A 70,257-nucleotide genomic window follows, 5' to 3' on the forward strand; every position below is an offset into this window, starting at 1 on the left:
TTAATTATGATGTGTCTTGGTGTGGTCCTCTTTGGATTCCTTTTGTTTGGGGTTCTCTTCACTTCCTGGACTTGTAAGTCTATTTCTTTCACCAGGTAGGGGAAGTTTTCTGTCATTATTTCTTCAAATAGGTTTTCAATATCTTGCTCTCTCTCATCTTCTGGCACCCCTATAATTCGGATGTTGGTGTGCTTGAAGCTGTCCCAGAGGCTCCTTACACTATCTTTGTATTTTTGGATTCTTTTTTCATTTTGCTTTTCCAGTTGGGTGTTTTTTGCTTCTTCATATTTCAAATCGTTGACTTGATTCTTGCCATCCTCTAGTCTGCTGTTGGGAGTCTGTATAATATTCTTTATTTCAGTGAGTGTATGTTTAATTTCTAGTTGGTCCTTTATCACAACCTCTAGGGTCTCATTAGATTTCTTGTAGGTCTCATTAAGTTTATTGGCAGTTTCTAGAAAATTCTTGAAAAACCTTAAAAGTGTGGTTTTGAACTCTATATCCAGTAGTTTACTTTCCTCCATTTCTGTCACTTGTGTCCTTTTTCTTTGTCTCCACATTTTTTATGCTTCCCTGTGTTGATAAAGTGGTTTTCTGTGCTAAGTGTCCTATAGGGCCCAGTGGTTCAGCCTCCCCAATTACCTGAGGAGGACACTTTTGGTGCACCCCCTTGTGGTCTTTGTGCACAGTCTTGTTGTAGTTAAGCCTTGATTGTTGTAGTTATCACTGGGAGGAATTGACCTCCGGGCCAATTGGCAGTGAGAATCAGCTGTGTGTGCATTGGGAGAACTTCTGTGCTGGAGACACCCTTATGGGGCAAGACTTGCTTCAATGGGGCTTTGGTGCTCACTGAGTCTGCCCCCTGAGTGTGTCCTTTATGTTTCCACGGAGCTGCAAACTGGATGGTCCCACTCTCACCTCTGGGTACACTGGCTCCTGGATCTCTAGGGAGGTGCTAATCTAGCCTCTGCCTTAGGTTATCCAGCAAAAGCCTCCCTGCAGGGCTTTGGTGGGGTGGGTCCCATGGGATCAATAGGGCAGGGCTAGCAGTTATGGCTGCCCTCAGAGGCTTCACTTCTCAATGTCCCAGTAATCGCTGCAAGCCCCTCCGAGAGAAAGCTGCCCTTGAGTTCTGACCGATGCCAGACAGTCCCGCTTCTCCCATTTGAGTCTGGGTCCCCAGAGACTTGCCCGGAACTGGAGCTCAGAGCCTGAGACTCCCTCCCGATTGAAAACGACAACCGCGCCCTCAGCCGCCAGCCCGCTCCATGTGCGCCTCTGTACCTTCGTATTTTACTTCCGCACTGCACCTCCTCTGAGTCTCGGTATGCTTTTCTCTTTCCTTCTAGTTGTAGAATTTCCACTCAGCCAGCCTTCCTGTGGTTCTGGATGATGTCCGTTCAGTCCTTTAGTTGTATTTTTGAAGTGGTTGTGCGAGGCAGCAAACTCCGGTGTTAACCTATGCTGCCATCTTGGTTTCTCTCTTTGTAATTATCTTCTTAATTTCCTGTTCAGATATTTAATTGTTGGTGTATAACAATGCAGCTGATTTTTGTGTTGACTTTTTATCCTGTTACTTTGCTGAATTCAATTTTTTAGTGCTAACAGTCTTCTGTCGAATCTTTAGGGTTTTCTATTTACAAATCATCTGTGAACAGAGATAATTTTACTTCTTTTCCAATTTGAATAACTTTTATTTTATTTTCTTGCTTAATTGGATAGAAATTCCAGTACTATCTTAAGTGGCAAAGGCCGTCATCCTTGCCTTATTCCTGATCTATTGTGAGGCTTGTTGTTGGTTTTTCACATATACTTTCATTATGTTGAAGTACTTTTCTTTTATTGCTAATTTGCTAAGTGTTTTTGTCATAAAAGGGTATTGAATTTTATCAAACGCTTTTTTCTGTATCAATTGAGATGACCATGTGGGTTTTCTCCTTCCATTCTGAACGTCCTTGCATTCTAGGAAAAGTCCACTTGGTCATGGTATATAATTCCTGCTTTTTCTCCAATGTCTTTTTGTTGATTTTTAGAGAGGAAGGGAGAGGGAGAGAGAGATAGAAACATCAATGATGGGAGAGAACCATCGATTGGCTGCTTCCTACATGCCCCCTACTGGGGATCCAGCCTGAAACCTGGCCTTGTGCCCTGATTGGGAATCAAACTCGTGACCTCCTGTTTCATGGGTTGATGCTCAACCTGAGCCACATAGGCAGGGCATAATCGTTTAACTATGTGGTGAATTTGGTTTGCTAGTATTTTGTTGAGGATTTTTGCGTTGATATGCATAAGAGATACAGGTTATCTCTTATGCATATCAATGTCATTTTTTTTTTAATGTTAGGAAATGTTATCTTCGATATTTTGGAAAAGTTTGAGAATGATTGATGTTCTCCTTTAAATGTTTGGTAGAATTCACTAGTGAAGCCATAAGGTCCAGGGCTTTTCTTTGTTGGGAGATTTTTTTTTATTACTAATTCAGTTCCTCTACCAATTACATCTCTTCAGGACTTCTATTTCTTCATGATTTAGTCTTGGTAGGTTTTGTTTTCCTAAGACTGTGTGTGTGTTTTTTTAATCTAGGTTATCCATTTTGTTGGTGAACAATTGTTCACAGTACTCTTATCATCCGTTTTATTTTTGTAGCATCAGTAGTAATTCCACTTCCATTCCTGACTTTAGCAATTGGAGTCTTTACTCTCTTTCTTAGTCAGTCTAGCTAAAGATTTGTCAATTTTGTTGGTCTTTTTGAAAAGTCATCTTTTGGTTTCATTGTCTCTATTTTTTTCTCTATTTTGTTTATCTCTGTTCTAATCTTTACTATTTCCTCCCTCTGCTAGCTTTGGGTTTCTTTTCTAGTTTTTTAAATTGAAAGTTGTTGATTTAAGATCTTCCTTCTTTTTTAATGTGTTTATAGCTATAAATTCCCCCCTAAATACTGCTTTCACTGTGTCCCATAGGTTTTGGTATGTTATATATTTCGTTTCATTTGTCTCAAGATATTTTCTAATTTGCCTTTTTATTTCTTCAAGTTTATTGTTTAACTTCTACAAGTTTGTAAATTTTCTAGTTTTACTTTTGTTATTTTTAATACTTTTGTTATTGATTTCCAACTTCCTCCTATTGTGGTCAAGGATACTTTATATGATATCGATCTTTCAAATCTATTGAGACTTGATTTGTGGCTTAACATATGATCTATCCTAGAGAATATCCCACATGCGCTTGAGAATATGTATTCTGTTGTTGGGTATTGTCCTGTATGTCTGTCAGATTTAATTGGTTTATTGTGTTATTCAAGCTATTTCCTTATTTTTCTTCTGTCTGGTTCTATTCATAATTGAAAGTGAGGTAGTAAAGTCTCTGACTATTGTAGAACTATCTATTTCTCCCTTCAATTCTGGCAATTTTTGCCTCATATTTTAAGGGTGTGTTCTTAGGAGTAAATATAGTGTTTTTGAAACATAAAGACAGTGAACAACCTAGTACAGGGATCCTCAAACTACGGGCCACGGGCCACATGCAAATACAAATATTGTATTTGTTCCTGTTTTTTTTACTTCAAAATAAGATATATGCAGTGTGCATAGGAATTTGTTCATAAGTTTTTAAACTATAGTCCGGCCCTCCAACGGTCTGAGGGACAGTGAACTGGCCCCCCCGTTTAAAAAGTTTGAGGACCCCTGTCCTAGTATCTACTGATCTTCAAGATATACTTTTAATTGGAAAAAAAGACCAAACAGTGCATATGGTATGTTACTTTTGTCTTAATAAAATACATAACACCTGTATGTATTTGCTTGTGCATGCAGAGACTATCTCTGGAAATATAAAGAACCTGGGAGGGCCTTAGTTCTGTGGCTGTGTGGGGGAGTTGGGTACCGGTGCACCGGTGATAGCCCTCAAAATCCCCATGTGGTCGCAGTCACGTTCTCCTACCCTCGCCATGTTCCTCACTGGGTCTGAGTACCACAGCGGTGGGAATATTTCTTCTCCTGAAGGAAGATTCTTTCAAGTGGAATATGCCACTGAGGCCATCCAGCTTGCTCGGCAGCCATGGGGATCCGGACACCCCAGGAGGTGTGCCCAGCTGCGGAGAAGAGGACTGCCTCCCCGCTCACGGAGCCAAGCAACACTGAGGAGGTGGAGAGAGTGATGCTCACATAGGTTGTGCCATGAACGGGCTAATGGCTGCTGCGAAGGCTTTACGACAGTGATGGCGAACCTTTTGAGCTCGGCGTGTCAGCATTTTGAAAAACACTAACTTAACTCTGGTGCCGTGTCACATATAGAAATTTTTTGATCTTTGCAACCCATAGTAAAACAAAGACTTATATTTTTGATATTTATTTTATATATTTAAATGCCGTTTAACAAAGAAAAATCAACCAAAAAAATGAGTCCGGGTGTCACCTCTGACATGCGTGTCATAGGTTCGCCATCACTGCTTTACGGTAACTGAGAAAGCCAGAGTGGAGACACGGAACCATTGACTCACCTACAATTAGACAGTGACGGTGAGTGTGACCCCGGCCGTGTCCAATCCGGCTCTGCCGTTTGGAGAAGGTGCAGAGCTGGGTGCCATGTCTCGTCCCTGCGGAGTGGCACTGTTATTGGAGGAGTTGATGAGAAAGGACCGCCACTGTTTCGTAGGGCCCGTCAGGGACCTTTATCCAGTGAGATGCTTGAGCAGTTGGCTCTGTTTCAAAGGGTGCCCAGAGCTCCTTGCAAGTTCACCACAAGCCTATGACTCTGAAAGAAGCCATCACGTCTTCACTCATCATCCTCAAACAAGCAATGGAGGAGAAGCTGAATGCAATTAACACAGAGCTAGCCGCTGTGCAGCCTGGTCAGACTTTCCCCAGGTGCACAGGAAAAACTTGGAGAGGCCATGAAGGGCATTTAAGGAAGTGTGCTCCTCAGAACTTCTCTGGGGCAATTTCAGTTCTCCTGATTGCCCTGAGCTTTTATTTCCAGCTCCTATTCCTTGGAAAATATCAGGTGTATGTGCATTTTTAAAATGACGTCTGTACATAAAGGCAATTAAAGAAAGCAATAAAGAGAAACTTAAAATAAAAAATGAGAAAAAAGAGGAAACCGGTAACCTTGATTGCCTCCTAGGAGGGGAACCAGGTGCCTGGGCACCAGGGTGGGAGGAAGGAATCTTTATCTGTGTACGCTCTTATACCTTATGAATTTTGTATAAAAAAATACATTAAAAAATAAGTACACTTAATTTGAAATGCTGTAGACTGGAAACTAAAAAACAAACAAACAAACAAAAGTAGTATACAGTTCGTATGAAAAGGATCCTAGAAGATATTTGATGACTGTAAACTCAGTATGCAGGACAAGCCACCAAGAGCTTGCTTGTATTCCAGAAGTTCCGTTCAGAGATGATGCAGTAAAGGGGAAAGAGCGGGGGCTAAGGATTCATGATGGTTTGTTGAGACCCTTCTTTCTAAAAGTATTGAAGGTGACTTGCAAACACATGTAACACGTAAAACTGCAACATTAATCACAGGAAAGAAGGGTGAGGGCATGAAGCAAAGCAGTGACTCGGAGCCAGTCGTGAGTTCTAGGCCCAAAAGGACGAGGAGGGGAAGAGGTTAGTGGAAACTGAAGGGAGTCATGTGGAGTGGGCCCCCTGGGAGTGCATTTTGGCTGAGGAACACACCTGGTCTAAGAGACCCAGAAGGGTTGAACCAAGGGAATAAATACCCTAACCCCACTCCTCCCTTCCCTCCTCCCTCCCATCCCTGCTGCAGATCCCCACTGGCCAGACCCAACAGAACGCAGAGGCCATGGAAAGTCTGTCGATAGAGTCCATGCAGCTTTCTTGGGCAGCAAAGTAGGTGAAAGGAGCAGAGGTTTGGAGAGGCAAGTGGAAGACGTGCGGCACACTCATCATGATATAAGTACCGATTAATGACTTAACCAATATTTACACAAACCTGTATGGAGGATGTGTGGGAGAAGTAGAGGAAACACAGTGTAAGATAGCTATATCTCAGCCATGGAAGGAAGTCAGTAATGTGGAAAGTTGACAGTTCCAAAAATGGCAATATATATAAAACTTAGAAATATATAGATAAAACATGAGACAAAAGCAACAGCTAAATGAGTAAAGCCTTTGGGGACTAAGGGAGTAGAGACATTATACATCTTGCAATATTTTTTGCCCTGACCGGTTTGGTTCAGTGGATAGAGCATCAGCCTGCGGAATGAAAGGTCCCAGGTTCTATTCTGGTCAAGGGCATGTACCTTGGTTGTAGGCACATCCTCAGTTGGGGGCGTGCAGGAGGCAGCTGATCAATGTCTCTCTCTCATCAATGTTTCTAACTCTCTATCCCTCTCCCTTCCTCTCTGTAAAAAATCAATAAAAAAATAAAAAGATATATTTAATAAAAACAAATGTTAAGAAAATTGCTAGAAGGCTACACAAAAGAACAGTGGTTACATCTGTGGAGAGGGAATGATAGTGAAAGAACATGAACTTTTCATTTAAATTTGCATTGCACTGTTTTACTATGAACATCTGCTATTTTTGTAATATAGTTTTTATACAACAAACTAATCAACTGAATTTAGTTGCTAAAGGGAATTTATCTTATCCCTCAGGTGGGTTGGGGCAGAATACCTGAAACCTACTGATTTCTATGAAATGAAGACCAGGTGAGTCACTGACTTGCTCACACGTAGAGTGTAACAGAGCCTCGGTTAGGACCCAGGACTTCAATGGGGACCCAAAGGCAGAAGACTCTTCCAACCACTCCCTGCCTCAGAGGGAATAAGTAAATATGATATAAAGATATGGTTCATCACCCCTGAACACTGTAAGTCCCTAAAGTGAAGCAGCCCAGGAGTGAAAGGCCATATAGAGGCCCAGACCAGCAAAGAACTGTGCAGTCATGTCACTGTTGTTGAAAACCACTAAGTTTTGGAGTGTCGTCTTATGCAACAATAAATAACTGATACAATCTGCCGGGAGCCGGTCCATCCTTGCTGTTTCAAGGGACCTGGCATATATGGCATACTGTTCTTAATATGTTTGCTCACCTTCTTGGCACTATGTGTTTTAACCAAGGTCTCTGAGAAAGGTTGTTTCCCCAGGTAGGGATTTTCCCCTGAAGTTAGGAGGGAATAAAACCTCTTAACTAAGTGCCAGGCGGGTAATTAATCACTTTAACTACGAACAATCATGCTTAAGCTACATAATCTTTACTCCCTGGAATGGAGATAAGAAACGCCCTAACCTTTGTAATAGAGATTGATAGGATTGAATCAACTGGTATAAATACAGATGTAACAAGACAGCAGAACACAGAACTTAGAAGACAGAACTAAGAAGACAGAACCAAGAAGACAGAACCTACACAGAATCTAGAGACAGAAGAACTTCGCTGGAGAGAACATGGCAAAAGATCCTGGACTGAACCTGACTACAGAAATTGGCAAGAGAACCTGACTAGAACCTGGTGACTGAGCCTGTCTGGAGAACCTGGACAGAACCTGGCTGGAGATCCTAAGCAGAACTTCGAGAGATCCTGGCTGGAGAACCTAGAGAACCTGGCTGGAGAACCTAGCAAGACAACATGGACACAGAACCTGGCTGGAGATCCTAAGCAGAACTTGGCTGGAGATCCAGACCAGAACTTGGCTAGAGATCCTGGCTAGGCTGCTGATCAACTGAACGCTGTCTCCGTGTCATTCCTTCTTCGCCGACTCCGTCTACACCTTTGGGGACCCCTGGACCCGCTGGGGTTGGACCCTGGCAACAATCTACTTTAAAAAATATATTATTGTCTCAGAACTGTCCAGATGCCAGCACGCTATTATAATTCTGCTTTCTGGTATGGTGAAAAATGTCCCTTTTAAGAAATATTTAAACTTAAAAAAAAAGAAAAAGAAAAAAGCCAAACCCCAACCACAAGCTAAACTGAATATTTAATACATTCTGTAGGAATAGAAGGAATGCAACAAAGATTAGAATTTTATAATATACATTAGACATTTATGTAAAAACTGTACCATTTTTCCCAAAGAAATTTCCTCAATTTCTTGTCGTTGCTATTTTCTTCAGAGCAAAACCTGTAATTTCTACTCTTGCAGATAAGGGGCTCCATTGTGTTGGGCAGTAATTATAACTTTATGTTTCAAGTCATTATCACCTCCAAACACTCCCTTTCATTTATTTCACTGCCCAGTCTCACTGTACTGTTTCATATTGAAAACACACTCCACTCAAATTCAAAGAGCCTGAACAGAAGCTAGAAGCCCAAGGATGCTTAGGGACTGATGTAGTAACAATGTTTACTGGCACAAACCTATTCATTCATACTATTACTGCTACGTTAATGAAAAAGGAACTCGGGAATGAGATCATTAACTATAACCAAATACATTCTAAATATAAATACCATGTGTTTCCTGATCAGCATCAGACAAACATCTAAACCATCCACCCCGAGTTCTAAGAGAAAAAGTCAGAGACAATTACAAAGAAGGTGCTTCACATTATTAGGTCCGTTTTGAAAACAAGGAGGTCCCTGGGTCAATGCCTTCAGTCTTTCTTTTTATCAGAGATTTCTGTCGATCCTGATGTTGGTAATCCATTTATGTCTGCACCCTAAAATGAAAAAACATTTTAGAGATTATTACGAGACACTCATCATAAGAGATACTCTCTTTGAAAACAGTCGACAAACTTCAGAATGAAAAAACTCTGCTTCTAGAATTATGCAGGATGGCTTAGTGCAGCTGAACACAATCGAAGTTGAACGTAACAAGCATATTGCTAAAAACAACAGGTTGTCTCTAAATAGTCATTTAAAAATAATAACTTCATTGTGTAAATAAATAAAATAAAATAAACTCTACGATCCTCCTAAATTAAGTCTCCCACCAAAATTATCAACCAGGGAAACTGGCTTTTTTTCATGTCATCTCTTCACACCCATGAGCTAGTCACCATGACTCTCAGCAGCCACGAAATACTGGCTATTATCTTGGCCACTGGCAAGGAGCAACTGCGTTAATCAGAGGCCTAGTTTAAAACTTTAGTTTAAACCAACTGTTAATTACTTTAAAAAACAATACCCAAATTCCTTATTTTATTTTCAAATTATAAGAGAAAGTTTATTTAGAAAGTTATAAAGGTAGAAGTGAGCCAGCTGGGCTGCACAGGCTCAGGAAACAAGCCCTTGGAGCTTCAAAGAGGGAAAGACAAAGGTAACTCGCCCAGGAGGAAAAAGAGGGGCCGGGAAAGGCTGGGAGGAAAAGCCAAACCCCCGCCCCCCCCAACACACACACACACCTCCGGTTAAAAAAGAAGGAAATTAAGACACATTGATGAAGCTTCTGGTTCCAAGAACTTGCCTTTCCAAAAGCCGAATAGTGTACCCTGACTGTACCACCCCCTCCCACCCAGCCGTCCTAGTCGAGGTATTTTAATGTCCTTACCTTACAGCCTATTTTGCCTTTGCTTGTATCACTGGATTCTTGCACAGCTTTTCTAGGCCATATGCGACTAACGAAGGGGGAAATCAGAGGGTATATGTATGGCTCCAGGAACTTTTTGTAGACCCAGAGCAGAACTGGAATGACGATACAAGGAATGCACACCATTGTCCCAGGTGGGAGCTCCTGAGCTGAGAGACGCAAAGAAAAACCAAATAAGCTCCTCACAGATTGATGACTAGAGGAATTCAGCTACATTAGGGTGTTCGAAAGGATTATTTCTGCTTTGAACGAAAAACTTAGATCATACTATTAGCTAAATGCAAGAAACTATTGAAGATACTGCTATCTGCAAGGTAAAGGAATAATAGGTGGTAGGCATGAAAATAACAGCAACGTTCCCGCTTCCAAATCTCTCGAATCACTGCTCCCCAACCATACATTTAATGATAAAGACACCAACATCTGCTAGGTGCTGGGCAGTTTAATGCTTTGCATATACAGTTGGCCCTTTGTATCCCCAGGTTTTGCATCATGGAGTCAACCAACCCCAAATCGAAAACATTTGAAAAGAAAATCCCAGAAAATTCCAAAAAGCAAAACCTGAATTTGCTATGCACAGAGCACCTCGCTAAATCCACGCAATTAAGTGATGTGTAGGCATACTGGAGCCTATTTACAAACACTACACCTTTTATATGGGGGACTTGCGCACCCAGGAATTTTGGTATGGGGGGGCGGGTGGTGGTGGTGGTGGGTTTCCTGGAACCAATTCCTTGAGGGTACTGAAGGACAACTGTATAATTCATTTATTCAAAACCCAGTGAGGTCGGGTACCTCTGCATCTTATTTTACACATACAGCAAAGGAAGGCGCAAAACTTTAAGGAACTTGGTAATTATGACTTAATTAGCCAAACCTACAATGCTAAGGGCAAACATTAGAATATGAAACTCTCTCAGATATCACTTTGCAAGACCTCTAAGCTGCAAACTGGTTGGCCTTTTCCAGGCAAGAATTCTCCCTTGATATAACTGCTTTTTCTTTTTAGTGGCAATTAAGGTGTACCGTATAATAAAACTATTTGTTTATTTATTATTTTTATATAAGTAAATTGTTTATTATTAGTATAAGGAAATTGTTCATTGGCAAAAATTAACATCTGATTTCCTTGATAATTAGAAATCATCTTAGAATTTCTCAAAATCAGCAATTTATTGAAAAAGAACAAATACTGCTTCCACAAAATACTATTAAACCAAAGACTTCTTAAATTTACAAGAATTTTCAGTCCCTTAGCGTAGGCCTTAAAAACGAAGACGCTTTGCCCTGGCTGGTGTTGCTCAGTTGGTTGAACAGCGCTAAGAAGTTGCCGGTTTGATTCCCACTCAGGGCACATGCCCGGGCTGTGGGCTCCATCCCCAGTAGGGTTGTTGTGCAGGAGGCAGTTGATGGATGGTTCTCTCATTGCTGTCTCTGTCTCTCTCTCTCTCTCTCTCTCTCTCTCTCTCTCTCCCCCCCCCCCCAAAAAAAAATCAATAAAAACATTTTTTTTTTAAAAGCCCAACAACTGAGAAGCTTCAGAACACTGAATAAGGCTAGTAATTCAGGATGTTAAAATTTCATCATGACTACACTAAGGCAACTTAAAATTATTCACAATACAAGCGAACAATGGCACAGACAATTCAATCTTAATGACTTTGAAATGAATTACAAGAGCTACTAACAAAAATCCAGATGTACATCAATGAATGAAGAGCTATTTTACAAAGGATTTATAACCATTTTTTAAAAAGGTCCCCTAGTCAAATTAAAGTAACCACTTAAGAATTTACCAAAATATTTAAAAGCCAAATGAATGGTGAGTCTTTTTCACTGTTTTTCAAGGAATCATTATTTTTGTCCATACACATTTAGAATGTGATCTGGGATACTGAAAAGGTGATGTGGTTTAGGTGTTCCACACTCTCACGGGTACCACAGCCTCATCAGGCTGACAAGCTGGCAGCTGCCTGCATGTGAGATGTTTCCCCCACTTTCTATACGGTCTTGGTCAAATTATTTAACTGTCTGTGCCTGAATCCCCTGTTGTGTAAAATGTAGACAATAAGGATACCTACCTCACAGGGATGGGGATTAGATAAATTAATATGCATACAAAGCTCAGTAGAGTGTCTGCGTATAGTAAGTGCCATAAAATCGTTACAAAAAAACCCCAAAAAAACCCAAAACCCCAAAATGGTGACCTGCCCAAAGTTCACACAAAGGTAACAAGTAACTAGAGCTGGCTAAGACCAGAACGTGAGGTCCGGTTTCCTAGCTCTTGTCTCTACCCCTTCCCCAAACACACTGATTATGCTAATTATCCCCCTACCAAACCTCCAAACCAACTAAATCCTTCCCAACAACTGGCAAGCTGATGACTGGCAGTCCCTCCATCATAAAGGTTCATTTTTACCTACTTGTAGTTGTGTTTTAATTACTTGCGCGTTGTGTTTTAAATAAACTCTCGAGAACAACTACTACTCATCAGCTTTGTCATACTAATGGCTTTTATCAAACTTTTTAGCTCTCTTCAGAATGAAGCTACTGTATTTCATCTCTAAATCGTCCTGATTCTTCGATGAGTTGTTATACTTCATACATGTGGAAACGGTGGCTTGGAAAGGTCGCGAAGGTGGCTACGATAAAGTGATAAAATTATAATTTTACTCAACCTCCACAAACCAGTTCTCGGATACTACAACGAAGTGAGCAAAACGGATTAAACTGTTGTAGGAGAGAAATGTTTTTATTCGACTTGGTCCAGTGCAATAGAGAGAAAAGGCGGAGGCCGTCGGAAAGGGGCGGGTGGAGGGGAGCGCCGCCCGGTAACCCAGCTCCGCACTGAACAGCATCGTACTGGCGACCAGAGCGGGACCGGGAGGGGCAGGGAGTGAAGACAGGAGCGAAGACGGGGGACTGGGGCGAATGGCGGCGAAGATAACAGACCGGCCAGGAAACCGACAACTCGGGCCAAGGGAGGGAATAAACGGACAGGAAGAGAAAGGCAGGCGGGAGCCAGGCGGGAGGGGCCACCGGAGGGAGAGATGGGGGCAGCCGGCGACAGGGGCGCGCTGGAGGGCGAAGGGGGCCCATCGGACAGCGCAGCGGTCCGCGGGGCCCAGGGCAGGAGCCGCGACCCGGCTGGGCTCGGTGCGCGCCGCCGGCCCAAGCCCGGAGCTGCCCGCCGGCGCCGGGCCCCAGCCCATCCCGCCCCCTTGGCCCGGCCCAGAGCCCCAGCCCCCTCAACCCCACTCACCCGCGACCACCAAGCCCAAGTGGAAATGTCCGCACTTCCGGAGGGAGGGAGCTGCCGCCGCCGAGCCAATGGACACCGCAAAAGGGGCCGACACACACGTGCCTGCGTCAGCCTGACGTCAGCCTGACGACACAAGGCGTACGTACCGGGGCGCCGGGCGGGGCCGGGCGGGGCTCCGGGGCCGCGGGCGGAGCCGGGCTTCCCAGGCCCGCGCGGGCACAGGCGCTGCAGTCCCGGAAGACTAAATTCAACTCGTTGATCCAAGAAATGACGCCCGTACCAATGGTTCCCCACCGCAGGGGCGGTTACTTCGCTGGTTTTCAAATGCAGCTGTGCCTACAACCCCCCTCTCCCCTAGTTGCAAGGGTCTTACGTTCAAGGGCAGGGTGGATTGTCAACCTTAATTGGCTGTTTAAGAGAAATGGCTCTACCACTTCACTTCCACCCAAGTAAGGTCAGTGTTTAAGATTGGAGAAAACCGGGACCCTCCGCAAGGGATATCGTAAATGGCACAATTGTAAAGTCTGGCTGTTCCAATGACTGGGCAATTACACTCTTGGCACATACCCAAGAGAAATGAGAGCATGCCCATTCAAAAACCTACAAAGGTGCACAGCAGCACTACTTGGAATAGCTTAAGACCCAAATGTCCAATAAATATATTGATACAAATTATACATCAAGTACAATACATGGATGAACCCTGAAAGTACTGTCATAAACCAAAGCCAGTGGGCCACATCCTGTGATGTTTCTTGAGATGTCAACAGGCCTATCTATAGCTAAGTAGTTCCCTAGGGCTGAGTAACAGCTAAACCACTGCCAAGGTTCCTCTCTGTGGTGATTACAATGTTCTAAAATTGATTTTAGTGATCGATTCATAGCAGTATACTAAGATCCACTGCACTGTGGTGAACTGGTGTTAAATCCTCAATGAAGTGGCTGGAAAAACATTTCAGAACTCCATGTTTTAATCCCATTTTATGCAAAAAAGCAGCAAGACTTTCAAAACAGCATGTTTATGACCCAAATTAATGACAGAACAGAATAATCTATTTTTAATTCTCATCAGAAAACTTGTTTTATCACTTGAAATGTATTTAGTAATAAAGACAACCAACATTCTGCTTTTACTTTTACTTAGATTTATTTGATGCTCAATTTACTCCCGGGCCATAAGTTTTTGTTTCTTCAGTTTCTTCTGAGATATCTGGGGAAAGAAAATAAAAATGACTTAAAATTTCCCAGAAAACATCCACACTACATCTTATTAAAAAGAGGTCTTAGCTTCAGTGAAAGAACTGGAAACATCAACATAAAAGGGCTCTAGCTGGTTTGGCTCAGTGGATAGAACGTTGGTCTGTAGACTGAAGGGTCCCAGGTTTGATTCCGGTCAAGGACACATGCGCGGCTTGTGAGCTCAATCCCCAGTAGGGGGTTGTGCAGGAGGCAACGGATCAATGATTGTCTCTCACTGCTGTTTCTATCTTTCTTTCTCTCTCCCTTCCTCTCTGCAATCAATAAAAATATATTTAAAAAAACATGAAAGAGTCCTTTGGCATAGAGATGTGGTATGACTAATCAGGGAAGGAGTTTAAATTGATTTTCGCTGAAGACAGTGACACCAACTAAGGATTCCAATGACAGGATATTTAAGTGACAATATCAATACAAAAAATCTACTGGGTGTGAAGGGAAGATTTCAGGATTACTCCCAGTTTCCTGGCCTACCCAACGGAACGACTAGCTAACAGTGCTGTATAACACATAGCGAAGTTGACAGGAAGAGAAATCATAAGCGTTCTCACCACAGCGCCTCCTTTTCTTACTTCTACTGTTATCTAGGAGAGCCCACTGCAGTGATCATTTCACAGTACACTAAACTCAAGCCATCATGTGGCACACCTTCAACTTTACAATGGTATGAGGCAATTCTCAAAAACACTGACTTGTCATCATTTACTGAATGTAGGCTTATTAGATCTGAGGGGCATTTTTGGAAGTGGCAATGGACATGTAGGTGGGACTATCAGCAGACAATCACAGTTCTGATGTACCGAATGGCACAAAGTTACTATTCAGTATCAATCAAGAAACATATGAGATCCACGAAAGTAAAAATAAAGTAAAAGGTTGCTGGTTGCTCAGAATAGTTTCCTTTCATGGTTATTCCAAAGGTGTCCTAAGTTAGTCATCACAGCAACCACACATCTACTCTACACAACTGAAACTGAGCGAAGACTAAGAAATTTACCTTTTTCTTCTGTGCAACCTCCTCTTCTGGTTTAGGAACAATCTGCTCCTTTTCAGTGAGGATCATCTCAATGTGGCAGGGAGAGCTCATGTATGGGTTAATCCGCCCATGAGCTCTGTAGGTTCTACGCCGCATCTTGGGAGCTTTGTTCACCTGAATGTGCTCAATGACCAGAGAGTCTACATCTAAACCCTGGGAAGAAGGGAGAGAGAACATAACCAGTAAATCTTTATCTTAACACCATCTATGGAAAATTAAGTTCCTGCCTTAACGAACTTTTTTGAAAAGCAATCCTTAAGAATTTAAGCCGAGTATCAGTTCAAGCAGTCACTTTAAACTTGGTTCTAAATGTCCTTCCTTAAATTAAACCTAACTACCAAAACTCAGCCCTATGCTAAGTGCATGTTAAAGATCACCAATAGTGTTAATTTCTAAGCTTTGATGATAAATAAGATTTTGGCAGCATGGCTTAGCAGCTGAAACGATTATATAACCAGTCCTGGCTGGTGTGGCTTATTTGGTTGTCCTGTGCACCAAAAGGTTGCCAGTTTGATTCGTGGTCAGGGCACATGCCCGGGTTTTGGGCTCAATCCCAGTGGGGGTGTGCAAGAGGCAAGAGGGATCCGTGTTCCACTCTTACAGCGATGTTCCTCTCTCCCACTCCCTTCCTCTCTAAAAACCTATATATAAGTATAAAAGGCTAAGCAACCTAGCTATGACACGCCCTGACCACCAGGGGGCAGATGCTTATGCAGGGTGCCCTCTCCCACTCTGGGACCCCTGGGGGATCCTTGGATTGTCGGAGAGCCAATTTTAGTCTGATCCCAGCAGGCCAGGCTGAGGGACCCCACTGGTGCACGAATCCATGCACTGGGCCTCTAGTAAATATACACTGAGTGGCCAGAGTATTATGATCACCCCATCAGTACTTCACTGACACTTCCAAAAATACTGAATATTGAAAATTTCCTAAGCAAATACTCTTAAGGTTTTATTATTATTATTTGCCTAAATAATTCACTTCATTGTACTGACAGGGTGGACATAATAATCTGGCCACCCAGTGTATATATCAGCCGTGGGCAAACTACTGCCCGTTTGAAATGAATAAAACTAAAAAGGCCGTACCCTTTTATGTAATGATGTTTACTTTGAATTTCTATTAGTTCACACAAACACTCCGTCCATGCTTTTGTTCCGGCCCTCCGGTCCAGTTTAAGAACCCATTGTGGCCCTTGAGTCAAAAAGTTTGCCCACCCCTGGTATATATACTAGAGGCCTGACACATGAAATTGAGCAAGGGCCTCTGCCTCAGCCCCCGCCCGCTGCGGCTTTGTCTGGAAGGATGGATGTCTGCTCTAATTAGCATATTACACTTTTATTATTATTATAGATATAAATAAAAGTGGGTTATAGCCAGAGACCCACATTTTTAATTCTGGCCCAGATTTCCAAATGCTAAAGGGGAATAGACAAACCTATTTTGTTGACTACAGTTTTAACTTCTAAATGAAATTTAACATCTCTCCATTAAGAATGTAGGCAATAGCCTGGCCGGCGTGGCTCAGTGGTTGAGCATCGATCTATGAACCAAGAGGTTATGGTTTGATTCCAGGCCAGGGCATATGCCCAGGTTGCAAGCTCAATCCCCAATGTGGGTTGTGCAGGAGGCAGCTGATCAATAATTCTCATCATTGATGTTTCTCTCTCCCCCCCTTCCTTTTAAAATATATTTTAAAAATATATTTTTTAAAAAGTGTTGGCAATAAACCACATTAACCATTACTAAAGCAACCACTTTGATAACTAAATATTTGTTTCTTTGCAATAGTGTCTTATTGTTTGTATATTAAGTCTGGACAACATTAACTGAACCCCCATCTAAGGTGGATACATATAAAGGTGTTAATGCTTTGGGTACCTTAAGTTCAGCATTGCTCTCGGCATTTTTAAGCATGTGCAGCAAAAATTCAGCACTCTTTTTGGGCCACCGACCCTGTGTCCAGCCCCACTGTTTTGCCTAAAGAAAACAAAGAAAGGCTGTTAGTTCCGATTTAAATAAAACGTTACCACCACAATTTATGGCAGCTCTCCCTCCTGGGAGCATGCCCACACCTTTCCTCTTTTCCTTCTCCCTCTTCTTCCCCTGCAGGCAAGCATCTCCTAAACGGAGGGAGGGACCCCACGGAGACTTGCAACCAGGGAAGCAATAGGCGGCAGCAGCTTGCCCTGGGCCAAACCCTAAACTTGCCCCCACGGCCCCGTGTTCTGTCTCTCCCGTGAGGTGACCACAGCGCTGCCTTGGCTCACTCCCTTCCGGTAACATTTCTAGGGAGCAAAGCAGCACGCCCTGGTCTCTCCCTTTGCGACTTCTGTCCTAAGCCATTCCCGTTTCACTGTTCCCTGCTTTAGCAAACATACTCTCAAAATCACAAACAAAAACACACAATTGATTTCATTCACTTCAAGGTTGCTCAGAACATGGTTTTTTTTCATGGTCAATCCAAAGGTGTCCTAAGACTGTCATCACAGCAACCAGAAACAGCCTGCTGGAAGACCTGGGCCATGGCAATCCCCTCCAGTCACTTTCCCTTACAACCGGCCTTTTCAAACAGCAGCCATCCACGCTCACCTGGGCGCACCGACCGACGCCGCCGTTGTAGCGGCGGAAGGGCACGCACTGCTTCTTCAGGGTGACGTCCTTCAGGTACTTGGTGGCCTTCCGAATGTGCATGCCCTTGATGGCCTGGGCAGTTTCACGCGTGTTCTAAATAGGAAACACACCGGGGGTGAACCATGCGAAGGCATCACCACTTTCAAAGCAAGCATGAAGTTCCCGAATCCTCCAGGTGTCAACATCAAGACAGTCAGTCACGACACGCTCAGGACCGACACCCAGAAGGCGGCTGCTCAGAACTGGTTGGTTTTCACGGTAAATCCAAAGGTGTCCTAAGAAAGACATCACTGCAGCTGCCTTCTCAGCATACGGTGTCCCAGAAAAGCTCCCTGCAGCACCCACACGACTCTTAGAGCACAGCGGAGTCACATACCTTGAAGTGAACGCGGAGGTTGGAGCCCCTCGACTTGCATGCTAAAAAACAGAGGGCACTGCGGTTAACTTCGGGTTGTCTCCTTTCTCGTACCCCCAAATAAGAAACGCACCAAGGGCTGTTCACTTACATTTCGTGGGGTTTTCGGGGTCTAGCGAATAGCGAACCATCTTCAGGGGTCACCTGGGAGGGAGGACGGAGCAACTGTCAGGACGCGGAGGCAGTCACCTACAGCCTCCGTGGGCACCAAGTGCCGCCAGCGGCTGCTCAGGGAACCGCTGTTTCCACGGGGGATCCAAAGGTGTCCTAAGAGGTGCCATCACCGCAGCCACGCTTTCTCCCCCGCCGGCCTCCCGGTGACTGCAGGCCGCAGTGCGCCAGCCCCCTTGCTCTCTGGCCGGCAACCAGCCCGTTTCGGTGCAACGAGGGCTCCCTCGGGCGCAAGGACACGGCGCCCCGGGGCGGCAGACCCCAGCCGCCACGCTCCGCAGAAACCCCCTTCGCTCGCACAGCTTCACACGGATGCCGCCTTTCCACGCTTCTGTGCTGCCACCAGCGTGGCACGCAGCTAACTTGAGACTCCTCTAAAACGAGGAAAGCTTCGACCCGACTCCATTCCCGCCCCCCAATTTTCTGAGGCCACCACTCACCGCGGGGCACTGGACCTCCGGAGTAAGAGGCGGCACCGACCACGGCCTACCCGTGCTCCCAAAGCCCCCAGCCCCTCCCATCGTACCCTTTTCGGGCCGCACGGCCCGGGCGCCAAGTCGGGCGCTCCGATACTTCCCCCAGCACAGGGGACACTGCCTTCAGCGAGAAATCAGTAACCGCGAGAGTTCTCTACTCAGGGGCCTCAAGATTGGCGCCCCAAAGGCCAGGATGGCGGTGATAACCCGAGGATTCAACTCGCGGAGAGAGACGCCGAAGAGCAACTCACCTATGGACGCTTTGGGGAAGAGGAAGAGCGGAGGTTCTTGGGAGATTTCATGAGAACTCAATATCTCGCGAGATTCTCACCCAAAGAAACGAGATTTGAAGAGGGAGGAGGGAGGGGGAAGACTAAGGGAGTGTGAAATAAGTTTTAGAAGACCTTAAAACGAAATGCCTCATTAGGGACTGTCTCAAAATTCTGTCTTTTTTTGACCCAGAAATAAAGTTAGGAATTTTAAATATTAACTAAAGCAGGTTTGTAGTTCTAGGACAGGATCACGTATTATTACATATAGACAAGACATTTATTCAACATTCGTTAAGTTTGATTATGTATCCCTGAAAGTGATTTTTAATTAATTGGAAAATTAAGAAGATGCAAAGGATGGAATGTAATTATGGTAATAAAAAAATTCTCAGGATGAGAATATCATCCAGTCTCTTGACTTGGGGTGGTGAACACACAGTACAATATATAGAAGATGCATTCTAGAACTGTACACCCAAAACCTATATAATTTTACTAACCAATGTCACCTCAACAAACTTAACAACAAAAAAAATATCACCCAGTCAATTGTACTGCAACCTGTGTAAAGAATGTGCTAACTGGCCCGGTTGATGTAGCTCAGTGGTTGAACATGGACCCATATGAACCAGGAGGTCACAGTTAGATTCCCCATCAGGGCACATGCTCGGGTTGCAGGCTTGATCCCCAGTAGGGGGCATGCAGGAGGCAGCCAATCAATGATTCTCTTTCATCATTGATGTTTCTCTCTCTCTCCCTCTCTCTTCCTCTTTGAAATCAATAAAAAATATACTTAAAAAAATTAAAAGCTTACTAAATTCAAGATACTATTTCAGTACTTTTCAATCAGATGCATTTCTTTCATTAACCCTTAGGACAACTCTAGAAAGAGATATTACTATTATTTCTATTCTATAAATGATGAAGTTGAGGCACAGAGAAATTAAGGGATTTCCCCCAAAGTCCCACAGCTCAAAAGTGACATCTGGAAGCAAAGACAAGCCCCAGTGACCAAGTTTGTCATCACTAGGCATTCCTGCCTCTCCCTTGCCTTGTCTTCTCTGTACTTCTAAGTTCTCAAACCAGAAAGCTAGAAAACAATTTCTCTTTTTCTTGTCTTGGCACACACAAGCACTTAAACTCTGTTATTACTGCCAGAGTCTTCTAAGTGGTCTTCTGGCCTTTATGTTTCCACACTCTAATATATCCTCCATATTGCCGACAGAATCATTTTGCTAAAACAGCTGCCAAAATGATCGCGTCATTTTTCAGGTTCTATTTTTTTTTAATGTGGTTCCTGTTCCAAATTCCTGGGGATGACTTAAGAGCCTTCTATGATCTGTCCTGTGCCTTCTTCATCCCTTAACTTTTCTTCTTTTCCTACACACTCCTACACTCCTACCCTATTCTCATTGATTTTAGAGAGAGATCAAGCCTATCATTAAAAGACAGACATGATACCACACTTGATTTTGTGTTCACTAGCACTGGATTAGACTAGAAGGATTAAACCTTCGAGATGATTTCCTTTTAAGGGGAATGGTTTATCTTTTATTTTTTATTTTTAAAAAATATACTTTTATTAATTTCATAGAGGAAGGGAGAGGGAGAGAGAGAAACATCACTGATGAGAGAGAATCATTGATCGGTTACCTCCTGCACACTCCTCACTGGTGATCAAGCCTTCAACCCAGGCATGTGCCCTGACCGGGAATCGAACTGTGACCTCCTAGTTCATAGGCTGACACTCAACCACTGAACCACACTGGCCGGGCTGGTTTATCTTTTAAAGCCTCAGTGATTTTTTTTCTATGAAGTTTAAATAAACTCTTTAAACCTTATTTCATACATATTTTTCTTCAATCTGTTGCTTGTAAATTTAAAATTTTAATTGTATTATATTTATTGTGCATAAATCTTAATTATTAAAACAATGGGGAGCTACAAATAGGTTTAATTCTTTTTTTTAAATATATTTTTATTGATTTCAGAGAGGAAGGGAGAGGGAGAAATAGAAACATCAATGATGAGAGAAAATCATTGATCGACTGCCTCCTACATGCCTCCTACTGGGAATTGAGCCTGCAACCTGGGCATGTGCCCTGACCTGGAATGGAACCATGACCTCCTGGTTCATAGGTCAATGCTCAACCACTGAGCCACACCGGCTGGGCAATTCTTAACAATTTAGTTGTTCACTCATCCAGTGAATATTTATTGAACACTTATTATATGCCTGCCAATGTGCTAGATGCTGAGTCATAACAAGTACTAGGAGAATCCCTAACCTCAAGCTACCTACAGTCTTGGGGTGAAGGGATGGAAGGATAGGGAAGTAGGAGGTGAACAATCAATTAGAATACATTGTGAACTGCCAAAGGGGGAGCGTTGAGGACCTTATTAATAGCACTTAGGATGGGAAAGCTGCCCTGAGTAAATGACATGGCGGCTGCACCATGAATGGCCAGGAGTTAGTGGGCACAGCAGCCAGAGGGACATGACTGCTGCTTCCCGCGGGGGAGCTCTGTTGCGGGAATTGCAGATGTTTGGGTTACTTTGGGAGCGATAAGGGGGAGAGGCAAACCTGATCTTGAAGGATCGTATTTGTCAGCAAAGGAGTTTCCAGTGTATCTTAAAGGCGATGGGGGACTTTTGAAAGCACTTCCACCCTTGGGGATGTTTGAGGTGATTTGATCAGATTTCACTTAGGAGAGGATCCCTCTGCAGAGAGACATTTGGGACGCACCAGGGGCCAGACCAGAGGCTGCAAAGACCGCGGTGGCCTGCACTGGTCTGATTCAGCTCCCCCGCCCCGCAAAGAGAATGCAGAGTGGTGGATGCATTGGCGAGATTTTAGTAGAAGTCAGAGGCTTTCATGATCGTAAGCTGTAAAAGTTGGTAATTTTGGAACTTCGCCAACCCTTTCTGGACGTCTCTTCCCTGATTGTGTTGCCGACATCTCCTCACTGAGTGTGTAGCACAGCCTCCTTCTGCCTGTTAGTAAATAACAAAGGAAAACCAGCGCCATGGGTGACACCCCGCAGAGGCATTCTGCATTGGGGTGAAAGGAGAAGCACGGATCTTACGGGAAGAATCTCATTCAGGAGCAGTTGGGGAAGTGTTTTTGAGGAGCCTTGGGTTTGGCGTTGTGCCGGGAGAATCCGTTCCTGCCAACCTCGGAGGACACCAGTGTGTGAACCATTTAAATAATAACAGGGTGCTTTGTGCTTTGCGAAAAATGTTTTATTTCTATGTTTTTCAATTTCTCGCTCTTTTTTTCTTTTATGGTTTTGTGTTAGAAAGGGCTTCTCCACTCTGATAAGGTTTTTTTAATTCTCCCATTGTGGAAGACCCTTTATGGTTTTATTTTTCATGTTTAAATATGCTGCCCATCCAGTGGAAAGCCTGAGATATGGCTCCAACTCCATCTTTTTCTCACAGCTACCCAAATGGCACAATTTGCTCAGTAGTTTATGTCTTCCCTATAGATTTAAAATAACATCTTTATCATATGTGAATAAGGGATATTATTCCAGGCTGGAGAGGATCATGTAGAGCAGTGGTTCTCAGCCTTCCTAATGACGCGACCCTTTAATACAGCTCCTCATGTGGTGGTGACCCCCAACCATAAAATTATTTTCGTTGCTACTTCATAACTGTAATGTTGCTACTGTTATGAATCGTCATGTAAATATCTGATAGGCAGGATGTATTTTCATTGTTACAAATTGAACATAATGAAAGCATAGTGATGAATCACAAAAACAATATGTAATTATATATGTGTTTTCCGATGGTCTTAGGTGGCCCCTGTGAAAGGGTCGTTCGGCCCCCAAAGGGGTCGCGACCCACAGGTTGAGAACCGCTGATGTAGAGGGACATTGGCCTCTGGTAACTGAGGGTGGAATCCTATTACTTCCCAGCCAGGTGTCTCAGTGCAAGTTATTTGGTTTCTCTGAGCTTTTCTCCTTCGTTTATAAAAGGAAGATAACAATACCAACGGTACCGGGTTGCTGAAAAAGTTACAAGAGAAAGTTAAAAGACACAGTAAATACAATAGAATAGATAACCAGTACCTATTGGCTCATTGCTCCTTCCTCCCTCCTTCTCCTTAGAATTGATTTATGGGCATCACCTAATCTGATTCTTTCCCCAAAGCATGGATTGATGTCCTCTATGATGTCCCGCACTGGTGACCCTCTGTGAGTTTCCTCCTCAAGTCCATTCCCTGGCACCTGTGCCCTGGCCTTCCTGCCAGCTGCCTTCTGACTGGGGGCAGCCAACAGTGAGCATTGGAGGTCATGGGGAGAGGCGGGGCTATTTCTTCCCGGCTCCCTTGCTGCCTTGGCACCTGCCAGACTGCCCGTCTTCCCAAGCTCAGAGCTCTCTAGGCTCCATTACAGTATCTGCTTGTCCTATGAGTCCTGGGCGTGGAAATGTCTTTCCGTGGCTGCTGGGCTCTGGGTGCCTCCATGGCCCTTGCTAGCTTCCGTAACGTTGCCCACATCTCGTGAGTCCCTTGACGCCTCTTCCGGCGAGTTCTCTGCACGACCTTGTTTCCTGCTGCCACCCCCAGGGTTGTCTCCCCTCTGTTTGGGTGCTTCCCTGGACCGGCGCTCAGCAGTTTACTCTCCCTTTGCAGTCCTACAGTTAAAGTAGTGATGAACTTGAGGATGGAACTAATACTTAGGGTGCATCTGTTGTATGTGGAATGCTGTGTACACTTCATCTCACTCATTCCCCACGAAGACTTTGTAAAGAGGATTGTACTCCCTGTGGCTTATAGCGGAGGGCTTGGGACTCAGGGAAGTTGGGGAACTGGCCCGGATCCGAAAGCTATAGGCAGCACGGGATGCATTTGGTGTAGAGCTAGGTTGACCTGACTCCAGTGTTTGCTCTCTTTCTGCTACACCTGACTGTCATGGGGGAAAATTCCAGAGAAGATAAAGTGTAAATATGGGAAAATTTGTCTTGGATTTCACAATTTTACTAAGGGTGAGCCTGGAAAGAAACCCTAAAATTATTCACAAAAACTGAAGGGTACGTTCCTGCTGTTCTCCTGTCTTGGGTGACACCACGGGCCACTAGATGGCACCCGTTGGGCATGATATAAACCTTTTTGTCATTTTTGTGGGCAAAGGGTGTGTGTAGTCAGTTCTGTTTACCTTGACGTGTAACTATGACTTTGATTTAATGCACTACGTATTCCCTCCGAACTGGGCTGATTTTTAAGCCTCGTGGAGAGGAGACTGTGAGTGAGCAGGGTGTGGGGTGGGGAGAGGGAGTGGAGAGAGAGGAGACGGAACGCTGAAGCTAGGCCCGGGAACGTGGCGGGCGCTGGGGGCACAGGGCACAGCCTGCAGTACCAAACCAAGTAAAACTCTCATTCGGACACCAGGAGAGCATTCGAGCTTGTCGGATGACATTGCCAAGAAAAACGTTCTGAGAGGTTCTCAGTTATGTAAAGCCATAAACCAAGCCCCAGCCAACAGATTGAACTAACCACCTGCACCTTTCTAGAAAAGGCTCCTCTTCAAGAAAACTCTTAAAAATCCTTGTCAGTGGTTACCTGATAATATTCTTTCTTCTCTCTCTCTCTCTCTCTCTCTCTCTCTCTCTCTCTCTCTCTCTCTCCTCTCCCCCTCTTTTTGCACCAGTTTGCCTAAAACAGGGGTCCTCAAACTTTTTAAACAGGGGGCCAGTTCACTGTCCCTCAGACCGTTGGAGGGCCGGACTATAGTTAAAAAAAAAACAACTATGAACAAATTCCTATGCACACTGCACATATCTTATTTTGAAGTAAAAAAACAAAACGGGAACAAATACAATATTTGTATTTGCATGTGGCCCACGGGCCGTAGTTTGAGGACCCCTGGCCTAAAACATCTCATCGCCTCACATAATCCTTGAATTTCTCTTCTCTGTGGGACATGACCTCCTAGGAATAAGTTTTCCTTAGCAACGTGGGACAATGCCCTAAACACAAAAGGACTATCTGAGTATAATTAAAATCATACAGATATTCGTCAGCAATGCTTCCTTTGAAAGAGCTGGATGGAAAGGGGGAAAGGGCAGGAAAAAATTCTGCAATGTTCTAAGTTAAAATTGTGGTGACAGGAGGGTGGACCAGCCCTGACGAAAGACTGCTCACCTTCCTGTGGAACTGTGGGAATGGAGGGTTAATTTCCAGGTGGCTATTTCTGTGAGAATCCAAAAGAGAGAATGGCCTCCACTTCCTATTCACACAGAAGCTTTCTGACCACCGTGGCCGCTGCGGCAGCTGTGCTGCGCCTGTCCCAGGCTGAGCCCTGCTTCTGCCAAACCCTCAAAGTACAGTGGGGCCTTGACTTACGAGTGTCCCGACTAACGAGTTTTTTGAGATACCAGCTGTCTCTCCGGGGATTTTTTGCACTGAGTTGATAGAGTAATTTGAGTTAACGAGCTCCTTAACGAGCTCGGTCTCAGAACGAATTAAACTCGTAAGTCAAGGCCCCACTGTAACTCCTTTCAGCACGGCTTATATCTTGCTCCCCTTCCTTGATGTATAAAAAAGCTTGTAAAAACTCTTGGACAGCCCAGCTGCCGTGGCTCAATTGTTGAGCGTTGACCTATGAACCACGAGGTCACGGTTCGATTCTGGTCAGGGCACATGCCCCAGTTACGGGCTCCATCTCCAATAGGGGGCGTGCAGGAGGCAGCCGATCAATGATTCTCTCTCCTCATTGATGTTTCTATCTCTCTCTCCCTCTCCCTTCCTCTCTGAAATCAATAAAAATACATTTTAAAAAAACTCTTGGACATTGGACGTGCTGTCTTTCCTACCTAGCCATGCTGCTGGTGGATTAAACTCCGTGTCCCAGAAACTGTCTTCTTTGATGCTAGCAATGGCCTAATAAAGCCTTTCTTTGTTGTTGTTGTTAATCCTCGCCTGAGGATATTTTTTCATTGACTTTTAGAGAGAGTGGAAGGGAGGGCGGGGGGGGGGGGCGGGGGGAGACCAAGAAAGAGAACCATCGATGTGAGACACATTGATTAGTTGCCTCCTGCATGCGCCCCAGCCAGGGGCCTGGGATTGAGCCTGCAACCAAGGACCATGCCCTTGCCTGGAATGGAAACCAAGACCCTTCAGTCTGTGGGCTGATGCGCTATCCACTGAGCCAAACCAGCTAGGGCCTAATAAACCCTCTTATAAGAAGACTTTCAGCTGTGGAAATTAAATTTTTGTTTTTGTTTAACAAGGTGTCCGAGCCCAGGCCTCTCATCATGCAGATGAAGAAACCGTCTTCTGTTCCTTTCTGTGCAAGTGATCCCCAACTTACCCGGTTGCTCTAATGAAAATATTATCTTAACTTTTCTTGCCTGTGGCCTTCCCAGTTGCTGAGGCCTTTGTAAGGCAACCAGATGAAGCTACACCTTTTGCTGTCATCTAGTTCTGAAGGGGACTTCGTTTCCTTTTTTCCCAGGAAAAATTCTCTAGACAAATTTTTTTCAGTTTTTTCTTTTCAAAATTTATCATTTAAACTTAAAAAACAGGGAAGACATTCTGATGATTCAAAATAAAAAATATATATATCAAAAGGCATCCAATAAAAAGTCTCACTCCTATCCCTTTCCCCATATGTCTCACCCTCCCACCCTCAACCCACGGGCAACCACCCTAATTATGACTTCTTGGGTATCCTTCATGCAAATCTAATCCAGTGTGAGTATGGAAAGAATTATTGATTTCTTTGGGGGAGGAGATTTGCCATTGTTGCTCCCTGGCTGCTGAATGCCCTGCTGTTCCCACTTACCCTCAGGGTGAGTTCTACAGTGGCCACAGTTTTTTGGCGTGAAAAACGGAGACAGAAGATCTTAGTGTCAGTGAAGGGAGCCGAGCTGGTGCTCCTGTCCTGGAAGAGGTAGACGCCACAGTCACTGCGGCTTGTCCAGAGCTCTCGTCTTTCCCCAAGTCCCCAGGCCCTTGCCCTCTCTCACTCCTGGAGGAAGCAGTTGCCTTTTGCTTCCTGAGCCCCTGCACCTGGCCTTCACTTCAGAGGCCCCCCACCCTTCCCAGAGCTGGTTCCTCCAGGGGCGTCCACTCTTAGGATCCAGGGTGGCTCCCTCTCTGCCTTAGACATTCTGCAACTCTTCTTTCCCTTCCCTCAACTTCTTTATACGGCCCCTTTCATCCTCTTCTTGCCATCAAACTTCTCTAAAGACTAGTTACTGAGATTTCCTCGCCACTTAGTGTAGCTCACTAACATTTAATCAACATCTACAATGTGTGAATAATGTGCTAGATGAGGAACATTCAAAGATTTAAAAAAGATGTGGTTCCTGCCTCTCAGGCTCCTCAACCCAGACCTAATTAAGTGAAATACCCTGGGATACATGCAGTAATACAGGCCTGGGCTAGGAGGTTGTGGCTCAACTAGGAGGCGGTGCTAGTTACAGGTATGGTCTAACCATGCTTAGCACAGGGAGGGGGGGGGCATTATTTCTGAATATGAGGATAATAGTCACCACTTACTGAGCCCTCCAGGTCCTGGAGCTTGGGATAGTAATACCCTGAGGCTGTGTTTCCAAGCAGGGGCCCTGTGCTACCTTGCGTCCCCTTCCTTTAGTCCTCCGCCTTCTGTCGCCTGTTAGATGCCATTCTTCTCTGAACACAGACTTTTCCAGATCTAACCTTCTCAGGCACTGCTCCCTGCTCCAAACCACCTTCACCCATCAAACACAAACCGTGAGCCTTCCCTCGGAGCCCTGTGTTTGCTTCTCAGGGTGGCAACTTGCTCATACGAAGATAACACATTTTCCTGAAGGGCCCTTCCCAGCTAATTTTTATTTTTATTTTATTTTTTAAAAATATATTTTATTGATTTTTTTACAAAGAGGAAGGGAGAGGGATAGAGAGTTAGAAACATCAATGAGAGAGAAACATCGATCAGTCACCTCCTGCACACTCCCCACTGGGGATGTGCCCGCACCAAGGTACATGCCCTTGGCCGGAATCGAACTTGGGATCCTTGAGTACGCAGGCCGACGCTCTATCCACTGAGCCAAACCGGCCAGGGCCCCAGCTATTTTTTAAAAGTATATTTTTATTCAGTTCAGAGAGGAAAGGAGAGCGAGAGATAGAAACATCACTGATGAGAATCATTGATCAGTTGCCTCCTGCACGTCCCCCACTGGGGATTGAGCGTGAAACCCGGCATGTGCCCTGACTGGGAATTGAACCATGACCTCCTGGTTCATATATGTCGACGTTCAACCACTGAGCCACACCAGTTGGGCAGCATTTCTGTTTTCATTATGTAGGTGAGGAAAAGGAAGGTGAGCATATTGAGTAACTTGCGCAAGGCACGTAGGTAGAAAGCGGTAGAGAAGGAATTTTAAACATGGCCTGTTGAAGTCGAAGCTCATAGCCATTTTGTTACACTGGGGGTGTTTGACTCAGATCAGAGAAGACTCAGAGGTGGGACTCCTATTGACAGTCTTCTGGAACTTGGGTCACCATATGTGTGAGGTGTAGGCGGAACTAAAATCAATCTTGGGAATTATCAGGATTAGATTTAATCTCAAATAAAGGACTTCTAGCATTTACAGTGACCTGAATAGAAGGAGCTGACTGCCTCCTGAAGTGGCCAGTTCCCTTTATGACCTGGGTTCCACCAGCATCCGTGGCAGGATGAACCCTACCCAGGACACTGGAGGGGATCCCACCATTGGATGGGGGTCTTCTGCGTAGGATTTAAGATCTCAGAAGTAAAGAACCTGTATCTCTCAGAGGATTTGAAGTGTGGTCATTGCAGAACCCAGTGGAGGAAATACCCTTGAACTTCGCCCTGTTTGTGAATCTATCCAGGTCTGAAGCCCCGAGAATATTCCTCCTTTTTCCCACTGAGAGTCCGCTCAGGAGTAAAGGTCAAGATGACAGCAGTCATTCCCACGTGGAGTGCCCTCTGAGGACTTCAAAGACATTTTCCTAAGGGTTTCATTATCCCAACTGTGCAGATAAGGAGACTTGACCAACCAGGGAAGAGAAAGTGGAGGCCACTGTCCAGTATCTCTTGGCAGGACGCACTCCATTCTTTCCTGCTCACGTCAGCTGGGGTTGCAACAGCTCCAGTAACTGGCGGCAGAGATAGAAGGTGAGTCTGGAGAGGGAAATGGAGGCAGTGGAATTTTTAAAGATGCTGAGACCATAACTTGTGTTTGTCTGCTAATAGAAATGATCCAAAAGAGAGGGAGAAATTTTGGAGTGATGTCTGTGTGTGAGAGGGGATGGAATCTGGAGTGTATGTGTGTGTGTGTGTGTGTGTGTGTGTGTGTGTGGAGGGGGAGGGGTGGGTACAGCTCATGCTTAGTACCTGGAAGGGAGACCAAGGACTTGGGTACAGACAAGTAGGTGGATGGGCCTGTGGATGTTCTCTTCTGATTGATTTAAAATGTATATTTCTATTGATTTCAGAAAGGAAGGGAGAGGGAGAGAGAGAAACATCAATGATGAGAGAGAATCATTAATTGGTTGTCTCCTGCACAACCTGTACTGGGGATCAAGCCTGCAACCCAGGCATGTGCCCTGGCTGGGAATTGAACCGTGACCTCCTAGTTCATAGGTCAATGCTCAACCACTGAGCCTAGGCTCTTCTAATTGGTTTTATTTTCCCAGTAAAATAGAAATCAGGCCATCAGCTGTGAGTGATGGTAGAGAGATGTCAGAGTTCTGAGAGGAGAGAAGAAGATATAGAGAGTTGTCCAGGAGAAGGAGTAGGAGGAATAAGTGGTCTGGGAAATATAGTTGATTACTCAACAGAATTAAAAGATCACTTGAGATTGCTGGTCATTAATTTAATTTAACAAACTTTGTGTGTGTGTGTGTGTGTGTGTGTGTGTGTGTGTGTGTACACACATGTGTTTATGTGTTTCATCTATGATCTGCTGTGTAGGTGTAGTTACAAAAATAGGTAAAAATTAGATTTAAATAAAGGTTTTATTTTTTAGTAAAGATAGAGAAATAAATAAGAAATGAGCAAGGTATACTATGCTTGATTGCCCCTGACCCCATTTTTACTTTTAAGGAATATTCACTTCATTTACTCAACAAATATTTAACTTCTGCTAGATACCTACGACAGTGGTTGTAGGTAGGAAGATGAAAGCAGAGAGAGCTCCTTGTTCACAGCCTATGAGGAGAAATAGATCAGAGTTGATAATTAATTTAAGTACATAGAGAGGAATTTAAGAACATAAAGGGGAAAGCATCTGACTTCTTCGGGTAGTTAGAGATCGCTTAACAGAATTGGATCTTGACATATGAGAGATAGTTCATTCACATTCCACAAATATTTAACTACGTAATTGCTTTGGACCAGGCAAAATACTGGCTGTTGAAAATAAACATGACATATAAGACAAGAGTCTGGTTTTTTGTTTTTGTTTTTCAATTGATTTCAGAGAGGAAGGGAGAGGGAGAGAGAGATAGAAACATCAATTATGAGAGAGAATCACTGATTGGCTGCCTCCTGCACACCCCCTATTGGGGATCGAGCCCGCAACACAGGCATGTGCCCTTGACCGGAATCGAACCTGGGACCTTTCACTCCGAGGGCCAACACTCTATCCACTGAGCCAAACCGACTAGGGCAAGACAAAAGTCTTGTCCTCAAGGAGGAATATCACTAAGTAACCCAAGTGTGTGGTAAATGAAATAGCTGATCAGCTTAGCAAACAAGGGTTTGATAGTCTAGAGAATTTATCTGGTGAACCATATACATTTGGCACTTCGGGGGTCTGTGTGGATAGACTAGTTGGTTGCTATCAATCTTGTGGTTACTGGTCTATTTAGAGATTCTGGGGTCAGTTCTTTGTAACATATTGTGCTAGAAAATGGACCTTTCACAATCAGGTTTAAATGTCACCCTCCCCCCTCCCCAACCCCCACTGAGCTTTGGAAATGCCCAGAGCATTAAAAAATGAACTTATTTTGGCGACCTAGTCTTCCAGTCTGTCATTGGAAACATTTTAAATGCTCCTCGTGTGGCAATGAGCCTCTTTGCCTCACCCTTTCTTTCCTCTGTTCCTTTGTGTAGACATGATGGGTGAGAGAAAGGGCCCCAGCAGGTCGAGCTGCCTGTTTCGCTCAGCTGTGTTTGCTCCTCACAGAGTTGGCTGCCCTCCTGGCCCCCTCGCCCTGGGAGGTGCTGAGCTCCAGCCCTGCTCAGAATCCTGAAGGTCTAGGCTGTCATACAGTAATCACTTCACTTTTGTGTGTAGGACTACTTGGAGAAGATTATTAACAAAGTGAATTAAAAGGATATTTCAGCTGAGCCACTTATTTTTTGGGGGGAGGGGGATGTGAGTGGGACTTGACAGCCTTTCCCTGGGTCTCATGCTCTGGGTCAATTGATAACCATGCACTACCTCTCCCAAAAGAAATGTGCCAGGCCTGGCTGGTTCTCAGGTAAATTCCTTTCAACTACCCCAATCCCTTGTTAAACCCATTATTTCACCTGCTTCGGGCCTGTACAGATGCAGGAGAAAAATTCCTATCATGCATTAACTGCATGTAGAAATTTTCATGAAAACCTCTTTATTAAAGGAGAATTATTCAGCTTCTTTTAGATGTTTACTAAATGGAAGAGTTTAAGGAACAGAGTTTGTGATTTGCAGAGGAAGGGAAACAAGCCAAAGAACAACAACATCCAGCCCCGCCCCCCAACAAGCCTACCTATACCTTCAGCATATAGGAGAGCTGAGGTCATACTGCAAATGAAGATTTCAACTGAGGTTCCATACACTTCGCCTGTAGTTACGGCCCCTAAGCCAGTGCTTCCCAAACTGTGTTCCCAGAGATTATAATTCTTCACTAAGCCCTTTGTGGGACAAGAGTTCTGTGGTCAAATCAATTTAGCAAAAGTTGACTACTTTGTCCTCTTCTTGGAGATTTGTAACACACTTCATTTATGTAATCATTCAACAAATATTTAATGAGCTCTTTCTATGTGCTAGGCTCTAGGCCAGGATTCGGGAGAATAATGAACAAAAAAAAAAGCCCAGTTGCTGCTTTCATGGCTACGTAACTCTAACCCAGAGAACATTAATGTTTGAACATTAATCAAACAGCCAAACAAATAATGCCTAATTAAAGACCCAGGTAAATTATCTATATCTATACTAATAAAAGGGTAATAAAAGGGAGACCTTCCGGATGTCCTTCTGGACAAAGCCATGGTGGCGAGGCAGAGGCGGTTAGGGCAATCAGACCAGGAGGGGAGGGTAGTTGGGTGTGAGCAAGCCGGTGGGGGGGGGGCAGTTGGGGGCAATCAGGACAGCAGGGGGGCAGTTGGGGGCAATCAGGCTGGCGGGGGTGGCAGTTGGGGGAGATCAGGCCATTGGGGCAGGGAGCAGCTGGGGGTGAGCAGGCCAGCAGGCAGAGTGGTTAGGGGCTATCAGGCAGGCAGGCAGGTGAGCGGTTAGGAGCCAGTGGTCCTGGATTGCGAGAGGGATGTCCAACTGCCGGTCCAACTGCTTAGGCCCATGGGGATTGGGCCTAAGCCGGCAGTTGGACATCACCTGAGGGGTCCCAGATTGGAGAAGGTGCAGGCCAGGCTGAGGGACACCCCTCTCCCGTGCACGAATTTCATGTACCGGGCCACTAGTATATATATATAAAGCCCTAATATGCAAATAGACCAAACGGCGGAAGAACTGAACAACCAGTTGCTATGACATGCACTGACCATCAGGGGTGCATGCGGAACATGGCGGGCATTGGCCGCGGTGGGATGGTCGAGTAGGTGAGCGGAGGTGCCAGACCAAGGCAGGGTGCCAGTCACTGTCATTGGGGAGAACCTCTGGTGGTTACTGAAAATTCTTTGCTCCCACGCGCCGTGGTCCTGCCTGACGCTCGCACCTGCTGCCAGCGCCAGCCCCACTCGCACCCCCTGCCAGCACCCAGAGCTGGTCTCGATTGCTCGGCCTGTCAGCGGGTGTGAGCAGTGGCTTCCAGTCCCGATCGCCCCTGAGGGCTTCTCCACCTCCCCCTGCTCCTGAGGGGCGATCAGGGTAGCAACTGTCACTCGCACCTGCTGCTGGCACTGGCTCCAATTGCTTTGTGCTGTCAGTGGGTGCAAGCGGGGCTAGCGGTGGCTGTGGGAGTGGGGCTGCCAGCAGACAGGGGACTGGGGGCCGAAGTGGGAGGGGCTGGGCAGGGTTGCGGAGGATGAGCCAAGACCTGCCCCTGTGCCCACCGCAGCCTTGCAGCCCTCAGTTCCTTTCAAGGTGCATGAATTTGTGCACTGGGCCCCTACTATCAAAGAAAGGAATATGCTTATAGGTGTGGACAAAGAAGAAGTTCTAAGGAATGTAATCTCATAAGGTGATCTGATCATGAATTCCTAACAGGGCAGGTGATGGTAAACAGTCATGTCCCAGGCATATAGCTTCTTTAGTCAAGTTTATTATCTTTGCTTTAAGCAAGCGCTGTCCACTGATTCTGTGCATCTAGGATAACACACCCTTGAAATATGCTCTTCCAGAGCTCTCCTTTTTTTTGGGGGGGGGGGGAGGGTGGAAGAGAGAGGGAAAGAGAGAGGGAAAGAGAGAAACATCGATGTGAGAGAAACACACTGATTGGTTGCCTCCTACATGAGCCCTGACCAGGGCCCAGGCTGGGGAGGAAACTGCAACCAAGGTACATGCCCTTGACCAGAATCAAACCTGGGACCCTTTGGCCTCAGGCCGATGCTCTATCCACTGAGCCAATCCCCACTTAGACTTCTCCCACCTAAGTAATCTTCCTTACATTCCCTCCTTAATCTCAACTACATAAAAGAACCTGCAAATTGTTATTGTCAGGAGCATTTGAAATCTTGTGACCCAGCATATGTTGTCCTCAAATAAATTCTTATAAAAATTCTCTGCAGGTTTGGATGTTTCTTATGTCAACATAGGAATCCTAGGCCAGGGGTCAGGGAAAGTTTCCCTGAAGATGGGACACAAGCAGATAGCTGAAGTTGGATAAGAGTTAGCATTAACTAGGTCAAAGGCCAAATCTTGGGGCTTTAGAATGTCCAGTAGGAATATAATATGAGTCATGTATGTAATTTACATTTCTCTAGCAACCACATTATAAAAAGAGAAAGGTGAAATTAATTTTAGCATTATATGTTGCTTAATTCTTAGGATATCCAAAACATTGTCATTTCAACATTTAATCAACGTAACAATTATGAATGCAGTCTTTTACATATTTTTTTGTTCTAGTCTCTGCAATCTGGCGTAAAGTCTTTTACACTCAGAGCACATCTCATTTCGGACTAGCCACATCTCAAGTGCTGAGAGCCACAGCTGGCTTGTGGGGACTGTATTAGCGCGGATAGAGAGACTGAACACAAGGCCAGTGCCGCAGGAAGTCCGATAGAGAGAAGGAGGGTGGTTCCACCCACCAGGGGGGCTCAGCCCAGTGGTTTTACCCCTAGCAGTTGCTCCATCAGCATCTAGCGATTAAGTCGATTAAGTCGTCTTAGTTGTCAGCAATACAGTCTCTGGCTCCTTTATGCAGAAGAGGAACTCATTGGAATGATAATGGGTAGCAACCACAATCTCTGCAGGCCAGAAGAACGAGGCTCGGCAGATACTCAGGCAAACTGATCTGGTAGTGACCCCACTGCAGCTTAGAGAGCCCACTGGCTACCGCTGCACTGCCCCCTGGGCAAAGTGGAGTGCTTCCAGTCTCGATAGCTTCCAGTTCAGGGTTTGGTTTGCTGAGTTTAAATGGGGGCATTCTAGCTGCAAGGGAGGCTGGAAAGATGTGTGTTTGCTTTTTAGCTTCTATGGTGGGAGCTGGGCTCCTCTAACATAGGAAGGGGTCTTCAGATGCTGCTCAGCCAGAAAGAATGACCAGAGTCCTCTGCTAGAGTAGCCTGAGACCCTGACATTTTGACTGCAACACAAACATAAGTTTCTGCAGAAACTCCCCGGCAGGGACTTCCTCCACCAGGAGGCTCCCCAGATCTCCCAGTGGTTCTTGTGGAAAGTGTGATGCCTAACAAGCAGTTCACGTCATGCATTACTCTGATGCTGCAAGTGCAATTTCATTATGTTCTTGGAACGTTCTCACATGGTATTTTAATGTAAAGACACAGGAGGGCACTCCAACCAACCAGCAACAACTTAATGGTTTCATAAACTTGGCAGTAAAAAAATGGGTGCTGAGCCCTGGCCGGTGTGGTCAGTTGGTTGAGTGTCTCCCTCGCCCCCCACGCATCTAAAGGTTCCCCTGTCAGGGCACATGCCCAGGTTTCAGGTTTCTCCCTTGGTCAATACCTAGCTCCCCAGGGGATCTCACTGACCCCTGTCAACCTGTCAACACCCCCCCCCCCCACACACACACACGACAATGTCTAGTTAAGGTGCTGGGGACTATACTATGGCTTTGAGCAACTCCTAACAGAGGAGGAAATTTTTGACTCACAGGTTACCCGCGGCCTCAGCTACTGATGAGATGGAGACATAGTACCGAAGGGCTCGTATTTAGAGGCGCACTGGCCATATAAACCTAGAGCAGAAGAGAGAGAGAACTGATGGTTAAGAATTCCTGCAAACCTGCAGCCTGGCCCCACGACTGCTTTCCCATTTGTAAAATGTAGATACCACCTGACTTACGTCTTGTAGTTTGCCGATAAGGAAGGAGAGGGGTGGGGCGGGGGTGGGGTGGGGAGGGAGGGAAGGGGAAGGAGGACGGAAGCAACAAATCTGGCGGTGACATTCACCAACCCATAAAGTGGATTGAGTTTTACCCTAAGAAATATTACGCCAGCCGACCTACCGCTTGCTAGTGAATTATAGCACGCCGGAGGGACAAAGCGCACTGGCCGGCTGGAGAACGAGAGTAACGAGGCAATAGGTCGGAAGAGGACCTGCTCCCCCGAACCGGTTTCCCCGCGCAGATCGTCCTGGCTGGGGCCCAGACACCAGGGAAGCGGGGGCGCGGGGCTGCCGGGGCGCTTTTACGCCCTTGGTGGCGGGGGACCGGCACTCGCGGAGCGGGTGCTCGCACAGCCCCGCAGGCGAGCTCAGGCTTGGCAAGGGCGCAGGGGAGCGTTCCACCCCGTCCTCGGCCTCGGCGCCCCCAAGGGCTGTCGGGGCGCAGCCGCCCTCCCGCGGTCCGGGTCGTCGCCCTGAGGGACCCCGAGGCTCCCCGGCGGCAGACGCGGACTTGTCCGCCCCGGAGTCCCGCAGGCGGAGACGCAGGGAGGAGACCCGAGACCCAGGGAGGAGCAGGGACGCGGAACAATAAAGCGGAGGAGAGGCAGGAAACAAGACGCGAGGAAGAAGCTGCATCTTTGCACTCAACAGGTGGTTGCGCGCCTCTGCGGAGACTCCGACTCGGCGCTGGTCACGCGTCCGAGACGCCCAAGCTCAGCTCTCTGTTCTCTGCGGGGAGAGTCGCTAGGATTCCTCCCGTCCTGCACCCCCGAGGTCCGAGGGCATGGAGCACGTGGCAGGCTCTGCACCAAGCGCCGACATGATCGCTTTTCGTTTTCCCCAACATCCCCGAGCGGCAGGTACTGTTACCGCGGGTCCTGGGGAGAAGGGCACGGCTTTGGAGACTTGCGCCGGGTTTTGCAGAACTAGCTGCAGAGCCTCAGCTCTGGTCGATCCTTGTCCTCCACGCTGCCTGCACCTGCGCGGGCCTCTCTGGGTGGGAGGGTGGGAGTGAAGGAAGACAAGTACCCGAGGTTACCAGGTGGCTCTCCCCCAGCCGGCCCCCTGGCCTGCGGCGTGGAGACCATTCCGTGCGCGGGGGTAGCTGTGCACCTTGGAGAGGATAGCTCTCCTTCCCCAGGGGTCGCGTCCCCAGCAGGCGCAGGGTGTCGGGCCATGTCCCCCCTGGGGCGGCAGAGGAGAGCGAAGAATCTGGGGTCCGGGAACGGGCACTAGGAGAAAGTGGGGTGGCAGGAGGCGGCAGGTGAGGGAGAACGCCAGGCTGCGGGTGGGAGCGTCCACGTGGTGAGTGTGTGGCTCTTTCATTCAAACTTTGGGAGTCTCCGTTCCGGCGTCTGAGAAGGTGTGACCAATCAGAGTCCTAAGACGGGAATAAATTATGCAAATCACCATCTGGCGATGGGTCAGATGACTCCCATACTTTTTAAAAACCTACCTCGCCCGGAGTTCGCTGGGTGACAGTGGCGAGCCCGGACTTCCCCGGCGGGAGGCGCGGATGAGGGCAAATCCGGTCCTTGTTTAAGCCCCTTCACACTCCCTCCAACGCCCCGCCGCTCAGTTTAGCCAAGTTTCCACTTTCCACCCTCGCCACCTCCAGCTGTCTAAGGCCACCCCACTCGCTGCTGGAGGGAAGGTGCCCGCTAAGGGTCTTGCAGGCTCGGGCTGCTGGAAACCGCAAAGAGGTGTTTTTTTGTTGTTTTGTTGGTTTTGTCCTGTTAAAGTCCTGCTTCGCGGAGGGGTGTGTGGCGGGAAAGGATGAGGAGCCCCGTCCTTCTGCTCTGCCTCTGGAACGCCTGTTGTTGCTTTGCCGCGGGAGGCCCCGCGCCCCCTGGTCCAGAGGGGCCGCCGCAAGGTAACGTGCTCTGATTTTTTATTAGCTCCAGCTTCTTTTCCGGGCCGGGTCCCTCTGTCCTGCACACCCTCCTTCCATCCCTCCCGGTCCCGGGGAGCCCTTTTATGCCGCGCGATCCCTTTGCTCCTCCTACTTAGCCTTGCCGTTCACCTGTTTCCTGGCGCTTCGGACCGGGGCATCGCCAGCGGGACCTCCGAAAGGCTGTAGGCTGGCGGGTGCCCTTGTCCTCTGGCTCTAGCCCCGCCCCTGCCATTCGATGGATGGGTGCTGTCCAGTCAGCCCAACTGGCTGCCAGCAGCTCTTCAACCTTGTTCTCATCTTTGAACCTGGAGGATTGCTAGCCAAGAGGGTTAGAAGGTGCTCCCTCACCTGGCGCCCCTCCTCCTTTCAATCCAACCCTGTAGGTGTTTGAAGGTGAGGCGGCTGGAGCATTTGATGAGTGGCTTCTTCCCCTAGATTGCCAGCTTCCTCCTCCCAACCCTCCTTCCAACCCCCTCTCATTCTCCTCCTAGCCGCCAGCTTTTCTTCCTTCTGAGTTCTGCATGGCAGCCTCTCCCACTGGCAGAAGGAATGAGGGGAGGGTCACCCAGCGGGAGTGCCACGGGAACCCCTAAACTGCACCCCGTTATTTCCTCTACTATTTGCCGAGGTTGGTCAAACGTCGTTGGTCCATGTCAGCTTATGTACTGGTGGGAGGGTAAATTGAATGAATGAATGAATGAATGAATGAATGGGGAAGCCTTGCTTTCCTTAACATGTCCCCAACTCTAGTGCTAAGTAAGAGTGTGACCTAGCTCCCCGCCTGTGGAATGTTAATATTCCTTCCAACTTCCGCGTTCTGCGATTGTGAGCATTTTGGGCCATGTCATTCACCCAGAAAAGTAGTTAGTACATGTCTGCTTAGTGCCAGGCATTCTTCTAGGAGCAGGGAAAACCCCGCCCTCGTGGGGCTTACGTTGCGGTGGTGAGAAGACAGACAGGAATCTAATTAACACATTGCAGGACCAGTAGTTTTATTGCTGGCTTTGCTCAGTGGCCAGGTAAGTTTCTATTGAACGAGTACAAAAAAAATGTTTTACATGAATGATAAAGGCACGCTTTAAAATTAAATACCCATTGCATTTTGAAGTTATTTATTACATGTTCTTACAAGCTAATATCTTTTTAAAGCATGAGACTTTGTAAAACACTGTGTAATTCGAAGTGGAACTAAGCAAAGCTGGCAAATCCTCGTGATCCGTCCCCAGTGTGTTAAAATATACAAACAGTGCTCAGTGTTATGGAAGGTACGGAGTGCTGGTGGGAGAAGGTGGTGCCGTTTTAACCTGTGGTCAGGCTTCCCTCCTTGAGAGTTGAGCGCAAGGAATGGAAGGAGGTGAGAGAATGAGCCATGAGGACATGTGGATGAAGAGCAACCACGAAGTCCCAGAGGTTGACGTGACCCAGGCGAAAGCTCGAGAAGTCTGGGGTCAGAGAAGCAGCTGCAGAGGCGAGCTATGCGGGTTTATTCACCAATCTCTTCCAGGAAGCCAGCAGACCCCTTTACCCTTTCTCCTAGAATTCCCCATCTGGTCTTTGTGTGAGTGGTTATCTGGGTGGAAATTGAGGAGGTGTCAAACTAGTTATGTCCATGGCTCAGATTTCTGCCGGCTGGGGCTTTGTTCATTAATTACAAAGCTCTGCTCATGTGTATTGAGTTGCATTTTCTGGAACCCTGTCCTTTTTTACATCTGTTGCATTCTCCGCCCCCTACCCCGCCCCGCCCCATTCACCACCCCCTCTCCCCGATTCTGGTCCTTCTGTCCATGGTTCCATTTGCTTCCTGACTCTGGGATAAACGAGGCTCCTGGGATGGTCCTTTGGTATCTTTCCCCCTGATTTCTGAGTGACAAGAGAGCTTGATTTTCTAATTTCTTAGCCCGATCTCAAGGGAAGATTTCCTGGATGGCTGAAACAGTGTGGTGACGACAGCACCCAGTGTGTAAAGGCCATCAGGGCCATCGGTGACATCAGCTGTGTTCTGGCCGCAGGGTCATCTCCTTCATGGCAGTGTGTTTGAGCAGGGGAACTGGAGAGAGTGGTTTTTCTGCTCTTAGGAGTTTCTCTGTGGCCTCAGCCATTTCTTTAACAAACTAAAAGCATGCCTGGCACATCCTGGCTCGGCAAAGGGCATCGAGGATGCATGAGGTTTTTGGAGGAAGTGCTAGAATCGAGTTGGGAACACTAGGAGAAGCCCATTGCATAACAGGTCGACAGCTTCTTACCTCCAATTTCAAACTCCAAAAGCTCCCACAACTAGAAAGTTTGGTAACTTGTTTGGCTGCAAGACCTGGCCTTACCTGACTTGAACTCACTTGGCAGCAACACTGAGCTGAAGTGACCAGAGGCTATTTTGTAATTTTTTTTTTTGGTCCTCAAGTATGAGTAGTCACGCCATTTCCCTGCAGAAATGTTAGTGTGCTTGATGAATGGAGAATGCCCCAGACCCTGTGGGAGGTGTTATATAAGACATGGCGTATGCACCATAATGCCTTTCTAAAATCTGAACATGTCTGGATTCTGCAACTCCCCTGGTCCCAAGCACTTCAGCAAAAGAATTGAGGACCCATAATCTAAAAGCAGTTCCTTGGGGGAAGGAAGGAAAACTCATTTGATAGGGAAGGAGGAAGACAAGCAAGCGGGACCTGTTTATTTCAGTGACAGTAATTAATACCAGTGACTAAGTAAGTGCTCTGAAATATAGACTAGATGTCCCTTTTATCATATCTTGGCAACTTTTTCTGGGAGGTGAGGAGGAAACACTCAGCAGAGGTAAAAGACCAGGAGGGATTACATCATTGACCCCAGGTTGTACTAGAGCTGCACCCCGGATCTGTCATGACTCAAGCCCCCTTGATGCACCCGGCTCTGCTCTTTCTCCCCAGATGAGCTCCACGAACCCAAGGATGTGCAGATTCCTGCGAGACCCTCCGTGAGGTTTAACCTCCGCACCTCCGAGGACGCAGAGCATGATGGATGCTACCTCCTCCTCGGCCACAACCAGCCCCTGGAAGACTGTGGCTTCAACACGACAGCCAAAACCTTCTTCATCATTCACGGATGGGCGGTGAGTCCCGGGGAGGGAGCGCTGCAGCTTGACACCGGGTTTGGTTTCTTTTGTTTTGGTCAATTAAAAAGAATACTGGTGCTTCCAGATTCCACTCTCTCTCCACCCCTCTTTTCTTGTGGGCTGCTTGTATTTCAGACAGCTGTGAAGAATGTAATGGGCACTTCGCTGAGGGGGCATCTGGACTCCAGCAGGGTGGTGTTTAGTGCTGGCACACAGCGGCTTTCAGAAAGTGGCTCTCCTGAGGGCAGCCGCCCAGCCCCACCGGCTCCTTGGGAGCCCTCTAATTACGCTTAATTACATTGGTCAACCGCTGCCTCACGGGGGCCATCCCTCCCTAAGAACCGAGCTGAGCTGAAGCAACCTGTCTGGCTCAGAGAGGCTATGAGGAGCCAGCTGGCCCGGTTTGCTGGCTGCCATTGGCACGGTGCCCTCCTGTTTGCATAGAGATGGCTCTTTAAAGGCATTGGGGCTCTCACTGTGCCCTAGCTGAGCAATTCACATGGAAAGGTCCATGACAAACTTCAACAAAAAAGGGTTTAACACAGCTTCAGAAGCTTTTGGCCACCGAGGGATTTATTCATTCAGAGAATGACAGTCTGTAGGAAAATGGCATTATTAAGTGAGCAGGTTTCTGCCTGGGCTATGTGGGAGGGGACATTCCTCTTCTTTTTTTTGTTTTGTTTTTTAAATCTATTTCTTTATTGATTTCAGAGAGGAAGGGAGAAGGAGAGAGAGATAGAAACATCAATGATGAGAAAGAATCATTGATCGGCTGCCTCCTGCACCCCCCTTACTGGGGATCGAGCCTGCAACCCAGGCATGTGCCCTTGGCCGAGATCGAACCTGGGACCCTTCAGTCCCCAGGCTGACGCTCTATCCACTGAGCCAAGCCGGCTAGGGCCTTTTTTTTTTTTTTTTAATATATTTTTATTGATTTCAGAGAGAAAAGGAGAGGGAGACAGAGATAGAAACATCAGTGATGAGAGAGAATCATCATTGGAGCCCGCAACCTGTGCATGTGCCTTTGCAGAACCAAACCCGGGACCTTTCAGTCCACAGGCCGACACTCTATCCACTGAGCAAAACCAGCCAGGGCGACATTCCTCTTCTTAATGATGAGACATTCATATCCATTACCTGCTTTCGGGTCTTTAGGTCTATCACAGGCCTGGGGGTGGGGGGGGGGGTGGGCTGGGGGGTGGGGTAGGGTGGGGAGTAGGTGCCTGCCTACCTAATGTGATTGAAGAGCTATTTCAAGGCCTGTCCATCTGTCTTCATCCCAGAGCCCACGATTAGAATCATGCATTTGAATCTCTTTAAGGCCCCCTGTCAAAGTGTAAATACAAACTGCCTGCAACTTACAAATGGGTTGCATTCCAGAAAGTTCTTTTGTGAACCTTTTGGAACTTGGAATAGCGGTTTCCCATAGAAGCAAGATTGTCAATGGCGTTTGGGTTCCCAGGCCAGGCACAGAAAATCTTTTTATCTAATAATGTGCTTGCGGATAGGTTTACAACTGGACCTTGTCACCATTTACACTTTGTTTCTGTGGGAAAATGTGCTCTGAGTTCTAATTTGGGATTCCTGGGAGAGCTCTTTCCTTCTCTGGGGTCAAGAAGGATGGATTGCGGGACAGGGTCATTTGTTCATTCTGAGTTTGCCGGGGAGACACCATCTCTCTGTATCTTCAAGAGAGAAGCTAATTCTCCAAGGCAACCCATCCAAGAGCCTTTGAATGATGGAGCAGGCCACCTGCCCGACTGTGATAGGAACTTAGGCCAACTTCAGGCCCGTATTGCCACCAATGCATATCTCACTGTGGCCTTGTAGGACAGTGGGGCAGAACACTATGAAAGTTTTGATGGGAAAAACTGGGAATGTAAAGAGCAATGAAGACAAACACTCAGGGAGAAATCCTGCCCGGTGGTGTGCTCTGCTCATGTGCAAATGCTTGGGCCCTGAGCAGACCATGAGAAGGTTCTGGAACCAGCTAGGGAGAGGATAGTGGAACTGAATTCTAGGTTCATTAGGATTTCCGAGACCCAGAGGAGATTTGAGAAGTTTCCTGTTTTCTCCGCAGATGACTGGCATACTTGGGGAATGGTTGTACAAACTCGTGTCAGCCCTGCGGGCGAGAGAGAGAGGAGCCAATGTCGTGGTGGTTGACTGGCTCCCCCTGGCTCACCAGCTTTACACAGATGCGGTCAATAACACGAAGACGGTGGGCCACAGCATCGCAAGGATGCTCGACTGGCTTCAGGTAACTGGGGATGGGAGGGAGTCATCTTTCCTGAGCAGCATCTTGAACTCTCTTAAGAAAAACAGGTTAGACAGTGTTACAGTGAATTTCAGATGTCTGATCAAAATCTTTGGGATTGACATTGTTACTGAATTATGTATGGCTTGAAATATTTGAAAGCTGGGACTTTTAGACAGCCTTTTAATCCTATATAATAAAAGCCTAATATGCAAATTGACCGAACAGCGGAACAACTATTTGCTATGATGTGCACTGACCACCAGGGGGCAGATGCTCAATGCAGGAGGTGACCCCAGCTCACAGGCCCCAGGCCAGCCAAGGCGGGTGCCAGTGGGGGCCCCCTGATCACCCCGCCGGTCGCCCCACAGATCAGCCCTGATTGCCAGCCAGGCCTAGGGACCCTACCAATGCACAAATTTCGTGCATTGGGCCTCTAGTTATTGATATATCTCTGATTTTCCATGTTATTTTATATCTGCTGCGCAAAAGTTTGCCTTATGGGCCATTACTTTCTGATCTCAGAAATGGATGCCCTCAGGTTGGTTGGGAATGGCCAGGAGGCAGGACTGGCTGGTAGTCTGCTCTTGCCTGAAGGCGCCTGTCCTGAGGTGGGGAGGGCGTTGCTTCCAACTACTGCCTTGCTGAAAATTTTAAGTACACAGATCTAAACACAGATCTAAAGGTCTTAAAATTCTGGGTTCCCGAACAGTCCCTCCATCTTCTGCCTGGGTTGTTTTGTCGAGCTTGGTTCCTGAGCTTTGGGGTCAAATCCTCATCTCCTCTTCCCCCACCAGTGAGTGCCCGGTCAGGGCGCAATGTCCCAACTCTGGTGTCCCAGGTGGGCTTGTGGTGAGGACTCAGCTCCTGGGGCCGAAGAGGGTGGGCAAGGAGGATGCAGCTGTGGGTGGTGGCTGACACTTAGTCTCCAGGGAGTCTGGTGGCTTTGACCTCCACACAGCCACCCTCCTCCCTTAGATGCTGCCAGAAAGAATGGAAAACATGTAGGGGAAGGGTCAGGTATACAGGTTCTAGTCACGACCTGCCCTCAGCGCTTGGCATTTAAAGCGTCTCTAAGTCCTTTTGACCTCTAGCCTGGCTGGGTTCCAGCTGTGTTGCACTGTCAGCCAAGCCAGCCCCTGCCAGGTCCCGACTGCCAGGTCTCCTCCTTGTCACGATGGAACCGTTGAAATGTTGGTGACTCTGTGGGCTCAGGACTCCACTCTCCACTCACACACTCTTGTGCCTTCCTGCAGGAGAAGGACGGCTTTTCTCTTGGGAATGTTCATTTGATCGGCTACAGCCTCGGAGCTCATGTGGCCGGGTACGCTGGCAACTTCGTGACAGGCACGGTGGGCAGGATCACGGGTAAGCTCTGCCTCCTCCACAAACAGCTGGTCTCCAGCTCCTGCAGCTCCTCTGACAAGCTGGCCTCTCTGAACCAGAGTGCCCCTCACTGAGGCAGCACGCGTGAGCCGTAGAGGTTAGCTTCGGAAGAAACCCGGAGAGCATCGCCCCTAGAGCTTTTCAAACGTTCTAATGAGTCATGGAACCCATTTTTCTTCCAATTGGACTTGTACAGCACCCCAACATAGGAAACACAGAAGGGATGCTCTAGCTGAGGCTGGTGTGTGGTGGGTAGTGTTAGTTTTGCTGTTTGGGCCTTCCCCTCCCCCGGGGGAATCACCAGGTCCCAAAGCCCCAGTTTGAAAACCACTGGTCTGACTCAGCACGTGAGAAAAACCCAGGGGCAAACAGCTGATAACTAAAGGGCAGAAGTGGGGTGGAGCCCTGGCCTCCAAGCTTCTGGGGCTCACTGCCGCCCCTGCCTGTGGTACTCTAGGACCTCCAGGGAAAGAGTGAGGGGTGGATTCTAGTTTGGATTCTGCCTCCGATTTCTAGTTCATCTACCAACAGCCTCTTGCCAGCGTTTTTGGCTGGCATATTCATTAGTGATGGTGACCTGTTTAGAACAGATGAGTAACACTTTGTCTTTAAAGACACCTTGCTGATATCGGCACCCAGGCTGTCAATAGAAAATTGAGCGTTCCGTTTTAGTGAGATTTTGATGTGGGCCTTTGGGTTAAATCCTCTAATGACTCTGAAACGTGGGAAAGAGTCTCTTTACCATGTTGGGGCCCCTCTAATACAGACACGGGGCTTGCGCTCGGCTAAAATGAATGGCAGATTTGTTGCCCTGAACTTTCAACCTCCTTCCAACATTCTTTCATTTGTCTTCACTTCCAGCTTTCCCCTCACCCCTACCATAGAAGCAAAGAGTGGATCAATTTCATTTTGAAACAGGACTCAGGTGGAAGGGTGTTCTTAGCTAAAGAAAGATTTAGTCAAGGTAGAGTTTCAGGTTTCAGCAATAAGCTGCTGGGGTAGATTTAAAAAAAAAAAGTATTTGTGAGGTTTTAGTGGACCTCTTTATATCATTGTCTGGGCTTAAGTCGAATGTCCTGGCATGCGTGCACATGCACACACACACTCACACTCCTTTAGATCCAATGATCTGGTTCAGCATACTTTGAGAACTTTACTTTTTATTGCCACGGCCACGGGGCCTGAGCCCTCTAGGTGGGCAGTGATTGTGTGGCCACACATGACTGCTCATTAACCACTGAGTGCAAAGCTGTTTGACCCTGAGCCCGGCTGGGTCCTACCGCCTGAGCACCTCCTTTCCGTCTCCGAGCAACGTGTGATGTCCAGAGCAGGCCCAGCTGTTCCGGTGGCGGCCGGCACACACCAGGCCCCCACCCGAGAGTCCTTGGCAGCAAGGACGAGCTGCAGAGCCTCCCTTTCCTGATTTCTAAATCCGAAAGGAGAGGGGCTGTGAGGAGCGTTCGGTTTTTCCCCTGTCTGGGTGGCAGCTGCTGAGATGTGGGCTTCGGGCAGAATGCTAATCAGTCCTCTGCGCTGTCGGCCTGGGGCACGGGGCCGCATGTCCTGAGCTCAGCCCTTCTCCCCGGCCTTTCTCTGTGGAACGGGGGCCTTGGGTGAGCACAACAGGAAGGAGTGGCCTCGGTCCAGTTGCCAAGCAGCCCCTTGGAGGGTATTTGGCTGACCTGACATACGCTGTGGTGCATGCCTGATGGGGGAGGCTGTGCATTCTCCTCTCCCCTCAGACTTCTTTCTCATGGGCCTGGGAAGCAGGTGGCCTCAACGGGTGAGAGGACCAGAGACTGTAGCGGGAGTGGGGTCCTGAGGCTGCTGCTGCTGCCGTGCAGAGGCCTGGGCCTGCAGGGGGAGACGGGAATCCCAGTCTTGCTTGGATCAGGGAGCTGTGCATTAGGCTTCTGAGGGAATTCTGTGATATAATAGATCATATATTTCTAATTGGACACTTGTCTACTTAGTTATACATAAATAAGCAAATAGATTCATTCATTCATTCATTCGTTCATTCAAGAAATATGAATTAAGTGACCACTCTGTAGGCTCTGGGCTAGATGCTACCTAATGTCAAGCACCTACTGTGTGGCAGGTGCTTCGTGCCATACGTACGTCACATAGCACCAGGCCAAGGGGGTCCTTTTGGCTCCATTTTGCAGACAGGGAAACGATGGCTCGGTGCTTAAACAATGGGTCCGATATCTTACACGCCCGTGAGTGTGTGCATGCCCGTGAGAGTGTGTGGACAGAGCACTTTCGGAGGAGTCAGGCTGAGCGGAAGGAGGGGTGGTTCTCCATCTGCTCTCTCTTTTCGGAGGGGATAAGTTCTCCGTCCCATTCCGAGTTTAAAGAGTACACTGTCCAACTTTCCCCAGAGGGTGAGCCCTGGCCCCGTGTCAGGCCGGGCAGTCTGGGTAGGGAAGGCCCCGCCTGGCCGCCAGCAGGCCTGTCGAGAAGCCCTCAGCCGCCTGCATTCCTCCCGCGCAGCTCGGTTCCCATGGCACTGACCGTCTGGTGGAGACTTTTGTTCACACCAAGCAAAGAGCCCCTCTCTTGTATTGGTGGCAAAGCAGAATGTGCCTTTTTCCCTTTTCTTTCTTCCCTCCAGGAGACATGGCAGCAGGCAGGGGAGAGGCTGCTAGTGTCAGAACTGTGGTTCTTGCAGCCTCTGAAACAAGGCATCGTGGGCTGTTTTGGGAGGACGCTGCTCTTGTGCCATCTTTCTTTTGGGTCCTGGGCTGGGGTGAGCCCACGAGCAGCCTGGCCTCCCCAAGCTGCCTCTGCCTTTCGTGTGTTTCTCTGAACCTCTGGAAACTATTTAGTCTCCACCTCCACGCGTTCTCATGAGTAATGAGTTCCACAGGTTTACTGTCCACTCTGGACAATAGCTTTGCCTTTTGCTTCTCCTAAAGCTCCTCTCTCAGGCCCACAATGTGCTCCTGGTTCTGTGGCACCGGGGCCTAGGGAGCACAGGTCTTTTTTTAATCCTCACCTGAGGATATTTTTCCATTGATTTTTAGAGAGCGTGGAGGAGAGAGGGAAAGACAGAGAGAAATATTGATATGAGAGAAACACATCGATGGGTTGCCTCCTGACCAGGGCCCAGGCTGGGGAGGAGTACGTGCCCTTGACCAGAATCAAACCCAGGACCCTTCGGTCGCAGGCTGATGCTCTATCCACTGAGCCAAACCGGCTAGGGCTGGAACAGTTCTTGACAGTAGGTAGCATCACTTCCTTTTTATGACTGTTTTTGGTCATGTCTCCTCCCTGCCTTGCTTTCTCAATCACGGTTTCTTAACCTCCGCTCCATTCAAATGCTTTGTTGTGGAGCTGCCCTGAGCATTATTGGATGTGTATCAGCTCCCCTGGCCTCTAACCACTAGATGCTTAGTAGCTTCTCTCTCCCCCCCCCCCCAATTTTGACAACCCAAAATGTCTCCAGACATTGCCAGATGTCCCCTTGGAAGCAAAATCCCTCCCAGTGGAGAACCACTGTTCTAGACTAAACAGACCCCCTTCCTTGGCTGTAAATACTCTTTTCTTAACTTTCTCTCTCTGTGTCTGAAGAGCCTTCTGGGTTGGGATGAATTTGGCACCCATAATTACTTGGGTTTGGTAATAGTAGCTAGTATTTACACTGACAAGCACTTAATCTTATATTATCTCACACGGACTGTATAAATTAAGACACTCAGGTTCCATTTCATAGATGGTACTGAAGCGCGGCGAAGTTTTTCAGAACCTGGCCCACAGACTAGCTACTTTTAGGATCACCTGGAGAATAAATGTATATATTTGGGCCCCACACCAGACCTACCAATTAGAATCTCTAGGGGGTAAGGAACCTGCATTTTATAGTTTGCAAATTCCTTTTTTGAATGGTTTTGCATTCCTGTGGGTTCCAACATTCAAAGATGGTGAAAGTCACGCCTGCCCAGTTCCCTTCCCGGCCCTCTCCCCCAGCCCACACATACACACCGTAACCAGTGGCTGGTCTGCCCGCCCAGAGTGTGTTGTAGCTGCAGAGTGGACTCTGAATTTGTAACGAGCTCCCCAGCGATATCTGTGATCTTCAAATGCGAGAGCCAGCGCTCTCCCCGTGCTGCTCGCCTGTCCGCTCCAGAGCGTTTGCAGGCACGGTGTTTTCTCTTAGCAGCTGCCAAGCAGAAGGGTTCTGGAGGCGTGGGGTGTAGGCTCTCAGTGCATCTGGTGTCCCCACTCACCCTTGCTATTCCACCCCTGGGCCTGGGTCATCCCTAAAGGAAGAGGACCAATTAAGTCGAAATAGAAATAGCTCAGTTTGGGGAGACTGAGTCTTCCCTCCAGAAATGGAGGTAGCTCAGTTATTTTGTGGAAAGCCTGCTCCTCTGCGGCTCTCAGTGGCGGAATAAGTGGGATGAACGGTTTAGTTTCAGCCAGCCCGAGTTCTTTCTAGAACTGCCCCACTTCTGACAGCCCTGGTATGTGCCAGGGTGAAGCTTGTGGGCAGTCTACGGAGTCAGCTGAGGTGTCAGGGCAGGCGAAGGGGGCAGAAGAAAGCCAAGTTCCTGGGCTGCAGGCAGGTTGGCTGGGCTCTGAGGACAGTTTCATTCTGCATCCTCGGGCTCGACTGGGCGCATCTGACACAGTCCGTCTCGGCTCCCCCTTCTGCTGTAGGTCTGGATCCTGCCGGGCCCATGTTCGAAGGGGTGGACATCCACAGCAGGCTGTCCCCTGACGACGCAGACTTTGTGGATGTCCTCCACACCTACACGCGTTCCTTCGGCTTGAGCATCGGGATTCAGATGCCCGTGGGCCACATCGACATCTACCCCAACGGGGGTGACTTCCAGCCGGGTTGTGGACTCAACGATGTCTTAGGGTCAATTGCATATGGAAGTGAGTTCCTTATTTTCTGCTTCATGGGGAAGTTTGACTCAGTTACCTCACCCTCTCCTATATCAGCCATGGCTGCTAGAGATCCCAACCACATTTATTTCATTATTCCCACTTCCCCCCACAACGGCCCTCCAACTGTCTGCCACTCCTCATCCTACAAGCCTGTGAACAGCCTCCCGTGGCCCGTGTTCTGCCTTCTCATGCTTTGAGAAGGTCCAGTTATTATTGATTAATTTCTTTTTATAACAATAGGAATACATGTTTGTTGAAGATTTTGCACAGGACTTACTGAGTACCAATTTTGCACAGTACTTACTGACTAAGTACCAATTTTGCACAGTACTTACTTTGCACAGTACTTACTGACTGTGCGGGCGGATCATTGAGAAGCGGCTCATCAATCATGCACGCTCTCTGTCTCTCCCTCCCCGTCAGCGATCGCAGAGGGCGTGAAATGTGAGCACCAGCGGGCCATATACCTCTTTGTTGACTCCCTGATGAATCAGGACAAGGCGAGCTTTGCGTTCCAGTGCACGGACTCGCACCGCTTCAAAAAGGGGATCTGTCTCAGCTGCCGGAAGAACCGCTGTAATAGCATTGGCTACAACGCCAAGAGAACGAGGCACAAGAGGAACAGCAAGATGTACCTAAAAACCCGGGCGGGCATGCCTTTCCGAGGTAACCTGTCCCCGCCGCGCCCTGAGGACTGTCTACCCTCCTTCTAAACACCTTGTGAAACAGGTCACAGCCCTGCCGGGGAGACGTGGCCGGCACAGTTAGAGCAAACCATTGCAAATCGGATTGCGTTGTGCTTGCCGTAGGAAAGCTAATCTAAAAACCCATGGTGGGGATTCCTTTTGTGATGTGAATCATCACTCCATGATCAGGGTGTTCATATCTTAAATCTCTCCTTCATTTAACTTTTCAAAGCTGCTCATATTTGATTATCACAAGAAATCTGAGGTAGGACCAATAGGGATCAAAAGGATATCTTGCCATTTTATAACATGTTATAAAACCATTAAGTTTTGTGGGAATCATGGGCGTTACTTACATATGAGGAAATTGAGGCTCAAAGAGCCTTGGTCCTTAATTCAAGGCTATACAATAGGAAAGTAGCTGGGCCAGAATCCCCAAAGGTCTCCTGCACCCCCAGTTTAGAGCTCCTCCTTCTATCCCTCTTACGCCACTGGACAGAATGAGACCAGAGAGAAGCTGGAGGCGGGGCTGGACCCAAAGGATGACAGTCCCTAAAAACCCAGTGACAGATGACTCAGTTTGGGACAGGTTGCCCTGGGATGACAATCAAGGCCCACACTGTCTTTGTTCTGCTGTCTCTGCAGTTTACCATTACCAGATGAAGATCCATTTCTTCAGCTACAAAAACACAACAGAAATCGAGCCCATCTTTTATGTCACCCTTTATGGCACCAGTGCAGACTCGCAGATGCTGCCATTGGAAGTGTAAGTCCCAAGTTCCCTCCGCTGGGGTGAGGACAAGTTGGTATGAGAATGACAGAGCGCGGGAGTGTGTGAACCACGCAGAGGGGTGTGGTCTGAGGGCTGGGGGATTCCAGCGGCCTCTGCAGTCCTCTGTCTCTCCGTCTGCTCTCCACCACCAGGCCCTTGACACACAACGTTTCTGGGAGGGAAGCTCCCAGGATACATCAGCAGCGTGAGAAGCTGCTGGATCAGCTGGGCAGAAAGTGCTGTTTCATTTCAGACAACGCCTGACATTAGGAAATTTGGACCATTTCTAATTATCTGTGGGAGGGGCACATAGCAATCTGGATATATTTGTTGAGCACTCCTTACGTACAAGGCGTCATCAAAGTAGTGGCTATCAGGGCTCAGGGTCTAGTTGGGAGACCAGGTTTGTATGCACACAGTCACACCCACAAATGGGGTGAGGCAGGTTCCCCAAATGTCTAATGGGAGGGATGGGCTGGAGGGAGCTAGGAGTTTCCCAGGAGACAGATGCCTGTGGGCAGAGCGGAAGAGGATACTGTTGAGAGGGGATGTGACTTCTCTCTGCTTTCTCATTTCTGTTCTTTCTTGGACCTGTGCCCCCAGGAAGTAGTTTAAATAGGGTGGTAGGTACTCAGGGATTTTTGATAAAAGTCTGGGGTGCAGTAGGCAACATTATCTTTCTGTCAGCGTGGAGACAGTGGGCTTCCACCTTGGTGATGCCAGTGCGGGTGGAGGACCTGGGGGAGAGCCCTCTCCTTGTTTCTCTCCTGTCCGAGGGGTGCAGGTGCTGCCAGGGCATCACCCCACAGGTGTGGCGGTTTTCCAAGTGGCTGGGGAGTGAGACGCTTCTCTCGCCCCTTGCAGAGTGGAGCGGATCGGGCTGAATGCCACCAACACCTTCCTGGTGTACACAGAGGAGGACTTGGGAGACCTCTTGAAGATCAGACTCACCTGGAAACGGGCACCTCAGTCCTGGTACAGCCTGTGGACCGAGTTTCGCAGATACCTGTCTCAATCCCGGAAGCCTGAGCAGGAAGTGAATATCAGGCGCATCCGGGTCAAGTCTGGGGAAACCCAGCGCAAGTAAGTGCCTCATGACCCTTTTCGACCCCATGTCAGTGGTGAGCCTGGGCCGTGTCCTTTCCTTTGCTAAGCAAGCACCTCCAGTCCTTTCATATCCGGAACACGGGGGCAAAACCTCAAACACCTTTGCAAGGGAAAGCGAAGTTCAGATCAAGACATCTGTCAACGTTTGGGCCCTGATCACAGGCCCATGGCTGAGGGGGTGCGCAAGTGGGGGCTGCAATCCAGCCCTCCTTCTATTGGCCAAGCCCTGTGTTGGCCCAGAGGAAGCAGGGCTGCCCCCGGACAGGGCTTTTCAGGAGTGCTGCTTGCTAACTGTGTGCTCTGAGGTCCATGCAACCACAAGTCTTTGCTTGCTCCTGGGTGGAACAAGCCAGAGTACCCAGTTCAGGAAGCCCCCAGGATGAGGTCTCTGGTGGGACCCGGTTTCCCGAGCATCCTATTTTCAGAGCATCAGACCTCTCCTTCCGAGGCTGTGAGTCAAGGACATGGGGCAGGGTCCTGGCATCAAGTAGAAGAGAACCCCGTATGCTACACCCCCTGGCAGCTTCCATGCGCCTGTTAGCCCCAAGACTAGCATGAAAAATCCAGACCTTTGTCTGTCACTGCCTTCACCTCTGAGCCTTGGCCCTCTGAGCAGCTTCCTTCTAAGTAGAAGCCAAGGAAGTCTGAACCTTTGTCAAGAGAGTGTTGGGGGCGACCTTGATCAAATCCTTCAGCAGGCCTCTAGGAGGTCATGGTCAGCCTTACGATGGTTGGAAACAGCCTCTGCCCCCTTTGTACCTCATTTGGCATTTGCTCCATCACAGTCTTCAGATGCCCTGTGTGCACTCATCGCCGCTGGCACAGGCTGGCGGTGAGAGGAGTGGAGGGGCACCTGTGTGAGGGCTTCTTTGGGGTATGAATACTAAAAAGTGGAATTTCGAAGTTATAGTACACGTCTTCTTCACTCGACTAGATGTTATTAATTTCCCGTCCCAGGAGGTTGGACCAATTTTCAATCTTAGCCACAGAATAAGAGCTCTCCTTTCCCCTCCTCCTCACCTGTATTTGGTGGGACATTCTTGCTACCCTGTTGGGTATGAATTGGTCCCCTACTCTTGTTTTAATTTTTTCCTGTTTGTGATAAGGCGAGTCACCTTCTGATAGGTTCATGTGCTGTAGGGGCTTCCTGGTAAAGGTTCTTAAAGCTGTTCTGATTATGGCTTTTGTCCTGCAGGTGAGCATCAGGGTCACGTGTCCCTCCCATCTGTTGGCCATGGGGTCAGGCTAATCACATGCTTCTGAGGTGGGGGTGGGGGTGGGCCACATGATTTGGCTGTCAGTTATAGTTGAAATGGTTATTCGACCCCGGATTCTACCTGTGATCCTGCTGTCCACTTCCCGAATCTTTGTTTTAACTCACAGCTGAGCCCAGCCATGCTCCTTGGTGGATATTTAAGAGGTCTGTACCGGAGGCACCTCGCGTTCCTTTATTCGAGGAGATTACAGTCCACCATAGATATAGGAATCCACACGCCATTCAAGGCAGTGCATCATGTGTTAAATAAGAGGGAACATTCGTTATTGACACCAGGCCATACGAAGTAACGACAATAACAAAAGCAGCATTTCCTATTAAATTGCTTTCCTATTAAATTGAGAGACATGCTTTCCTATTAAACTGAGAGAGCAAGGTCTCAGGCAGTCAGGGAGGCTTCTGAGAGGCAGCAGTCTTTGGAACAGACTAGAGAAGAATGTGGAAGAGGTGTGGCTAACGGCTGCATGAGCCGAATCATGAGGCACCTCAGAGCGAGACCCGGTCTGGCCTGCCTGTAGTCACGGTAGGGTGTTCCGAAGGCCCTTGAGTCAAGGTGCAGCATGAGGAAGACTTCTCTTTCCTCTTCGCTCTGTCCACCTTGGATCCAGAAAGCACCATCTGGCTAATGCACAGCCACGTGCCTTCCCCTGAAGAGTGTTGGTGACCTCGGTGGTTTCTTTTTCCTCCTAGATATGCTTTTTGTGCGGAAGACCCTGAGAACACCAGCATATCCCCTGGCCAAGAGCTCTGGTTCCACAAGTGTCTGGACAGCAGAAGAATAAGAAGTGGAACCAGGTAACCGGGACTTTCTCCTATGTTCACGCAGCACATGCTGACTGCTCGCCCAGCACGCGTGGACATGGGGCACCAGGTTGGAGTATGGAGCTGGGGAAGAAGTAAAGTAGAACCACACAGTATCATTCCCTTTTAGGTTGTTGGGGACCCAGGTTGGTGTGAGTGGATATTAGTGGGCAATTCTCCCCCTTTTGAGAAGCAGGAATGCTCGTCTGTGTCGCTGAATCAGACAAAAGCGTCGCCTTGCATCAGTGTCCCATTGCCCCGTGCTGGAGTCCCTTTATTTCAGAACTGAAGAAAGTTGATATCTCAAGGTGTGAGGCGGTGGGCACATCCAAAAGGGGAATTTGTCACATGTCCTCTGAGTCTAAACTCTTGCTGAAGAAAAGGGAGACCAGCCCTACCACCAACCTCTACCTCTTGCCCCAACCAAGGTCCTAGATCAGTGATGGCGAACCTTTTGAGCTCGGCGTGTCAGCATTTTGAAAAACCCTAACTTAACTCTGGTGCCGTGTCACATCTAGAAATTTTTTGATCTTTGCAACCATAGTAAAACAAAGATTTATATATATATAAATATATGTTATTGATTTTTTACAGAGAGGAGGGGAGAGGGATAGAGAGTTAGAAACATCGATCAGCTGCCTCCTGCACACCTCCCACTGGGGATGTGCCTGCAACCAACGTACATGCCCTTGACCAGGATCGAACCTGGGACCCTTCAGTCCGCAGACTGTTGCTCTATCCGCTGAGCCAAATCAGTTAGGGCAGGTTTATATTTTTGATATTTATTTTATATATTTAAATGCCATTTAAAAAAGAAAAATCAACCAAAAAAATAAGTTCGCATGTCACCTCTGACACGCGTGTCATAGGTTCGCCATCACTGTCCTAGATAATAGTTTTACTGCCATATGCTGAGCACATACATGTGCCCACCTCACGTTCAGTGCCTTCATTAATTTTTAGCATCAACCCCAGGACGTTGGTGTTGCTAACCCTATGCTCAGTGGGGAACCGAGGCTCAGGGAGTTCAGGGTAAACTCTCTCCAGGTCCCCCAGCTGGTGACAGTGGAGCAAGGATTGAGGCAGATTGGTTTACTCAAGCCAAGGCCTTTTCTTGCTCAGATAAACCACCTCACTTTGATCTGGCTGTCAATGGTCAAGCAGCTGCACCCGCGCCGGGTCCCCTGTGCCTGCCATCCTGAGGGCCGGGCTGCAGGCCAGCTGCTCTGTCTCCTGTTACGGAGCATCAGTGTGACCACAGCTCAGTGATCACAGGACTGTGGGATTCTGAAACTGCCCATCTAATTTAACGACTCAGTCTAGGCTCACACTCGCACCTGCTTCCTTTCAGGCAAACTGTGGAGCTTCCCTGAGGGTGCCAGCAAGGCCCCCCCGCCCTGCCCTGCCCCGCCAACCAAGCACAAGGAGGAAAGTTACTGCTGAGGACCCACCTGATGGAAGGTCTTGGCCTTGACGCTGGAGCACAGGGAAGAGCCTGCTTGGCCCAGGACCTTGCCTCCCATGACAACTGGGACTTCTCGCCAGAGGGGACTGTGCACTGCTCTTCCTGCTGCTGCCCTAGAATAGCTCTATGGCCAATCTGTGTGCAAACAGCCAAATGCCTGGGCCTCTTGTGCACACCGGGCTGGCTGCTAGGTGACTGGGTGGGCCTGGGCTTTGCCTGGCGAGGACCACTGGCTCTGAAGTGGGCCTATGTGGAAAGCTGTCAGGGTGTGGCCCGACTTGCGTCGTAGTGACAGGCCTTCCCGCTGGGAGCTGACCTGTCAGGACGGCAGACCTGTGTCCTTGTTCACCCAGAGACGGTCGATCTGGGGTGATGCTGAGGCCCTCGATGCTGGGGTTCAACGAGCTGCATTGATCAATGTCGGTTACTTCTTTGACATTCTGTCCTGTTCCTTAACTCACTCTCTAAAGCACACATTATTGGCTTTCTTATTTTTTTATTGCTCATTTTTTTTATTGGATAAATGTTTATTAAGCACTTAACCTTAATGGGATTGGGATTTGTAGACTCACTTAAAGTTTAAATGGTCCACGAATATACATATGATGAAGCACAAGGGGCCTTGGGGAGGATGGAAGAATGGGGACTCTGGGGTTTTCAGCAGTTCCTACCTATTTCTTCTTAGTTAGCATGTGCATTCCCCCTAAGAGTGATATGTTTGATCACCAGCAGAGTAGCAAGCAGGGCGTCATATGTGCTGGAGATCGGAATGGTGGCCAACTACCAGATATGATTGCTTTGGAGCAAAATCTCTTTTGTTGAGGAAGGTAGAAGGCATTACATATGTTATACATATCTGTTTATCCAGAACCATCGCCTGTCAAACAGCTGGTGCTAAGATTTCACACACTGTTTTTCTTCCTTAGAAATACCTTGCTCTAACACCAGCCCCTTTTCTGTTGAACTTCTTGGAAAAGCCTCTAATTCTTTATTTGAATTAATACACATGATATCCAAGGAACCCATTTTTACTTTCCAAAAGATTTTCATGTGGGTCACCTAATTAGGGATTAACAACAGGAGGTGAACAGGGAAGCCATTATTAACTCAGTATAAAATGAGGCTCTGAGGTTCAGCCACGTGTCTAGAATTATATACCACGTTGGTGACGGGGGTCAGGTAAGGACCCAGATTTCTAAGAGGCAAAGTCCATGGTATGTTGATCTCTGCAACTTCGTTAAGACGTTTATAGCCTTTTCTCTCCAATCTGCCCCAGATGTGACAAACAAGGAATATTTCTCAGAGCCATTCATAAAACCCAAGCCCTTTTATTAACCTGTAACCAGGAAAACAACTGTGCCATTGGGTGGGGCTTTTTATGGATGAGATTTATTTGGAAGGAGATATGATACCAGGTGGGGGAGGAAAGAGTGATTTTTTTTGTACTGAGGTTTTTAAAGGACTCTGTTTTAACCTGTCTTGTGCCAAAGTTGTATCTTTGTTCAATGCCAAACTTCAAAGACATACTCAGTCAAGTCTTAAGTCAAGGTGTCTCCATCCAACTGTGTGCCTCTTCTGTTGTTTCTGTCATTGCTTTCCAGCCAAAGTGGAGCTTGTGTTACTGACTGTGCCTCCTGGCTACCTCTGACCTGCTTTTTAATGATGGAACCTTAAGAATCAAATCCTCGGTGGGTCCTATATTTATACATTTTGCTTGAAGACTTATTTGTATATGCTGCTGCTTTTTTAAATGCTATGCAGAACATTATTTATTTTTCAAGTGTATGTAATGTATAAAAACAAATATATGGTTAGTTTTTACATTAAGATTAACCAATTTCAAGACTAAGATTTTTAATAGTAAAGTAATAAAGATCTACAAAATTCTTAGTGGTGTGGCAACTCAGTTCTTAAAAGTCGAGAGACCTATGGATGCTTAAGCCTAGGGTTTGACAAAAAGTTACTTTAATATAAGATATAGCCTCCATTTGGTACTAATTATTGGTAGGAAGTGGACAACAACTCCTTTCACCAAGAACAAGGAGAAGATATATTTGGAATAATAATTTAATAGAAATTATTAAATTATTACTAAATTATTAAATTTAGTAGAAATGCCTGAAGGTGGATGCTAGGAAGAAGATGGACATTGGGAAACATTAGTGAGGATATAGGTTTGATTGTATGGGACCTAGATTATAGCCCAGCCGTGGGCAAACTACGGCCCACGGGCCGGATCCGGCCCGTTTGAAATGAATAAAACTAAAAAAAAAAAAGACTGTACCCTTTTATGTAATGATGTTACTTTGAATTTATATTAGTTCACACAAACACTCCATCCATGCTTTTGTTCCGGCCCTCCGGTCCAGTTTAAGAACCCACTGTGGCCCTCGAGTCAAAAAGTTTGCCCAGCCCTGTTATAGGGGCTTAGACCAGATAGAAGTTGATCTTTCTATCATTTTTAACTCCAAGCTGGTATTGAAGTTCTGTTCCACTAAGCCAAGAGGGAACTGGGCTGCCTTTTATAACTGGGTTTATCTACAAATTGGGGATAGTCTCTCAAAAAAAAAAAAAGATTAATAAGTAAATAAAAGAAATAAGAGTAAAACAAATATAAACCAGGGTTCAGGTCATGTGTTGTCCTAAACATCTGTGGTTAGCAATACCGCTTAACCTTGACTTTATATCATACCAGTGCATGTATGTGTTGTGGTGCAAAAGGGCTGCTGGAAATGTCTGGAAGCTGGGACAGGTCTAAGCAAGGAAGGACCCAAGTGTAGATGTCAGCTGGGGCAGCAAGGAGCAGAGTTATCAGGACCAGAGCTATCATCTCAGCGGAAGGAAGCCACGCTCTACCTCTTTTATTCTTTCACAGGAAGTGGGTGGTCATGATCAGATGCCACATACGAGCTTTGAAAGTGTTGAGGCCAGAAACAGAGGCCGGGATTATCTCACTGGCGTGGAGAAGCTAAGAGTACACTTTAGAATGAAAGAAATTTTGACTTCTGCCCTGGTCATTATCCCAAGACAACTTCAGGGGGGTTGTTGTGAAGCCAACACCTCAACTGCTTATTGGGAGGGAGAGCATTCTCTCACCACCTCAACACCTCATTCTCCCTTCCTGTCCGAGAGACCAGTCCTACTTTCTTCTTTCTGTCTAGGCTCTAGGCTAACCCAACCTCCCTGTACAGGCTGAGAATCTCGGAAGTGTGAGAGTTTCAGAAGTGTGGCTTCACCCCCGCAGTTCATTTCCCCGGTGACCACACCGCAGATGTCTCTCTCTCCTTCAAGGCTTCTTTATTAGTTCTTCCTCTCCTCTTTCTTCCAGCCCCTCCCTTTCCTCCTTCTCCTTCCCCTTCTCCTTGTCCTCTTTCTCCCCCTCTTCTTCATCGAACAGTTTATTGTGGTTTAATGGACACAATACACACAGATGCAAATCATACAGTTTGATGTTTTGATGTGCGAATTCATCATGAAACTATGAAATCATCACCACGGTCAAGATAGTGAACATATTACTCACCTCTAGAAGTTTCCTCGTGCCCCTGTGTGGTCCTACCTGCTGCCCTCTCTTCAGGCAATACCAACATGCTCTCTGATGCTATAGATGAGCTGGAGTTTCCTAGGATTGTAGGAAAAATATATGTATGGTATGTCCTCTCACCACCCGCCCCCCCCTTTTCCACGGTATAATTATTTTGAAATGGATCCATGTTGTTTTGATGTGCGAATTCATCATGAAACTGTGAAATCATCACCACGGTCAAGATAGTGAACATATTACTCACCTCTAGAAGTTTCCTCGTGCCCCTGTGTGGTCCTACCTGCTGCCCTCTCTTCAGGCAATACCGACATGCTCTCTGATGCTATAGATGAGCTGGAGTTTCCTAGGATTGTAGGAAAAATATATGTATGGTATGTCCTCTCACCACCCGCCCCCCCCCTTTTCCACGGTATAATTATTTTGAAATGGATCCATGTTTTTGCATGTACCAGTAGTTCCCTCCTTTCTATGGCCGAGTAGTTTTCATTGCATGGATACACCACCTGCCTACCCAGGCACTTTGAGTTCCCTACATCTATATGTGGCTTTATTTCTAGGCCCTGTTTTACTGATCTATTTGTCTATTTTGATGTCAATACCGCAGTCTCTTGATTACTGCTGCTTTATAAGTTCTGACATTGGGCACCGATAGTTTTTTAACCGTGATTTTTTTCTTTCTACAGTTGTTTTAGCTATTCTAGGTCATTTGCATTTTCAGATGAATTTTAGAATCAGCTTCTCAATTTCTACAGAAAAGCCTGCTGAGATTTTTGTAGGCATTGCATTGAATTTATAGATCTGTTTGAGGAGAATTGATATCTTCATGTTGAGTTTTTTTTAACCTATCTTCATCAATTCTTAATTTGAATTCTTTTTACACCAAATTTGTTAATTTACTGTTTCACTTTCTACTGACAAAATGATTTCTTCAGGGAGCTATATGGCTTACTCTGTCTCTGAATACATGAAAAAATATTTTTGGATAGAACAAGTTTAAGAAAATGCACAATTACTTGTTTATGACATTTTTAAATTGTAAAATTTGAACACTCAAAAATGCCAGGATACCACTTTAGATAGTTGTGCACTGGGCATGTGGAGGGCCACCCAAATGCCTCCCTCAGCCCAGACCCTCATTCCCCAGCTGCATGTTGGCAGGTGAGGGCTCTCATCTGAACCTCTTTTCAGGAACTGTTTTCAGCCAACCAAGGGGTTCAAGGTCAGAGCCCCGCCCTCAGGGTAGTACACATCCAGGCCCTACCTCCTTGTCTTCAGGACAACTCTGAAGGGCTATAGTAGATGGTGGGATCAGCAGAAGTCCTTGTTGCATCATAGGTCAACTCTTACCCTACCCAGACCTTCTGCCTTCACTCCCCAGGAGTAATGGTCCAGACATTGCTCCCTAGTCAAAGCCCTGCACACAACTCTCCATCTCAGGCAGAGTCTGTTCCCCAGGGATTCCAGCTGAAGACAGACAGGTGACTATCTCCCAGTCAACTTGCAATTCCCAGGACTTAAAGAGTGTAGCTAGAGACCCCTAGGTCAGCCCTGAGGCTCCCGGATGAGATGTGGAGAAAGTAGGAAGCCAGTTATCACTGGCCTGCTCTACTCTGACTGTTGCTTATGGCTTTGCTCCCAGGTGCTTTCCCGTTCACACAGGTGCCCTTTGAAACCACCCCGACGCTGTGAGGCAATAACGGAGGTGCTTCCCCTTTCACATGGCACCATCACACCATCACCATCACTGTTTGAAATCACCCTGACCATGGAAGGACGAGAAAGCACCTGGCTGGCTTCTGCCTCATCAGCGTGGCAAGGCCATGGGTGTCACAGTGGGAGAGAGCGGGGAAGAGGGAGACGCTCTGTACAGGCCAAGTGAAACTGAACAGAGCCTCACCCACTAGGAACAGGGGATCCCAGGGCTGGGAGTGCCCAGGGGAGCACCAATGGAAGGTGGAGAAGACTCCCATTCCATGGGGGTGGGAGTATGAGATGGGAAGTAGAAAGGAGTAGAACCAAAAACTACTATAAAATTAAACATTGTGATACAAAAACATATTTTTCTTCTCCTATTGATGTGATTGAAACCCAGAGTAGTCAGGACAGACAGGACATTAGCCGACATTTAGTTCTCCACCTTGGCATAAACCTAGTCCTACTCTGTCCCAATAGCATGTACCTCACAGAATCACCCCACATCAAAAAGTTAGAATAGGGCCTTTAACCTTGGGCTAGCTCATGAAAGCCAGTTTTCTTCATACAACAGACATATTGTTGTAAATTTAATTATATATTAATGACTAACAAATTAACTGTAGTATAAAGTCCTTTCACCATGTTCCTTCATTTGACCGTTTCAACCAGCTATGCAGTAAGTATTGTTGTGGGCAAATGCAGAGGAGAAAATGCAAGTGCCAAGAGGTCAGTGGCCCCTCAGTAAGTGGGTGAACTTGGACTTAAACTTGGGTCTGCAGACACTTAAGCCCGTGTTTGTTCTTTCCCTTAAAAGCACTAAAAGAAATGACCTTTCAGACGACTCCTGTAGTGAGTCTGTTTGTCCTCTACATAAATCTGGATGTTCTTCTGGTATGAGGTGGGGGTCACGTGCTTTCTTTGAAGGGACACTCATTTCAAGGCTTTCTCATGAGAAAATGGGCAACGAAGAAATAATCCTTCTGGTGCTCAGGTAAGTGTGAAATTGGCAGTCACCAAAATCTCCAAACTTGCCCAACTAGCTTTCGGTTGGATATCAGAATTGCGCGCATCAGCGAAGGATGGCTTAGAGGTGTTCTACCAGCAGAACCACCTCTGCTGACGGGAGGGGACCCTCTCTGAGGAGAGGAGTAGCTATAGAAACAGGAGGACGGAGGTGAGGTGGGGGAGGCCTGGACACTCCAGCTCTACTCAGTAAGACAGGCCCAGAGGGTCCTGGGAGAAACAGAGTGTTGGGAGTCAGTTGGACACCAGGAGATGAGGGACAACTTCCACTGTGACACAGAGAAGGAGCAAAGGATACAAACAAATATAGGACGGTTCAGTGAGTAGGAAGGGAAGGGGTTGCTTCTGATGGTTTCTATTTTTCTTTTATCTTTTTTTTTTTTTTTTAAATACAAGGGGACATCATCTTCGGGTGGACTAATCCAAATCAGAGGAGATATTGTAGGATGACAGGGTTGGCGTCTCCGGGCAACTGCCTTCCAGGATAGATAGTGATCCTGGCACGCTCTGATGCGGCCCATGCAATAGCTGCTGTTTATCTCAGATGACACTGGCCTCCAGCCCAGGCTGATAAAATGATGCTCTCAGGCGACCAGCGGAAAATGCCGAGCCACACGATGCAGGCGTGGCTCTGTAGCCCTGGGCCAGTGTAGCAACCCATCACCCATCACTCTTCTAGGACTCTCCCAGCAATACGCGTCTTGATCTATTTAGGCTGCAGGAGCCAAGGGGTTATGCAGGAGGCAGCCAATCAATGATTCTTAATCATCATTGATGTTTCTATCTCTCCCCCGCTCCCTTCCTCTCTGAAATGAATAAAAATATATTTAACAACAACAACAACAGGTTCTGGAGATGCTGCAATTTCTTCATCCTCTCAAGCCCACTTGGCAGCAACACATCAGAAAGGGGCTTTTCTATTTCAAGATGTCGGAACCCCCTCCCAGAGCAAGCTCTGACCAAGTCACAGACACACTCTCAACTGCCCGATCAGCACCAGACAGTGAACAGGCTGCCTTGGATGCCTGGGCTCTGTGGGTGGCGGGTGGAGGTGGTCTGGGAACACATTCCACTGCAGAAGGACCGCAAACGTCCTATGTCCAGAACAGAACTCTCAGACTGTTGCCCTCCTTGTCGCCCCTCTCTCGGTTCCCATGGCTCCACCATGTACCCAGGCTCCTAACCCAGGCCCTGGGCTGTGCACCCAGACCCCTCTCTCCCTCACCACCTCCTTTCTCTCTCACCCCCGGCCTCCACCTCATTTCTCAGCAGTTCTGGTTCCTTCCTGGCCTCCCCCCTTCACTCAGCCCTCAGTCCATCCTCCAATCTGCGCCCTCTTCTTCTGAAATGCAACTCTGACCACATTACCCTCTCGCTGAAATCCCTCACTGGTTGCCCGGCGACCTCAGGCCAACCTCCCAACTCTTCAGCTTGAAAGAGAAAACCTTAGAGGACTCAACCACCTACCTCTCCCTTTTGTCCTCTGCCCCTCTCACAGGTGGCACACGGTTCAGCTGCCGCAGCTACCCGTGGTCCCAGGTGTTAAGTAGAAATGTTTAACTTCCACAGCTGAACGTCTTTTTACAATAAAGGGTTTATTAGGCCAATGCTAGCCAAAAAAGACAAGAAAAAAAACAGACAAAAAAAAAAAAAAGAAAAAAAAAAGACCGGTCTTGGGGCCTGGAGCCTAAACCGCCAGCAGCATGGCCAGGGAGGAACGACGACAGGGCGCTCCTCTTAGAGTCTGCAAGCATTTTTATCATCAAGTATAAAAATGGGGGCAGGGGAAGAAAGATGGAAACAGATGGAAAGAATTCACATTAGCTGTGGGAGAAAGTGAAGAGCGGCCGGCCCTGGGATAGGCCCAGAGTCCGCACAAAGGACGGTGCCTGTGGAGTGGCGGTGGCAGCAGGCCGGAGAGCGAAGGCCGCTGCAGTTCCGTGGTGCCTGGCGAGGGTAACCAGGAAATAGCCACCTGAAATTAATCCGACTTCCAACCGACAGCTGGCCCACAGCCATGAACAGACTATCCGCTGTCTCTCTCTCCACTGATGCAATTTAACTTAGATGGCCTCGGAATTTTCTCCTTGTCACAGGAAGCCCCACGCTCTTTCCCCCTGGGTGACTTTGCGCGTGCTTCCCCTCTGTCTGTCACACCTACGCGATAAGCCCCTACTCATCCTTAATGTAGGATGTTCAGCTGCCACCTCCTCCAGGAAGCCTTCCCCCGCTCCTCCCCAGGCAAGTTTTGGTACCCCCTCCTCAGTCTTCCCAGAGCATCCGACACATCCCCCTGTTCACCACTGGTAGCTAACTGTCCATCTGGCTGTATGCCCTGTACCCCCCACCAGGCTGCACTTGCCTCGTTCCAGATGGAGCCTATTGGTCTTTACACAGTGGTTGGCAAAGTCTCTTTAATAAACCTTGATTGATGATTGATTAATTAATTAAGTATAAAACAAGGGTCCCTGTGAAGGAGCTGCGGTCCAGATGGGGAGGAAGTCCAGTCCCTGGTGAGGCGATGGGAGATACTCATGCCAAGAGCGAGTGTGTCTTCCTGACCACCAGGTTGGAGGAGGAAGCTGTAGAGAGAGCTGGCGGGCTGGGGCAGCAGGTTTCCTGGGTGAGGAAGGGGTAACTCCACACACAAGCCTGGCCCTGGCCTCACCTGCACCAGTTTCCTTTCCTGCAGCGGCCACATCTGAGCAAGGCTCGCTGCCAAAAGGCACCCGGGTCCCCTCCCCATAATTAGCATGTCTCTGGGGAGGCCGAAGCCCACAGTCTGGAAAGCAGACAAAGAGGATCTGTTCCAGTTATGCTAATTGCTGCCTCTCTCCCACAGAGACGGGCTGTGGGAGATGCCAGGAGACAGAGGAGCAGATGGGGAATTCCTCGGCGCCTGCGCCAGGCCCACACCGGGAGAGGTCCTGCCAGCCTTCACCTGGAAGTTGGAGGCCCAGCTGATTGCAGGTGCCCCGCAGGCTGTCGCTGGGGAAGTGCGCCTTGAAGACCAGGCAGCTTCCTATCCAGGAACCCCAAAGCTTACAGTCCCACTTTCCAAATAGCGCTTTCTCCTGGAAGCCACCTTTTAATGCAAAGGACCCTGGGAGAGGTAACCCGTTAGGTTCCTAACACCTTAGTGTAAATGGGTGAATGTGGGGGCCTGGGACGCAGGTGCCCTGTGCTGTAGAATGAGCACCGAGAGGACAGGAGTCCACTCCTGTCACAAATGTACCCCCCTCTCCACCCACGACTGTGGCCCCAGCCCATGTCTGAGCCATGTTCTTCCTCAGGAGCACCCACCACCCCACTCCAACTTCTCCTTCTCCAGAGCTTTCCCCCACAATCAGTGACCCCCTGAGGCCACAGGCCCTTCTAGGAGTTAGCCCTCAGCTCCCCTGTTGCTGCCGTCCTTGCTGAGGAAGCGTTTGGGGGTGGGATGGGGGAGAGCCTTGCTGGGCATAGGACCGCGATTCTCGAGTCCAGCGTGCATGCCGGGTGCTTGTTAGAACAGGCCATTGGGCCCCACTCCAGGGTTTAGGTACGTCTGACGTGCAGCCTGAGGCTGTGCATCTCTAACAAGTTCCCAGGTGATGCTGGACTCTCTGCCTCTCCCTCCACCTCCTTCATGCCGGGCTCACTGTCCGCTTGTCCATCCACAGCTGGACCCAAACGTCCGTTTGTGGAGCCAATGTACACCCGAGGCAGAAGCCATTCTCCTGACTGGACCTTTTCTTACTGGCAAAACCCCCCGGCACTTCTCTTAAATTCTCTGACATCACACATGTTCCTGGAAAAAGTTTTCTTGTTTCCAACCTCTCCTCATCCTCCTCTTATGAGTGTCTGTTCTGTGTCCTGAGCAAAACTTTCTCCCTCTCTCTCTCTCTCTCTTCTAGTTTTTTCTCTCTCACCTGCAGCAATTTCATCCAGGTCCATAACATAAAACTACCACCTATCTCAGATTCCAGCCTAGACCGCTTTGCTGAGCTCCACTCAGCTGTGGCTAGACGCCCAAGTGAGCACAGCGGGCTGGCTCTCCCGCCCTCTCCGTCTCCCTCCCCCATGCTTCAGCCAATGGCATGTTTAGAAACTCTGTCCCCAAGTCAGAAACCTGATGTTGCAAGTCAAAGTGTGGAATGACTGGCGAGAACATGAAAATTTCCCTTGAGCTCACATTGTCTCCCACCACCCTGGGATAGTAGGTTTTGAAAGGAGAGAGAGAGAGAGAAAGAGGAGGTAGAGAGACATAGAGAGAGGCAGGAGCTGGATGGGGTGGAAGAGCTCTTCCTGGGCCGTGCCTGACAACAGCAGTCAGGATCTGAGTGAGCAACGCATCTTAGACAAAGGCTGTGACCACAGGATCTGTAATTTCACACCACAAAGCTCAGCCCCTGTGTCTTCATTTCCTCTTCCATTAAAGAGGGGATAATCTGTGGGATTAAACAAGATGATAGGATGTGACTGCCTATTATAAAAGGGATGTTGTATAAAGGATGCTGGGTGGATGTTCGTTTTCCCGTTTCTCCCTCCCTCCCTCTTTCTCATGGGACATGATTTTCCTCTGACCCAGTGCCAAGGTTGAGACAAGCAATCTTCCTTGTTTTGTGGGGGCAGATATGTCTCTTGTTCTGTTCCCACTTGAATATAGCTCTTTGGGGATGCAGCGTAAAGTGTCCTATCCAACTTCCCACCTTGGGGAGTGGGGGGGCTTAGCCTTTGATTCCATGTTCCCGGATCTCCCAACCTTTTCCACCATGTCCATCAGCTACCAGGCCAGGTTGTGTGAGAGTGAGTGCATCTGGCAAAATGAGTAGTAACTCATTTATTTCCGGAATGATTTTTTTCCCTCCTTAAAGCCGCACTGTGTGTGACTCAGACCCAGGGTAGCTCCTGAGTAAGTGCAATGTCATTTGTAAATTTGCAAAAGCTCAGCACAAGCCACAGGGAAGCAGGGCTCTTTTTTCTGTGGCCTTGGACTTATCTTAGGCAGAACAAAGTAAAACTAAAAGGAACAAAGGCAGCCCTGGCTGATGTGGCTCAGTGGGTAGAGCATCGGCCTGCAGACTGAAGGGTCCTGGGTTCGATTCTGGTCAAGGGCACATGCCCGGGTTGTGGACTTGATCCCCAGTGGGGGGCATGCAGGAGGCAGCCTATTAATGACTCTCTCTCATCATTGATGTTTCTATCTCTCTCTCCCTCTTCCTTCCTCTCTGAAATCAATAAAAAAAGAAAGAAAGAAAGAAAGAAGAAGAAGAAGGAGGAGGAGGAGGAGGGGGAGGAGGAGGAGAAGAAGAAAAGAAACAAAGGCACTGTCTCAGCCACCCGGCCCTTTGCCCTAAAAATCAGGCCTAAGCCTGCTTTTCCAAATCACTTGTCAGTGGAAGATAGAAGAGTTCAGGCAAACAGAAGCTCAAAGGAAAATAAAGTAATGGCTTCATCACCCTGGACTTGTCTTCAATGAGCTACTGGGTGATGGTTTTTCACATTATCTCCGGCAGGAGAGCTTGGTTGGCAAACTTGTTAAACAAGAAGGCAAACAGCATTCAAATTTCCATCATCAAATATTTGCAACAGTTGATTTTGTGAAAATAAACAACAAAGTGCTGGAAAAGAGATCCTATGGAATAATGGGAGGCAACCAATCTAAGGTGATCGATCACCTGCTGTGGCCGAGTGAGCCAGCAAGATGCTCAGGGTGTAGGTCCCTCTGGGAGCAGAGCTGGCTTGCCACATCCTGCCCTGGCCTTAAACAAGAGCATCACCAATTTGCATGGAACCACCCTGGAATCCAGCAACTCCAAACTCAGGGAAGGGGAATGTGACATTAGAATCCCAGGGGAGCTTGTTGAACACACACACACACACACACACACACACACACACACACACTCCCCTACCCCTGACCTTGTGGGAGTTCTACAGGACATTTGGACTTTGTTCCTTTATTGGCTATCCTTCCTCCCACAGTCCTGGGGGACATGGGGCATCAGAAGGAGGAAATATACCCCAGGGGTGGGGCTTTCTCTGACCTGGACCTGCCCTGTGGACTAACAGTTTTGATGTCAGTAGGTGCCCATACAATGATCTGCCCACAATTCCCCTTTAAAGGAAGGGGCTGAGTTAGCCTAGAGCAGTGGTTCTCAACCTTCCTAATGCCGCGACCCTTTAATACAGTTCCTCATGTTGTGGTGACCCCCAATTTCATTGTTACAAATTGAACATAATTAAAGCATAGTGATGAATCACAAAAACAATATGTAATTATATATGTGTTTTCCGATGGTTTTAGGCGACCCCTGTGAAAGGGTCGCGACCCACAGGTTGAGAACCGCTGGCCTAGAGGTGTGTCAGCACGTGCTGGTCTGCAGCAATCTCTCTCTCTTTCGGCCCTGCTCTTTTCTCTGGGAAAGGCACGGGCAATAAAGGAACCGAACTGGCAAACTCTGCTCCCTCCCTGATGACGGGGCTGCATGCACTGAAGACGAATGCAGAGAAGAAGCGTGGTGGGTGCCCGATGGCGAGGGGTGGCCTCCCAGGCCCTGGCAGGAAGGGCAGAACTTAGACATGCAGACGAGAATGGAAGACCTTCCAGGCAGAAGACATGAGCAAAAACTCGGTATTTCGCAGCAAGCAGAGGGCGTTCCAGGGCAGTGGAGGGAATCGGGGAAAATAAATGTTGGGTCTATGCTGATTCCGTGGATGTCGCCGGCATATGCCCGCACTGGCCATTCCAGGTGCCATCGGGGAATCGCTCTGGTAACGGAGACGGAGAGAGAGTGGCTGGCGAGGCTGCACTCACCTCTTCCCATGCCCTGCAAGCAGGCCCGGCCAGGCTGGAGGCCTCAGCCAGACCGCTCTTGTCTTGCTCTGGGCTCAGAGGTAGCCAGAAAGGCTGGCAGGGCGAAGCTGTTTGATTTCCAAGGCTTTCCGAGCTAGCCAGGTGGAAGGCAGCCAGGGAGGCAGCAGCCGGCAACAGCCTGCCCAACCGCCTTGGAGAGCAGGCAGTTACTCATGGGAACAATTGGACAGAAAGGGGGGGCGGGGGCGGCCAGGGAACATGGGCCAATTCCACATGGGGGGAATTCTGAGCAAGGTCAAAGTGCAATTTGGTACAGGGCTTTATTACCAATTTAAAGTTCATCGCTCCTCGCAGGGGGCCACCACCCCTGCAGAAGAGGCCAGGCTGGCACAGGGGAAATCTGCATTTAAAGACTCGAAGTGCCTGGCACCCTGGCAGGGCTTCCGTCTAGCCTGTGTGTTTATCCCAGAGCCCAGAAACCTCACCCCAAATATGGTCCTATGTCTCCATCTCTGGACACCTGCTTGCTTGTGGGGAAAATCCCCCAAACTCTTCTGATTTTTTCCACTCTGGGGGAGGGTCCTGGAGTGCAGAGGAAGTGGTGGGTCTGGAAGGTGGCGATCCTATGTTTTGCTTAACGGGGGCTGGGAGAAAGTCGTAAGGCATTGGCAGTCAACGGGGAGCAGACATATTAAAGAGCCAAACGGAAATAAGAGAGGGGCAGTCATGTGCAACGCGGCCCATAGGATCTGGGTTACCATGAGGATCCGGCAGGTGGATTCTATAAAAGCGGTGGATTGACTCATTCCAGGTATTCAGTTGAAAGAAGGCTCCTCGGTGCGCCTCTCTCCTTGGGGTAGTTACTTCTCAGTCTGTGACCTCCCCTGGGCTGCTGTAGGAACTATTCATGCCTGGTACTAGCATCCAGATTCTGCTGTAGCAAATCCACAGCTTCCCTCCTTCCCCATCAACCCCACCGCCTCCACCGCCATTCCCACCCGAGGGAAGGGGATGGACAAGCTCCTCCCGGTCAAGTACTATGAACCTCTTTGAGTTGGGCCCTTTGTGACCCCTTTGCCATTCACTCAACTCACGTTTACTGGGTCCCTGGGTGTTGGTGAAAACAGCCGCACAGCGTAAAGTCTAGGCTGCTTTGGGGTTTGATTTCAGCTGTTCAGATGAGGTGAGGGAGCGGCATGTGGGACAACGTGTTCATGACATCAGGGTTCATGGGGACAGTGGCCTTCCCACAAGGAGATTTGCTTGTTGGCACCCTCAAAGGCAAAGCCTGTCGAAATCCTTTGGCTGCTTATTGGGCTGGGACGTTAGGTGTGGGTTACCTGACACGCTGTGCCAGGAGCGGCACATGTATGCCTGCACTCACACACACGCACACACACCTGCCTGAGGCACTGAACGGTGTATCCTACAGGTACGTGGGTGCTCACATTGATGGAACTCACGGAGTGCATTTTGAGTGGGTTATCAGTTATTTTTGCTGGGACACATTCCCCACCCAGCGCCATTTGCCACTCGCTTTGGGGGTGGCTGGAGCTTCTGCGGGGCATACGTAGGGCCTGCCACACAGAAGAAAGCCTCAGTAGCTCCAGGTTCCCACAGCCTGAAGCCCAAAGTTTTCGGGGTGCCATCCAGGACACTGTGTCACCCGCTTCCAAATGTCCTTCCAGCCTCATCTGCTCCTTTGCTCTTGCTCAGATCTTCTCAGACCGACCCACTCTCTGCCCACCTCACCCCCAACTCCCCTGGGATGCCCACAGATGTCAGTTGTACTGCAGGTGTGGCACACCTGCTTCCTCCTTATACATCCATCAGATTCTCCCAGCCCAT

At 47.9% G+C, this 70,257-nt stretch overlaps 3 protein-coding genes across 6 annotated transcripts; 1 reads left to right on the forward strand and 2 right to left on the reverse strand.

Annotated features, from left to right (window-relative positions):
- Positions 1-7,928: 7,928 nt before the first annotated feature.
- On the reverse strand, positions 7,929-12,856 carry LOC308523344 (UPF0729 protein C18orf32 homolog). Of its 2 annotated transcripts, none has more exons than XM_081097193.1 (3): positions 12,764-12,856; positions 9,463-9,650; positions 7,929-8,629 (listed from the first exon to the last, which is right to left on the reverse strand). In XM_081097193.1, the coding sequence occupies exons 2-3, from the start codon at positions 9,625-9,627 to the stop codon at positions 8,564-8,566; spliced, it is 231 nt and encodes a 76-aa protein (XP_080953319.1). In that variant the 5' UTR covers positions 9,628-9,650; positions 12,764-12,856; the 3' UTR covers positions 7,929-8,563. The 2 variants fall into 2 exon arrangements, with proteins under 2 accessions (XP_080953319.1, XP_080953318.1); XM_081097192.1 differs by having other exon boundaries at positions 9,463-9,645; positions 12,764-12,822.
- Positions 12,857-13,891: 1,035 nt separating this feature from the next.
- Positions 13,892-19,082, reverse strand: RPL17 (ribosomal protein L17). Of its 3 annotated transcripts, none has more exons than XM_081097189.1 (7): positions 19,005-19,082; positions 18,198-18,250; positions 18,068-18,108; positions 17,650-17,784; positions 16,939-17,037; positions 15,018-15,209; positions 13,892-13,973 (listed from the first exon to the last, which is right to left on the reverse strand). In XM_081097189.1, the coding sequence occupies exons 2-7, from the start codon at positions 18,235-18,237 to the stop codon at positions 13,926-13,928; spliced, it is 555 nt and encodes a 184-aa protein (XP_080953315.1). In that variant the 5' UTR covers positions 18,238-18,250; positions 19,005-19,082; the 3' UTR covers positions 13,892-13,925. The 3 variants fall into 3 exon arrangements, with proteins under 3 accessions (XP_080953315.1, XP_080953316.1, XP_080953317.1); XM_081097190.1 differs by having other exon boundaries at positions 18,804-19,012; XM_081097191.1 differs by having other exon boundaries at positions 18,718-19,008.
- Positions 19,083-36,744: 17,662 nt separating this feature from the next.
- On the forward strand, positions 36,745-57,235 carry LIPG (lipase G, endothelial type). Its single transcript, XM_081097682.1, has 10 exons — positions 36,745-37,590; positions 40,515-40,696; positions 42,780-42,959; positions 44,213-44,324; positions 49,008-49,229; positions 49,665-49,907; positions 50,573-50,693; positions 51,564-51,782; positions 53,773-53,877; positions 55,235-57,235. Exons 1-10 carry the CDS (start codon positions 37,494-37,496, stop codon positions 55,254-55,256), a joined length of 1,503 nt encoding a protein of 500 aa, XP_080953808.1. The 5' UTR covers positions 36,745-37,493; the 3' UTR covers positions 55,257-57,235.
- The last annotated feature ends 13,022 nt before the right edge of the window (positions 57,236-70,257 follow it).

Source organism: Myotis nattereri (genome assembly GCF_964212035.1).
Source record: "Myotis nattereri genome assembly, chromosome: 8".
Taxonomy (NCBI): Eukaryota; Metazoa; Chordata; class Mammalia; order Chiroptera; family Vespertilionidae; genus Myotis; species Myotis nattereri.

Coding starts and splice junctions, on each gene's coding strand:
- LOC308523344 (XM_081097193.1), bottom strand. CDS start 9,627: ATGGTGTGCATTCCTTGTATCGTCATTCCAGTTCTGCTCTGGGTCTAC. Junction 8,630..9,462: donor AAGGCAAAATAGGCTGTAAG/GTAAGGACATTA, acceptor TTTTCATTTTAG/GGTGCAGACATAAATGGATT.
- RPL17 (XM_081097189.1), bottom strand. CDS start 18,237: ATGGTTCGCTATTCGCTAGACCCCGAAAACCCCACGAAAT. Junction 18,109..18,197: donor CCCCGAAAACCCCACGAAAT/GTAAGTGAACAG, acceptor TCTGTTTTTTAG/CATGCAAGTCGAGGGGCTCC. Junction 15,210..16,938: donor AGAGCAATGCTGAACTTAAG/GTACCCAAAGCA, acceptor CCTTCTTCCCAG/GGTTTAGATGTAGACTCTCT.
- LIPG (XM_081097682.1), top strand. CDS start 37,494: ATGAGGAGCCCCGTCCTTCTGCTCTGCCTCTGGAACGCCTGTTGTTGC. Junction 40,697..42,779: donor TCATCATTCACGGATGGGCG/GTGAGTCCCGGG, acceptor TTTTCTCCGCAG/ATGACTGGCATACTTGGGGA. Junction 53,878..55,234: donor AGAATAAGAAGTGGAACCAG/GTAACCGGGACT, acceptor GCTTCCTTTCAG/GCAAACTGTGGAGCTTCCCT.